The following is a 69,224-nucleotide window of genomic DNA, read 5'->3' on the forward strand; positions in this document are numbered from 1 at the left end:
TTAACTGCTCTTGCAGTCAGCTTGAATTGGTTGCTTATTCTCATCTAGCTAGCAATCTTGACTACTGTTACGTACGTATATCGATCGATCAATCTAGTTGGCCATCGAATATATGTCGATAATTATGATAATGGATGTGAGCTTAGATATATCTGGCCTTAATCATGCCCATCTCCTTTACATCGATCTTGACTAGCTATAGCTCTTTGCTTCGATACCCATCTCTCTCTCAGACACACACATACACGTTCCAATTCTGCACGTTTCCACATTATTCCCGTGAGAATCGTATCAGAATATATTAATTCACACTGAACTTTTGATTAGGATTAATCCAAGTTAGCTAGCTCTAGAATAGGTGCAGAGAGATAAAGAGCTTTTTCACAGCACATAATCTTAACTAGGACCAAATTAAGAGAGAATTAGCTAGCTTCGTACAAGTATGTACATATATTGTGTGCATATGCTGGAAACTAAGAGATGATGCATCTGCCTAGTGCTAGCTAGCCAGCTATTATAATTAGGAGATTCATATTCCTTTCACATAATATACCACTCTAGCTAGGTAATAGCTATGCCTTAGGTCGACCTTTCATCCGAACAATTTTTAATCAACGTGTTTAGTTATATATAGTTATTAGTGGTGTTAATCTAGCAAGGCTAGCAACTTGTTGCGTACGTAAATCACCAAGGAAAACAACTAATCTTTTGCATTAATTTACCAATCGATGCGTCGACGGGTTAAACATATATACTAAATTATTGCACACTTACGACAACCTCCCATGAGAGGGAAAACAAGTGGTTTCTTGATGGATCAATCATGATTTATATAAAGTATAGAATACTAATATATCATCAATCGCATACACTAGCAACAGAATGAATTCGATCATCAGTTGCTAATTAATAGCTCCGCCTATCTCGCCGTGTTCTTGAGGTATTCCAGAATCTGGTAGTGTGTGAAACAGGAAAGCAATCTAGCGAGCACACATGATGCTTAGACGATTCTAATTAATTAATTAATAGTTAATTAATTAAGGCAGACGTGTTACGTCTGATTTTAACGGAATGCACGCACATTAATCAGTTGTTTAATTTGACACCCCACAACATACAGAGGCTTGGGCGCACCTGGCCGGTTTTGATGATTAATTCTCTTCCAATTAACCTCCAATCCATGCCAGAGACTTGACAAATTATTAATCTAATTTGTTTGTACGTGTGAGCTGGATGGTATTGTGTAAATAGGTTAATTAATTGCTAGTTGGGACTGAAACCAGCCAGGTTCATGCATGAGTACATATTGTTCATGCAAGTTACGAGTTTTGTAGGGAGGGAGGAGACATCAAACTGTACAATTCGACTACCTGTTGCAACGAAGAAAGATTAACTAATGCTCCTACGGATATATAGTTTGGTGAGTAGACTAAGCCATATGTTTTAAGTATAATGCCATATTGCCATCCATTCCATGGCATTGGGTCATCATGTGTGTGCACATGAAGCTGACGGCACCAACCGTCTACTAGTTGCTAAGCTAGCTACTAGTAGGAATTAATAGGAGATAGAGCAACATCATGTGTCTAAGTTGCTGTAAAACAATTGTAATTAATATTGAGTTCCTGCGGTAAGCTAATGCAAACTTCTTGTTTATGTTAATTATTAACTACCAGTACACCTAGAGTTTTTCTACGATTCTTCCTACCATAATTCATTGTACATTCCAAGTTATTGTAGTTTAACAGTACTTCTGGCACAATGTTGACACCTCCTTCATTTTTTTTTACCTTTTTGACTTTCATGAATGGTATATTGGTATGAGAGATAGACTTTGACCATTATTTTTATATCTTTAATTAATATTTAATTAAAATATTACAATATTGCAGAAACGTTTCCAATGGCAAATTTAATGATATATTTTTCGTATAATAAATTTGGACAGTTTTAAACATATAAGTCTAAAAAAATAGAGTTATGTTAGTCGTATGGATTTTGAGGTATCAAAAGAGAAAAAGGAAACCACCACATATAACGAAGCCAAACATGATATCACACCATATGAGATTAAAACTTAATGATAACAGGGAGCCACAATATTGATTGACGAGATTAGATCTGCTAAACCTTTACCTTTACGAGATATTTTTTACGTACACTCTCCCCTAAACTAGTATAATTACAATGTATCAAGATATTAATGTCCCCCAGCCGACCTACCTAGAGCGATTATTCTATTCTACAATTGTCATATACTAGTTATAAGAGATGGTGTCTCTCTCTTTTAAGAGAGACATATAGAGTCCTACTCTATTTTTAACAACTCCAAATCTTATTTTACAGCTACATTTGTACATATATTCGTATTCATCACACACTTTAATGTTTTTCTACATAGTCTTCCAAAGAGTGCAGAAAATTGGCCGCTGCTCTCAACGTGCCACTGCACTTGAAGTTTGTTTCGCCGCTGTACGTACATGGCTACAACAGAGCTCAATGAGAGAGTTTAATCAAGCATAAATATCTAGCGAGCTTAATAAAAAATGATTACCATATTTTAATTCACCGTCCTGCTTGTCGTTTAACGCAGATATCTACTTGTGTAAACATTCGAGTCCAAGGTTTCAATTTTTCTGCCAACAATTATTTTAGAGCAAAGTCCGAAGTTTCGGATGCTTTGCCGGCCTGCACAGATAACCAGCAGGGCTGCAATGAAAAGGCCTTTTAACCACGTATTGAGATGTTTGGGCCGTATACTCTACGTCGTGAATCTAATGGGCTTAGCTCACATGAACTTTGGGCCGTAGGCGATATGTTTCTGCTCATCTTCTTTTTTCCCGATAATATAGAACTATGGAAGATGCGCATGTACACTCACATATTTTGGAATAAGTCCCATTTCACACATGCTCAAGAATATATTTCGATTTATCATGACACGGAAATAGTAAAATTGATCTCTCGAGATTTTGGCACACAGCAAAACAGAGAAAATAAAAATCTTCCTTCGAGAGAGAACTGTCTGATGTATGCAGTTCGTCTTCCTTTAACTGAATATTCTGTTCAGAGTGGCAGCTAATCTGACGCCGCCTTGCGCTAGCCTGAGATTCACAACCGGCAATCTGCTCCCGAAATATGCATCTGCATCAGCAGCAATCAAGAGCAATAAAGCCGTGGTCAGGACATTTTCTGAAGTGTTTAACTCTGCATCAAACGTAAATGGCACTGCTAATGGTAGTATTACCTTCCAGGACTGAATCTTCTGTCACGTCCTTGTACGCCCAGTCGCATGCTGCAGCGATGCTCTCAGATGCATACCTTGCATATATAGTTGTAATCAGTTACAGCCAGAAATCAATCAAGTTAAGTGGAAATTCAGAAATGAACTTTTGGATGTGAAAGCATACGTGTCTGGGCATGTGGTCTGGTTCTTGCTGCATTCTTCCCATCCTGGCACTCGTTGTGACCATTCTCCCTGAAACATCAAGCAGTAAGTAGATCGAGCTGCTAGTTGCCTCAAGCACACCAGAAAACCATTTTTCATACCGTTATATTCTGCATCAGTGCATCGACAAATTCAGCCACGCCTTCCCCATAGTAGTCGTTTTCTGCCGTTTCGATGATGTTGTCATCCCAAACCTGAACGACAATACCAAAGACAAAGGATTCCTAATTGATTTTGTCGCAGTCATATCCATGCTTTATCTGATTTTTTTTTCTCTTGGGAAGTGGGATGCTAGTCTGAATGCTTTTTGCAGTGGGATGCTTAGTCTGAACATTGGACTTACATGGTGGAGAACAGTCTTCCTTGTAGACCAGCGCACATCAATGGTGTTTCCTCCTTTATCGGAGGTAAACCCCACATGAAGCGGCTGTCATCTCCAAATGATTAAACACTAATTACTACACTAGTCTACTATACAAGTACTTACAGAGCGTACTAATCACATTTTTTTGGGTGTACCTGGTGGATGTCCCCCACAAAGTGTGCAAGGAACAGAAGTGCTTGTGTCAGGTTATCTGAAGAACTCAAGATCAGAAACTTATCATCAGCCTGAGACTAACAAGGCAAAAAAAATTGCAGAACTGAATTAAATGGAGCAGTATTACATTGAGTAGAAGGGGATGTTGCATCATAGGTGAGGAGCTGGGAGGTGTAGTTGTTGATGGCGCCGGCGACGCACCTACCCCTGAAGCTATCCTCGTCCTTGCAGTCTCCTGACAATGCAACACAAGAAACCAACATGATGCATGCTGCTACAATGTGACAGCATGTCCATGCAAATTTCAGTCGAATTTGAGGACAAAATCAACAAACTGTCGTAGGTGTAGCTGCAGAGGTGGTCCGGGGTGTCGATGTAGTGGAGCGGCGCCGACCAGGGGTACCTGAGCTTGACGCCGTCGGCCCAGGAGCAGAGGCTGCTCAGGTTGCCCCCGGCGTACGACGGCAGCAGGCCCCTCACCGCCGCGGCGGCCGCGTCGCTCAGCCGGCCCTGCACGAGACGAGACGATCAGATGAAAGAAGGCGAGGAGCAGATCGAGGAAGAAGACGGAAGAATGTGCGTGCCTGCGCGATCTGGCAGACGATGAGATGGCCATGGACTCCCCAGGCGTGCGAGGGAGCAGGGAAGAGCGAGGAGAAGAGAAGCAGCAGCAGAAGGGGCAGCGTCGACATGATCGACTGCTGCATCCTGAATTCCTGATCGGATGCGAGGTAGAAGAAGCTAGCTAGACGATCGATCAGTATCAGTGCCTCGGTGATGGGGTTTTTAAGCGGGAATAGTGGGGTAGTTCCTACCTATCTGGTAGCGATCGGGTCGCCCCCCCCCCCCCCCCCCCTCTCCCTCCCTCTCTCCACCTGGTTTTCTTTTTTTGGCACCTCATTACTTTTCTATTTTAATAAATTTATGCATCTAAAGTTTATACACCTAAAGTTTACACATCTAAAGTTTAGAGACCAAAAGTTTATAAGTCAAAAGTTTATATATCCGATTCAAATTTGAATTTGAATTCAAATATTTTCTATATATAGTATTTCTATACATCTAAAGTTTATACTCCTAAAGTGTATAGATCCAAAGTTTATAAGTCAAAAGTTTACATGCCCAATTCAAATTTGAATTTGAATTCAAATTTTTTATATATAGTATTTCTATACATAAATTTTTCTAACTTTTGTTTTTTAAAAAGTTTTGTGTGGTGTACTGTAGTATAAAGAGAAGAAGGGGAGGAGGAAGGGGGGAGAGGAGGGAGGAGTATATAGTATAGGAGAGAGGCAGGGGAGTGATCGCTGGGTGGATGGAGGAGCGATCACCCGTCCAATAGGAATTCCGAAATAGTGTATCATTTCGCGCCATTATTTTAAGAAAGGGAAAGAGGATGAGGAATCTGTCGGAACTACGGAGCATGCACGGCCGGCAATCTCGTTCACACGCTGCTGAAAATTGAGGCCATGTTCATACCCATGCACACGCCTGACTACTGCTGGACCCTCCTGGTGCCATGTCCGTGCATTCACAGCAGTGTTTGTTATTCAGTGTGTGTGTGTTTTTCTCCTGCAGGATGAATGCAACAGTTAGCTGCATAGCTGTATTGCCCCTTTTTTTCTATTAAGATACATATTTTACTTCGTGGTTTCCATTAGTATACTTTTCAAAATGCTAAACAATACATTTTTTGCAAAAAAAAAAGAAATATATATACAAATTACTATAAAATATCAGATAAATCTATTTTTTAAGTTCAAAATAATTTAAACTTAATCAAGCTAATGATTTTCTCATTTTACATGTTTTACACTTAATCTTCATGTACAATGAACTCAAACAAAGCCAGTGTTGTCGTTGTATGAAAATCAGCCTCACCAATTGATTTCATGAGAAAAAAAATGGAGCAACAAATTTGGCAGGAGTAGCAATGTATCATGTCGTAGTCTGGAAATTTTCTCCGATAAAAACGCCAGAGACTGTTGTCGGCATGATAAAAATCTGTATAAAATTTATGGGCCGAAATTGCCCTCAGCATCACAAGCATCCGGCCCATCCTGATAATCTTGGCCCACTAGCCCAGCCCATGCCACCGCTACGTTACCTTCTCCTCTCGTGCTCTTTCTCCGCCCAATAAATAGCCCACGACCCAACCACTCCGGCGAGGCTGAGCTGACCACCACCGGAGATGGCACTCGCAGCGCCTCTGCTCCGCCTCCGGCTGCTGCCTCTCGCCGCCTTCGTCGCCGTCGTCTCCATCACCGCGGCGCCTCGGCGTGCGGAGGCGTGGGGCAAGCAGGGCCACATCATCGTCTGCAAGATCGCCGAGGTCTCCGCACACCATGGCTTTGCTAATCCCCTTCCTCCTCTCCTCGCACAGCACCTGAAGAGGCTGCAGCTAGAGAGTAACACGGAGTGTTGTACTTGCAGAAGTACCTGTCGGAGAAGGCGGCGGCGGCGGTGGAGGAGCTGCTGCCGGAGTCGGCCGGCGGGGAGCTGTCGACGGTGTGCCCGTGGGCCGACGAGGTGCGATTCCACTACTACTGGTCTCGTCCTCTCCACTACGCCAACACCCCCCAAGTCTGCAACTTCAAGTACTCACGTACGTCTTCACTCACCTCCACAATCTTAGCTTCAAATTTTCTTCTTTTAAGATAACGACTTAATTATAGCTGCAAATGAACGCTGCATTTACAGAATACAAATTGATCGTTCAAAGCGAGCTTAATTGCGCGCCATTTGTTGCAAACTAGGCTGAGCGAGAGAACGCTTTGCGTTATTCTTTTTTTCTCTGTTCATTTCGATCAGTAACAAACAATTAATTAGCACTTCCTCCGTTTCATAATGTAAGACTTTATAGCATTGCTTATATTTATATAAATGTTAATGAATATAGATATATATATATATATATATGTATGTATAGATTCATTAACATCTATATAAATGTTAGCAATACTAAAAAATTTTACAATATGAAACGGATGGAGTAGTAGCAGTAACGTTTTTGGGTTTTTCTTGAGTGTAGAGTGGCTCTGCCCTTCCCAATGTTAGGAGTTATGTTTAGCCGCCGTAGTAGTTTAATTAGCCTTCCTTGCTTCAATTTTTGTTTTGCTTTTTCTCCCTTCCCTTGGCATAAGCCGGTCTGGTGATTACGTTGGGTAACAAAAACTTTTTTTCTTCTTATATATTAACGTGCAATCCTTTTGCGCTAGAAAAAAAAATCAGTAACAGTATGAGCAGCAAGTACGTCAGCGTAGATGCCATTAGCCCATTCTGAATTATTCCCTATCGGATATCCAAATTATACCGGCACGTACTGTTGCTTGTTGGGGAAGACAAACAATCAGAGAAAGAGGTTGAGTAAAGATACACAACTCAAACTCTCATCACAGACAGATTCAGAGTCTCACGGCATCACCAATGATTCGATCCACTAATCTCCTTGTTCCAAACCACAACGAATTCATGTTACATTCAATCAGTAGCTTTCACCATAAAAACCAGACATCTGTCGTAAATCGTAATTGTGCATGTCAAATGAATGTTTAGACTCCAAGGAAGAAAAAAAAGGACATACTAACAACAGGAATCTGACGACTTGATTATAATAATTGCGTGTTCTCTGCTTCTTCTCGTTCTTAATATCTCGAGAAATATCTTCCAAACTTTGTTAGCACGTTCTTATGGGACCAGGAATGTGCCGCTGACAGTCTGACTGAGACAGTCACACATGTGCCCACACAGACCTGTTGTTAATTATTACTAGTATAGTTCAGAGATAATCCTAACCACTGGATATGTTGTTTGTGGTCTTCAATGGAATGATAAAGTTTGCTAATTGGAACAGCTGACCTTAACTGAGGTATACATTAATAATTCAGCATTCCATGGTGAAATCTGCCACTCTGATTAGATGATAGCAGAGATGAGTAGAGCTAAGGCACAAACATTTCTCTGATTTCTGAAACATGAGCTTTACTTTCATCATGGAGTAATCTGCTTGTGGCTCTCAATTATCCAGGGGACTGCCATAATTCTCGTCACCAGCAAGGGATGTGCGTCGTCGGGGCTATCAACAACTACACCGATCAGCTCTACAGCTATGGCGATTCAAAGAGTTCATGTAAGCTTATCTGCAAAACACAGTGCCAAATAGTGCTCTGATTCAGCAGGCAGGACACTGATCCGATGATCTCTGAACATCCATACACATGCACTGATTGATAAACCAGACAACCTGACGGAGAGCCTGATGTTCCTGGCCCACTTCGTCGGCGACGTGCACCAGCCGCTGCACGTCGGCTTCGAGGAAGACGAAGGGGGCAACACCATCAAAGTGCACTGGTACCGGAGGAAGGAAAACCTTCACCATGTCTGTACTGCTTCTCTCATGTCATGTCAACTGAATTATTCAGATCAGCACAAACTGCCATTTTTCACTCACAAGATTTCTGTGTTCATGTGCTGCTTTTACAGGTGTGGGACAACAGCATCATAGAGACGGCCATGAAGGACTTCTATAACAGAAGCTTGGATACCATGGTGGAGGCTCTCAAGATGAACCTCACAGTGAGAGCACAGACATGTAAAATGATTTATCAGTTCAGAAATGCTTTTCCAGTTTCTGATGTTTGTGTAAATTGTAGGATGGATGGTCTGAAGATATCAGTCACTGGGAAAATTGTGGCAACAAAAAGGAAACCTGTGCAAATGAGTAATGATATATCCTGCTCAAACACTTCCACCTGTCTAGTACATTTTTAAAGAGAAATTGACATGCATTGTTTAACTCAATGTCATGCAGCTATGCAATTGAGAGCATACATCTGTCCTGCAATTATGCCTACAAAGATGTTGAGCAAGACATTACTCTAGGAGGTGAGTATACTTCTTTATATCACAGTGGTTGTGACTAAAACTAGTACAAGAAGTCATTTTGGGCTTAGGGCAATAATAATTGGCAAATTCTGCATCCTGGAATACAGATGACTATTTCTACTCTCGGTACCCAATCGTGGAGAAGAGGCTAGCACAGGCCGGCATCAGATTGGCGTTGATACTGAACTGGATATTTGGTGAGGATAAACCAGATGGTAATGTCATACCATTACAAGTTCAGTAAGGGTTATGATCACCAGAAATATTCAGGAGAAATGTTATTTGTTGCTGCCACTCTAATTAGTGGTTGTGCACATATTTTATAAAAAGCACACATACCTATAGTATAGAATTCAAAAATGTAATTGTTGTAATTGCTTATTGGAAAGCACATTTATTTGTAAGAAGCACATAGGCCTAGTACAGCATTCAAAACTGTAAATGCTGTCATTCATGTACAATTGAAAGTAGTCTGTGACAAGAAACACATAAGCCTAGTATAGCATTCATAAATGTAATTGTTGTAATTCCTCTATGTTTGAACAGTGTACCACTTGAATAAGTGTGTTTCAAATCGATTCATTTCCCTCTAATCATCTCATTTCTTTATTTGCAAACATTTAAGAGTTGTCGCTTATCTCTGATCATATTGTCAATTGCACTTTTCTTCATTAGCTACTGAGAAAGTAGAGTACACTAAACCGGTATAGGGATGTTCAGCTGCCAAATCGATTCAATACGTGGGGAAAAACAAGAATCACATTGAACTCGATGTAACACATAGTTAATTGAATAAATTTTATTCATATATGAATCACATAAAAATACACCATCTAAGCAATATGAACCTACATACAATCGATCAATGTGAGCGACCAATTGAACCCGCCAGTACCTTAGTCAGAACGTGAGTCGCGATCCCAATTGGGCAGAAGAGCAGGCACAGAGAAACCGAATGCCTGGTCTCTATGTTGTTCTTGATGCCGTCATGGTACACCTGCCTGCATTGTGATCCCAAAACTCAAGCCATTTTAACAACCTCCTCACACTTGCAACACATACAACCATCATCCATAGGTACACTACTACACACATGAATCAAGAATTTGCTCACCTTGCGGCGAAGAGGTCGACGGCTAGGAGGTGGATCCAGGCGGAGGCGACGGTCATCTCGCTGGCGAACATCCTGACGATCCCCGTCAACTGCGCAGGAGAAGAGAAAGGTTGAGAGAATGCTAGTGATCATGGAGTGCAGAGTGGTGTCACTGATTGATTGACTGACCTCGGGGAGCCAGTACTTGCTGGCGAACATGGCGCGTAGGGTGTCGGGAGTCCAGGATAGGTAGAGCAGGTAGGCGTAGAGGATGCCGAGGGCGACGTACGGCGCGCTGCTATCCACGGCACGCTTGGTCTGCGCCAGCACAGAGAAAGATTAGAGGAGCTAGTGAGAGCAATTCGATTGTGTGTGTGTGGGTTGGAGGATTGAGGAATTCTTACGACGTCGGCGTTGGGGGCGACGACCATGAGAGTGTAGAAAGGGAGGACGGCGATGGTGCCCCAGGTGAAGGCGGAGCTGGCAATCTGAGACGACGCCATCCCTGCTCCTCACAACCAATCCATGGCGAAATTCGTCAGTCAGTCCTACACCAATCAGTTGTGGTAGAGCTAGAATTGAATGGGGCCGCAGAGGCGTTACATGCGCGAGGCCGGAACAGAGGCGCCCTGCCGCGGGCGGGGACGGCGGGGCGGGAGACCGCGGCGAGCTCCGGCCGGAGAGGGCGCGCCGCCCACGCCGACGCTGCGCCGGCGCCGCTTCCCGTGCGGAGCTGGCCACCGGGCAGCACCACCGGGCGCTGCTGCCTCAGCGCCAGTGGCGCAGCCACGCCAACCTGCAGCAGCAAATCAAGAACTGAAGCTACCGCAACTCCGCAAGTGCCAAGATTGACTGAGTCATGTGTTACCGGCTACGTACCCGAGCGGCGGAGGAGAGGAGGAGGAGAGCCGCCATTGCAGGGGAGGAAGCGAGCAGGAGCAGCGGGGAGGCGGAGGAGGGGAAAAGGCCATTACCAGTGGCTGGCTCACCCTTTGTACTAGTAGGTCCTAGCTGTTGCTGTGGCGCCGCTCCGGCCACCACTCTCACTGGTGTAGGTGTAGTAGCTGTTGTTGCCTTCCCATGGTCGGCCCGGGTGGTGGGCGGCGGCCGGGGCCCGCCACGGTCGAGGTTGGCCGTCGACGCGTGGTCGCCACCAACGACCAGTGTCCACGTTATTGATCACCAACAAAGCAAGAAGAGAGATCGTGCTGCTGCTGCTGCTGCTGCTTCGGTCGCGCCCGAGTCAACTGGCCTTGGTACGAAGGAATGAGAGCGTACAGAGACAGGCTGGCCCGCGGCCATGTGCCATGTGCCATGTGCCGCCGCCCTCACTTTGCCGGCGATCTCCTCCTCCTGCCCTCGATCCGTCTCCGTCACCGGCCGCCGCTGTGTCGACACGTCACTCACACGGCTTCCTCACTTTCACCACTTGCAACCACAGAGTAAAACACTTCACACTCCTATAGGAATGATTGGTACAACCATCCAACATCATAACCAACAAGTATAGGATGATTGGTACACCACAACATAGCAGGATATGATATCATCAACACCAACAAGTACAGATGATTCAGCAATAATATCACACATGGCATGTTGGTAAAAGCAAACAAGATTCAGAAGAAAAAGGAAAAACAAAAGAAGCAAAAATGTTTCTCATCATCTGAGATGCTGCAGATGCAGAAAAACGAGATAGAGCAAAGGTGGTGTTAGTCCTCAGGCCGAACCATTTGGCCCAACCTTTCCTTCTTCTTCTGACCGATCAGTCTAACCCGATTAAAACTTTTTAACTCTCTATCTCTGCAAAGTTGCTTGCATCTCCCCCCAACTACGGGCTTGGGAAAAGATGCGAAAAAGGTAACTGTATTCTTTTCTAGGATCTATCCCTTCTTATTAGCCTTCTTCATTCACTCCTAGAATCTTCACTTCATCTCCTTTGGATTCTCTGTATAAGCTTTTATCAACTGCTGGACAAATATACTTCTAGAACGACAGGTGAGACGCCACCATGGCCTGGAGCTTGTCCCAGTCGGATGGGATCTCCAGGTTAGGAGATAGCACAAAGCCTGCGGCAACAGCAAGCGTGATAACCAGCAGGCTGCCCTTCAGGCAGGCTCCGCCGCGGCTCAACCTTCCAAGGATCTCCTTGGAATACTTGTCCGCGGCCTTGATAGATGCCTGCTTTCCAGAGTCCGTTGCTGCTTCTAGGGCCGCCTCATTCTGCAATTGCAACCAATTGCACATATTACTACGGAGTACAAATACCTAGGGGTATGTGAACAGCTAAAGGTGGTGGTGTCAAACAAGTTTACTTGCTTTTGCATGTCCTTAAGAGTTGTGGCACCTTGATTTCCATTTTATCAAAAAAAAAAAAAGGAGGTAACGCCATTTATCCCAAACTAATTGTGCTATCAAGAAGCTCTCTTTTTGTCATGAATCAGAATTCACTAGTCATACAGAATTTTACTACTATGCAAAGGATAGCATCACATTGCATATACATAAGAATGAAACAAACATCATAAACAGTCAAACAAAACAAGTAATGCAACAGGGACATATCATACCTTAGTCCTTAAGTTCTTCAGAGTCACCTTAAGAGATTCAGCACTGAGCTTATGAGACAGCTCGCTCCATTTTGTAACTATAGTGCTAAGGACTACAACACTGGCTTCAACATTTTCAGGATGAAGTCTTTCCTGCAAATCAGAATTAAGAAAACTTCAGTTGCAACATTCTCACTTGGTGTTATAAAGGCAGACAGACAAAGATTACTCACCCACAGCTTGTAGGACTCTGCATTTTGAGTCAGGCACCAAATGAATACACCAGCAGACTCCCCGGTGAGGTCAGCGTTATCTGAACATAATGTGCAATAATGCATCAACTCAGAGTTGCAAAACAAAGGTAACAAGCTCTATATAGAAAGAGAGGTTAGGGTGAAAAAGGATGACAGCTCACTTTCTTGCATTGCTTTCACACACAATGGCAAAAGCTGCTGTGCTGCTTGTTTCACGGTTTTTGAGCCAGGAGGACCAGCAAGGGCCAACTCCTTGATTGTTGGGTAGGCTGCTTCAAACCTCTCTGTAGCCTAAAGAGTTCCATATGATGACCAGAAGTCAGAACATCATCGCATATCAAAATTTCAGCAAACAGGAGGGAAGAATTAAGAACAAACCTTTACACGAGCGCTGGAAACAGGAAATGCAGCTCTCATGAACAGATCAAATGTAACAGGGGGAATCAGGCGTTCCCCCTTTCTAACAGCACCATTCAGTAAGATGCCTCGAGCTTTGGGGGCAGACAAAATTCTGCACGTGAAATATCAAAAAAGATTATGCATATAAATACTTATGATATATATCAGAAAACAGAAAAACAGCTCTAGATTCTTAATCAGGTTTAAGTTGAGCCATACCTTTCGAGCAACTGCAGAACTAAATCTCTCGTCTGGGGATTCCCACTTGGCTTAGCACACAGTGTGGGAAACAGGAAATGAGCCCAACAAAACATTCCAGTCACTAGGTCACCTTGAGATGCCTATGATACATCACGCAAGAGATATTTTTTATGAAAATATAAAATGATAGTATGGAGCACTGAAAATAATTAGCACCATTCAGAACAAGTAAGAGCACAGCAGGGAAAATATACCTGAGCAATAACCCAAACAATGATTGGAAGCTTTTCCTGCCCAAGATACTTATTGTTTCCCATTATTTTTGGCAGGACGTTTGTTAGTACCTCTGGTTTCCTTCTTACAGTCAAGGCAAGCACAACAAATATTGCAACCTGAACAGAGCAATAGTCATTTAAAAACTATAAACCAACTTGAAAACAAGATAGAACCATCCATAATTACAATCACAGGTCCGATAAGCAAGTGTGAATTATGGCAGTCAGATTATTAGATTATTAGATTTTAGGTTTTATCATATCTACCACCATGCAATCTTCAGGGCCCTAAAACAGAAAAAAAAAAGTTTAATCTCCTTCATGAACACCTTACATAAAGTAGGACTTGAATATTCTGTCATCAAAATGCAGTTCTTCTTAGAATTTATATAAACTTTTTAGCAATTGTGGTGATCCATAGATCGGAGTAATAAACTAATACAAATGATCGAATCGAATCGAATCTGCTTATTATCTTACTTCTTGTGAGGAAGTGTTAAAAGCAATGAGAAAAGGCTAAACTAATTGAATTACACAATCAGAAACATTCACATCTATCTAAAGTAAATGGTATTGACAAGCACAAGCTTCCAGCAATGCAGGATGTGAGCAAATTGTTCATATAATATTTCAATTGCAAAGCCTACATTTTTTTTTCTCATTGCAAGGTTGTTGCTTCATTAGATGACAGCATTAGCGCTAGGCTCAGTTGATGTGAATACAATATAGGACATATCTCAAATATAAAACGCATGCTATTTCCATCTTGTAGAGCATTTTTATGCTGCTTTACATCACAAGTCCATGATACCATGCAGAGGCTTGTATAGTGAGAGTTAAGTCGTGATGGAACAAGGACTACCTGGGCCCTTGGAGTTTGCTGTGCGGCCTTCTTTGAACCCTTAGCGCCTACTGCTTGACCTGACAGTTCAGACATGATGCTGTCTATGCACCACATGACAAAGTCTCCCAGGGCATCAGGAGATCTCTGATTGATCCAGTCACTCGCAGTGTTGCGAACTGGTTCAGGAATATGGCACAAGGGAATCTGCACAATATATTAACTAGTTAGATGCAAATCTAAAAATAGAGAGACACAGAAATAAAGGGACATTTTCATGCTTATAAAATCAAAACAGAAGTACTAGAATCCATTAATACACTGAATTATTAATTGCACGAGTATGTGTCGTTTCTTTTCTGGAATGAAACATATTGCATATTTATCAAGCAATCGCTTCCGATTTATTAGAGGCTAAGAAATTCCATGCTAATCCAATTAATGTGTACCCTGATACACCCATTTACTCCTCATACTACAATCCGCACCAACCCCCCACCTTCCAAATTAACTTGCCTCCACGCCTCCCCCTTTCAGAGCAGAAAATGGAAGGAACTGAACACAATACCATGTCACAAATACAGAAAGATTTTTGGACAATGCGGATTTCAGGTAAACCGTTAAATGTAAACTCAAGTTGTTGCAGTAATTGCATTGAACTTATCCAGCTGTATCCTGTTATACATGAATAATCGTGTTCGGAAATAATTTGTTTTAATTGATAATGCATCCACAGGGTGAGCAGAAATAGCATAACCATCCTTAAAACTAGCATACTTGACAAGCACGTTTACAGCGACGTCAAGTCTGCAAATAATTCGAATAATATTACTGGCAGTAACCAAAAGCAGCATTAGCATTTCACAACTCAATGATGACGATGCATGAATCAGTATCAATGTTCATGCACAACCATTAATTTTCGTAAAATTTGTAAGTAGATACAAGAAAAAGATCATAAGAACTTAACAATCCGATAAACCGCAGTAACATTTCATATGTGATGCAAGTGAATCACCCTATAAACTGCAATTGCCTTTTTATATCTGGTCCAAATGCAATATCTCTATGCGTAAAAGAGTTAGGACAACTCTAGTAACTCACATCAACCATCTTGGACACTAGTGATTCCTTGAACATCTTCGCCCAGGGGAACTGGGCGGCGCTCACGCTTGCAAATGACCTGCCAAAGTAGTCGGCGAACCGCATGAGCTGAATATCCTGCTGGTTCTCGTAAGATTCCTGCACACAGAACAGAGGGTTAGAATCTGCGGAACAAAACAGAAAAGAGCTATGACACGTTAAAAGATCTAATAGTTGCACCAAAACCCCCATGCTTTCCAAGATCCCAAGATCCCGTGTTTTTACATCAAGGAGATCCCAACTTTCTGGTACGACCAGAATTTTCCTCCATCTTAATCGAAAACTAGTAGACACCCAACATTTTGTCGGAATTTTGAAAAAACCCGAACGATCCGGCACTAAACCCTCATCAGATCCGATCCTTAACAAAAAGACAAAAATATGATCCAGTCCAAACAAGTCGAGATCTGACAATTTCCGAAGAGGAATTCCGCGAAACAGGACGGGTATTACCGAGATCTGCACGAGATGCGCCGCGAGGTTCTCGGCGTCGATCAGAGCGGCCGCCTCGGCGACCGTCACCTTGGGCTTCTTCGGCTTCTTCACCTTGGGCTTCTTCACCTCCCCCTCGGGGCGAGTCGCCTGCGCCTCGTCGGAGTCGTCGTCGTCGTCAGAGTACGCGGAGGCCGTGGCGGCGGCGATCCGCGCGGCGTCGGGGTCGGCCGCGTCCCTGGCGGCCAGGAGCGCGCGGTGGCGCTTCTCGGCGTTCCTGTCGACGGCCTCGAACACGTTGACCTTGCCGCCGCCGTTGGGCAGGAACCCCAGATCGGGAGCAGCCGCGGAGGGCAGCGCCGCCGCCCCCTGCTTGCGGTGGCGCTTGGGGTAGGTGACCTTCTGCCACCCGTGCGAGGGGTCGGCGACCACGGCGTCCATCGCGGAGGAGGAGGAGGATGAGCCGGCGAGGTCGTCCATGGCCATGGCGAGTCGAGGTGGGCTTCGTGGAGGCGAGTCGAGGCGAGAGCGATGAGATGAGCGAGTTGCGCGAGGAGAAGAGGAGACGCGGGGGATTTTATTCCCGTCGACCCGAACGCGAGGGCGAGGCGTGTGTAAAATCTCGCTGGTTTTCTGTGTGCTGCCTGCGCCACCTCTGTGTCTACTACCCACTTTGGTGTCACGTTTGTTTCGGGCTCTTCTCTCTCTTTTTTTTTTCTCCTTTTCCGATGTAATGTAATCTTCTTCCCCGAGTTCTTGTTGGATTATTTTTTTCTCACTTTTTTTTTTGCTGCTGCTCCTTTTTTATTCAGGTGAGATACCTCTGGATGGATTCTGTTAGACCATGATGATGTGGATGTGAGTATACTTGTAAATGGATGGGATAATATTGTTGTATATATATGGCACTATGAGCGCATTTTTGTCTGTCGGACATATTGTTAGGTTTCACCGGTTTACCTTCTCACATGTTAATAAAAAAGCTAGAGATTTATTTTTTGGCTAACGAATAGCGTAAATATAAATGTGGATATAAGTTATGGTATCTCAGTATTGGATAATACGATGCGTGGCATTACTAGTTTTCTCCTCGTTCTTACCCCTTATAAAATACTAAGCAGTTTTAATTATGGGCGGGTGAAATGTATGATTCTGACGTGAATTGCATGACATGCAAAAAAAAAAAATTATCGTACGTTAATATTGCGATAAACGGTATATGGATTTTTTTTAACTAGTGGTAAATACATGAAGCGATATGTGAACATATGGTTGAATGTCAAATTACCTATCATTAATATATAGGTGGAAGTTGTTGGAAGTCTATTAGTACTACTAGAGATGAGAGATATGATGTTGACCTACTGTGATGTGTCATAATAGTTGGCATGCCTCACTTTCCTATAGCAATATTGATTTGTCCAATTTTACAATACATCGTGTGTGTTTATTGATTATTTATTATTAAGAAATGGTAATGTTGAAAAGAGTTATTCCTTCATGTATAGCTAACAGAGTTCTCTACGCAATGCTATGATATAAGTACAATTGTACTTGATATACATTTTTACTTATAAATAGCACATCGTGCCACCTTTATCTCATAACGAGGGTTCTCCACTGTTTTTTTTTTCCTTTTTTCAATGTTGTAGTTGTCCCTGACTTCTTATTAAATTCTGATATTGTTATGTGGAGTAGCTCTATTTCAATCCTGTTGTACTTCGAAGATATAGATAGACATAATGAGAATGATCATATCAACGATAAAAATCATAAATGACACAATAGATGCATACATTTTTGCATATTCGTCTTTGATAAGTTCCACGAGTTTACCTTTTTAATCTTGGCGCAAATACACAACGCAACATAAAATTTCCATGTGGTCAATAGCACTTTGATCTTATCCCACCTTATCATAGTGTATTGATTTATACTATATATGTAGTACTGGTATACTTATGATCTACCTAAATTGTCCACATGATATTATCAAGGGACAGATATTTCCATATCACACATAATTAATTTATTAGAATAAAGTTGATTTGTCAGATTTTCTTTTTTAGCTTTGCGGATGGATATGACGCATCATGGTCAGATAAGATCAGAAAGGGCAGCTGCAAATGCAATGACATCATCCCCGGACCGCACCTACTACTCTGCCTCTCTCTGCAGAGACCGCCAGTCCACGTGTGCAAATGTGTTGGGCCATCTCTGAATTGGATCAAGGCCCATAACTCTCGACTGGTCAGATAGGCCCATTTCAACGTAACGACTTTGTTGGGCCGAATGAGAGTTGGGCCGAGGAGGACATTGCGAATTTATTAGGCAACCAACTAACCAACCAACCAGTAACAGTATTCTGATTCTCCATGAACCATCTCCATCACTGACAGAAGAAGTGTCAAGGACGCTATGGAAGTCTGTCCGTCCATGTGCTGCTCCAGCAAGCACAGGACGCCTTTTTTTGTTTCGACGAAAAAATCTGAAAGAAAAGGCCAACGTCAACATTGACATGCTCGTTTTTCTTTCTTTTTTTTTTTCTGGAAGAGGATAACAAAGTCTTATCAGCAGTTTTGTTTCTGTTCCGCAGCAACGAAACTTCGATGCTCCATCTGTACAGAGAAAGGACCATTTGGGTACCTGGATTGGACAAAAACAGATTTGGTTTCGGCTTTAAAAAATACTCCTATCATGTGGGCTTAAAACTAACATGGCACTTTTCTGCGGATTACTTGCTAAGAATACCTTAAAAAAAAGAATTTACTTCTATTTTTTAGATGCCTTCTTCAAAGCTCTTTGTCAAGCTTATTTACCAATATATATATTTTTTATATTTATAATCACTTAGATAATCCACTATAAACATACGGATCTGTTCAAAAACTTAACCAAGTGGATCATCCTCAACTCATGATGATTTTCAGCTGCTTAACACAAGTTCTGTCCTTAGGCTATTTTGTTTTCGCAGCAATAATAGGATGTGTTTATGGGGGTTTTCTTTTTTGTTGGTGGCATACTTCTGCACATATTTTGGGGTTGTTTGAAAGTGTTGGATATAGCTGTTGTAGCAGCCAGCCAACACGGTTACAGGCTTGCAGCCAGCGAGTTGTTATGAAACGTGCATCAAAGCTCATTAAAAGAATGCCGTAGCGGCTATACGATGTACATTCAAATGTTGCGTCGAGAGTCCGTGCTGTGTAGTTGTAGTTCAAAACGTTGTAGCAAGCACTTTTAAATAGCCCCAAGGTAATAAATTTTTATCACTCAATAATAAATTAGTATGTTATCAAATTGTTGGCATGTTGTATAATTTGTCTCGCGTATCACTTACCATATATACACTTTATGACACTTGCTGCACTTTAATTCCACCCATACATCAATTAGACTACCGCTAACAAAACACCACATGCACCAAAACCTTAATCGCCATGAGTATAGCGAATGCTCTAAATCAAGAATCAAGACGATGTGTTGTGTCTCTTTTGGCACCGAAAACTCTGATGGTGAAAGGTAGGGAGAGGGAACAACTGTGATATGATGACACAAGCATCAAATTCAGGTGCGGTGAATTATGATAATTGAGAATTTGCTTTGGGTAAAAGGTGATTGCCTGACAGTAAGTTAGGAATTTGTTTACTTTCTTAAATGTAATTATTTCGACAGTCCATAGCTCTAAGTTTGCAAAAGAGATTTTGCTAAGCTAAAACTTCCTAGTTTCGACAGCCAATTCTTTTCACCTTAGGTTTAAAAAAATAAAAAACTTCCTAGTTTTTCTTTGTTCGAACCATGCTGTACATGCTTTTCTACCATGTGCGTCTCACAATATGAATTCCAGACGGTAAACCTGTTTACCGTTTACACCATGGGGAAGAAAAACCCAGAGAGATGGTCAAAATTTCGTTAAAGAATTATCAGGAAAAAGAACACAAAAATAGTACTCTCTTCATCCTAAAATATAAGAGATTTTGAACGGATGGAACGCTTCATAGGATTATGAATATGGACAATCCCAAAATATAAGTATTTTAAACTAAAATGTGACACTTAGGACCTGTTTAGTTCGCGAAAAGAAAATTTTTGGGTGTCACGTCGAACGTTTGACCCTCGGAAGAGGTTTTCGGACACGAATGAAAAAACTAATTTCATAGTTTGCCTGAAAACCACGAGACGAATCTTTTGAGCCTAAGCCTAATTAATCCGCCATTAGCACATATGGGTTATTGTAGCACTTATGACTAATTATGGACTAATTAGGCTCAAAAGATTCGTCTCGTGATTTCCCCCCAACTGTGCAATTAGTTTTTTTAATTTATCTATATTTAATACTCTATGCATTGTCTAAAGATTCGATGTGATATTTTTGAAACTATACAGGGTCTTAGTTTGGTTAGATTCTACAGAGTTTTTTTTTTAAACCTAAGGCGGAACTTTGTTCCACTTTTATATTTAGAAGAAGAGAATTGACCCAGTTTATAAGGAAAACCGGACCTGAAAACCACACAATTACACGGTTAATTATAGTAAAACCGGCTGAAACCCACCGCTACACAACTAACAACGACGGCGGAGCCCAAAAGCAGGATGTCACCGCCAAGCTAAACACAAAAGCGACATAACAGCTCCCACATCGCAGAAGAGGTGCTATCGTTGCCGAGCTAGCCGCCCAAGCAACCCAGCAGCGCCAACTTCACAACTGCAGCGACACTGAAGACACGAAAGTCGCCAAAGCGAAAAGCAACTCCGACATATAACAATGGACATCAGCCAAGCCATCGAGGAGCCACTTCCTTCACGCGGCCAGCACCAGAACTCCTTGGAAGAGACTGTAGCACATCATCGTCGCCAAGCGTCGCCGCACCCCATTAGCGAGCAGCTCCGACTTCATCAACAGAAACAATCGAAGAGGTTGACCCCCACCACAAGGAACGAAGTGGACCCAAGAAGGCGAAGGCCTCGCCGAGCACAAGGTATGAAAGCTTTTGAACTGAAAAAGACCATCAACGGTCGTCGATGCATTGGAACTTCTCCGAAGTGACGCCCCCAAGGAGGAAACGACGTGTAACGCCGCCGTCGCTCGTCCGAAAGCCGGAACAAGGTTTTCACCTAGAGATTGTGGGGGATATGAAAGAATGCCATGACAACGCCTCCAAGAAGGGAAACGACGCCCACGGGCGCCGCCACCGTCGAACCAGCCAAAGGCACGGCAAGGCTTTCGCCAGCATCTTCACATCACCCACACAAGCACCCCCACATTGATGGCCACAGAATAGTCCATGACGTCTCACAAGCACCCATACCTCAACCGTAACCAACGGCAAAGACGGACCTTTGGCCACCATCAAAACGCTATCAATCCGCTGCAAACTCCTACAGCAAGCTGAAGCCTCCGCCCTCCCCCTAGCGTTCCCCACGACCAGAACAAGGTCCGGCCAAAGAAGGGGGGGGGGAACCGAAAGGAGGGAGAAGACTCGGCCGGCAACGAGGAAGTCGCCACCGCGGACGTCAAGCCCAATTCCTGCTTCGCGCCAGCATAAGCCATCGTCCCGCCAACTCCACATCCGCACATCGCCGCCCATCCGGTGCGGAGGGGACGGATCCAGCCGCAGACGGCCAGATCCAGCTAGGACGGCGCAAGCCGGCTCGACGTAAGCACCGCCGCAGCATCGTTGTCGTTGCGACCACTATGCCGCCACAGCCTCTGCCTACGCAGCACCAGCGCCGTGGCCCCGCGCGGATGACGCCGAGGCCAACGCCACGACAGGCACGAGCGAGCCGTCGCTGCCCGCCCACCGCGACGCCGCCCCTGCCTGTCGCCATCTCCGCGCCGTCTCCAGCCCCGACGCCGACCTTCCGTCGACGCCGCGACCTCGGCACGAGCCGCCGGTCTCCGCGCCATCTCGAGCCCCGTCACCGACTTCTCCCCCGCCGCCAGCAGCCGCCTCCCAGCGCCCCGCCGGATCTGGCCGAAGCCAGCCGGATCTGGACGGGAAGGCTGTCGTCGCCGCCACCTCCGGGGACTCCCCCAGCCGCCGCAGGAGCGTGCTGCACGAAGCCTCGCTGCCGCCGTCCTTGCGGCCGCGCGGCTTTGCCGGCGGCCGCTCGGGCGGCGGCAAGGTGGAGGAGGAGGTGGGGGAGAGCTTGCGGCGTGCGCTTGTCGCCCCCGAGCCGCCCTGGGGTGGGCGACGCGAGAGCTTTTCGCAGATGAATTATGAATATCTACAGAGTGTTATATCCGTCTAAAATCAAAATTTCAGAACGGTGGGAGTAATACAATACTCCTACTACTCCTACCGAACCGAACAAGGGGAGCAAAGAAACAAGGGTTAATTGGAACCATGCCATTGCAACTTTAGCTATTTGGAAATATGCCATTACAATTAGCGAAATCGGCTGGGTGCCATCGCAATTTCTTCCAAATTGGAACCATGCCATTATGTACGTCTGAATCGCCATCCATGCCGTTTGTCGTCGTACGTATTTCCGTATGGACGCTTGTGCCCCTGGCTGAGACGATACAAGCCAGCTATCCTGGTCCGGCTCAACCATCTCTGTTCCCCATTCCCCATTGTCTGCAAAACCCTAGCTCGCCGACGGCGATCTCGACGGCGATCGGTGCAGCGCCGGCGACGACAACGGGGGCTAGGGATACGGCGCCGGCGACGACGACCCACGATGTAGAAGTTCCCCTGAAGATCGCAAGTTCACCTGCGACATCATCATGCGCAGCGAAATTGCCGATGGAGGGGATGGATCTGGGAGGCTCGATTCCTCCTATTTCCTCGATACCGTGAGTAACTTGAACTCGAATATACTCCTTGGATAGCTGAAGTAGAAGTGCATTGGGTATTTCATCGTATTTACATGTAGATTTTCAGTTGATGTTCTCTCCTTTCATGGTAGGCACTGGTTTTCAGTAGAGGTTAGGGTTGGCGCTTATGTCACGATAGAAACAGATGGTAGGAAATCTTACACGAAAGGAGCTACTCGGCATTGGGTTGTGGATTCAGATAGCTTTTCCATGGAATTTCTGATGAATACTTTAAGTGTTGAGTTCACCTGGGGAACAAATCAATCTCCTTCAATCTGGTTTTTTCACAAGGTGATTGGTGAGGATGTTAGACTTGTGGACGACAGTCAGCTACCTGACCTATTCGAAATGTACAAAACAGAGAGCCAATTCAATCGTATTGTTTCAGTGCTTGACAATAAGATGGATGGTACATCTGAGCCTTTATCCACCCTTGTCGAGAATGAAGTAGAACCCATCTGTGTTGTGCCTCCTGACAACTCTGCTCCCATCATTGGTTCTGAACAGCCCGCTCCCAATGTTGAAGGTGTTGAAAAGCCTGCAACAGAGGAAGAACCTATTAGAGAACCAGACATATTTGACAATGAGGAAGAATATGTGGGTGTCGATGATGAGCATTTGTATGTTCCCTCACAACCTAAAAAGCCTCCACAGTTTGCTGAACCCGATGGAAACACTGGCACTGGTCAGTCTTCTCAGCCTCCTGTTGCAGGGGTGAGAGCTCCTGAGGAGTAGGTTACTGATGAAGATCCACAGGTCTTTAATGTCACCCTGAGAATCCAAAAATAGAGAAAGATGCATTATTTCCTGATATAATTGCTTTCAGAAAAGCAATAAGGCACTATGCAGTTAAAAAAGGTTTTGTGTTTGCTGGTTTGAAGACAGATCCAACACGTTTTCTAGCCCATTGTGTTGCTGAAGGGTGTCCTTGGCGTGTTCATGCATCAAAGCTACCTGGGACCAAAGTCATACAGATGCTATGGTTTGCTTCATTTATGTATTTTGATTAGGCTTTTGATTATGTTTGTGTAATGCAATTTTGTTAATTATACATGTTTAATGCAGATCAAAGTTCTTCCCTTTGAGCACACATGTGCATCTACCAAATTGCAAGAAAACAAGATGGCAACTCAAGGTTGGGTTGCAGACAGGATTGAGGATTGGGTCAAGAAAAACCCAAAAAAGGGAGCTAGTGATGCAAGGCCACAAGCTTGAAGAAGATTTTCAAATAAAGTTGAAGTATTCGAAGGCATGGTCTGGGTTCAAGTGTGCATTGCAACATATACATGGTAAATATGAAGAGAGCTTCCAATTTCTTTTTAATTGGAAAGCTGAGATGGAGAGGAAGTCCCTAGGGTCTATTGTAGAGATTGATGTACAGAAGATAGGGAAGAAAATGTGCTTCAAGAGGATGTTTGTTGCTCTGAAGCCTTGCATAGATGGCTTCCTCAATGGCTGCAGGCCCTATGTTGGTGTTGATTCAACAAGATTGACAGGTAAATATACTGGTCAACTAGCTGCTGCCACTAGTGTAGATGGACATAATTGGTTGTTCTATGTATCCTATGCAATTTTTGACTCTGAAACCGATGAAAATTGGTTATGGTTCATGAGACACCTCAATAAGGCCATAGGTAATCCAGAGGGCCTAGTTATATCAACAGATGCTTGTAAGGGTTTGGAAAAAGCTGTTGATGCTGCATTTGAAAAAGTTGAGCACAGAGAATGCATGAGGCATCTCTATGCTAACTTCATGAAGAAGTTTCAAGGTCCTGCCTTCACTGATCACCTGTATCCAGCTGCAAGAAGTTATACTGAGGATGGATTTAGGTGGTACATGCAACAAATATACCAAGTGAGGTCTGATGCAATAGAGTATCTTGAGAAGCATCACTCAAGGATTTGGTACAGATGTGGCTTTTCTGAGTCTAGCAAGTGTGACTACCTCACAAACAATGTTTCTGAAAGTTTCAATAACCAGATCAAGAAGCTTAAAGGTCTGTTGTTGCATGAACTTGTGGATGGGATCAGGGAGATGATCATGGAGAAGATGGCCCTCAGGAGAGAAGTTGGTAAAAAGCTTGTGGATGGCATCCTGCCAAATGTAATGAAAGAATTGAATGATGCAACTGTCTGTCTCAGGGTGGTAAAGGTTGTTAGAAGCGATGAAGGTTTCGCAGAAGTGACACTTGTTGAGTCTGACAACAACACTAGAAGGCACACAGTTGATTTACAGAACCAAAACTGCTCATGTAGGGTATGGCAAGTTACAGGAAAGCCATGCAAACATGCATTGGCCTGGATTTGCACTAACAGAGGCTGAATCCAAGATTTTGTCAGTCCCTACTATAGTGTTCAGACCTTTAGAGCAGCTTATGCAGCCAGAGTGGCAACAATGACTGATAGGTCTTAGTGGCCACATGTAGATCTTGGCTTCAAGGTATACCCACCTAGGCAGAAGAGAGGTGCTGGAAGACCTAGAGTGCAAAGAATAAGAGGTTGTTTAGAACAACCTGGCAGGAAGAGAGTTACATGCAAGAGATGTCAGGGTTTTGGTCACTTTGAAAAGACATGCAAACTTGCTGAGCCAGTTCATCAAGATGAGCAAACAATCCAGCCAACAACCAAAAAAAGGTAATTTGGACTTCTTTCTATTTAGTCCACAAATTGACTACCTCAAAACTTCCCTAATGGTACTATCTGTGTGCAGGAAGAGACAAGTGGCTGAAGCTACAGGTCAGGCCGAAGCTGCACCAGTCAAGAAGAAAAACCCTCCTAAGAAGAAAGGAGTGCCTGGAGTTGCAGCTGAAGCAAGCTCATCTGCACCTGTCAAGAAGAAAAATACTCCTAAGAAGAAGAAAACTCCCCAGAAGAGGAAGAATCTTGTTGCTTCTACTGCTCCACCCGCTAGAGTAGTTAGAAAATTATCAGACTGGGTTGGTCTGTGATGTAAAAACCCAAACTTGTTTATTTTGCTGCTTGTAGATGGCCATTTGGACTTGTTAGATATTGGCCATGGTAATGGGCTCCAAACCTGAAATGTTCTGTCTTTTGTGTGCTGCATGTTGGTCTATGCTACACTCCTGAACAAGTTATGTCAGTTGCTACACTTCTGAACAAGTTTATGTCAGTTATGTGAGCAAGTTATGTCATTTATGTCAGTAAGTTTATGTCATTTATGTCAGCAAATTTATGTCAGTCACCATTGCACATAAACAGCTTCTATGTTAGGCAGCAGATTATTTGCACCAGATTCCAAAATATAGCCCTTGCATTGCATTCCCCAACTTGCACAAACATAAATACACACACCAGATTTCACACACCTAAGGTACATCACAATATTTCACACACCAGACATCACACAGAACATCTCCTAAACCTGCCTTATCATTACAGCAACTAACAACACATAGAAGAAGATCATCATGGATACAATTGTGCGAGTCCAAGCCTTCTCGCACTCCAATTTCTTCTTTAAGTCTGCACACCCCAACTTGGACTGATTCAAAGCTTCGTAATTGGCTTGCAACTGCAACTCTTTTGCCTCAGCCTGGGCTGACAACTGAGAGATATGATGTCTTTGATCTGCTATAAACTGGCGCAAACTGTCGCATGTCTCTCTAAGATAGTCGTACTCGTCGGCATGACAGTAAGCGACCATCTCCTCAACGTATTCATTGAGATCTTCCCAAATCCACAAGGCACATATACAATTCTACAAGAAGGAAACCAGATTGGATTTAGAAAGAAAATCACACACAAATATGCACAAGTAGGACTAGATTCTCACCTCCCCAGGACACTGCAGCCACCGCCGCCTTGGATTCCTTGGTGTGTTCGATGTCTGCACCGCAGCGGCATGCCCACAAGCACATTTCAGCTCTGGGATTGAAGGAGCCACCGATGGAACTCTGCACCTTCTCGAAGTTGCAGAGCGACCACCGCCACTGGTATAGCTCGCCTCCATCGCAGCCTCTAAACTCGTTGCCGCGTTGATCCGTCTGTGCTGGGAGAAGCTATCGGTAAAGCCGACGCCATATCCCTAGCCCCCGTCGTCGTCGCCGGCGCCGTATCCCTAGCCCCCGTCGTCGTCGCCGGCGCTGCACCGATCGCCGTCGAGATCGCCGTCGGCGAGTTAGGGTTTGCAGACAATGGGGAATAGGGAATGGGGAACAGAGATGGTTGAGCCGGACCGGGATGACTGGCTTGTATCGTCTCAGCCAGGGGCACAAGCGTCCATACGGAAATACGTACGAGGACAAACGGCATGGATGGCGATTCAGACGTACATAATGGCATGGTTTCAATTTGGAAGAAATTGCAATGGCACCCAGCCGGTTTCGCTAATTGTAATGGCATATTTCCAAATAGCTGAAGTTGTAATGGTATGGTTCTAATTAACCCAAAGAAACAAACAAGAGATCGATCAAAAAAATCAGTCGCATTCCAAGGTACTACGGAGTAGGAGTACAAACCAATGAGAGCCAGCGTGGCACAGAAGAGCGCTGCGCCGCTGACGATTGACGAACACGCACGAGGCCGATTTTGACGCGTTCGTTCCCTCCTGTCCCAGCACACTGAAATCCACTACTACTTGATTCTGCCGCCCAATCGCTTCCAGTTCCAACAAATCAGAGCCCCCCTCAACTCACAAAAAATAAAATTTCCCCCCTTTGTCCCACCCTGGTTCTTGGTTCTTGGAGTTTATAGAATCATTCCAAACTTGCAAAGTTTGACCTCTGCCAACTTCCCCTCTTGGAGGAGGCGGGGAAGAACAGTCGCCGGCGGGGAAGGCTGGTGATTTCGCCGGATGCGGTTGCGGCGGATTGGATCGGAAAGGAGGCATCTTGGAAGCAGTTCGTGGAATTCGTAGCAACTCTGAAGGGGGAAAGCTGCAGTTTTTTCAACTCCTCCCTAGTGCGTGCGTGGAGTGGAGCCACCTCGCCTTCTCCGCCTCCGGTTAGCCTTCACGACTCTCCTTCTCTGCTCCTCTCGATCTCCTGCCTGCTTGGCCTCACTGTGTCTCTGCGCGAATCAATCTCCATGGGTGCAGGGACCTGGCCATAACGTTGGCGACTCGACGGGTGAGGAGTTCTTCTTGACTGGGTTGGATTGGAGCATGCAGTTTATTCTACTCGCTGGGTACACGTCAGTCAGTGTTAAATTGCAGATTTTTTAGCGGATTTTTTTTTTACAGTTTACAGGGGATCTATTTGGGTTTCATGGAGGTTAGCATTTGGGTTGTCAAGAACATGGATGTGTTTTTTTCCTGTTCGAATGTGACGTTTCAGGCTTTGGTGGTTCCTATGCTGCTTGGTTGTTTTCACAAGAATTTCTTGGCCAGATGTGTACGCACACTGTAATGGTTCTGCGGCTTGGACTTCTCTCTCTCTCTCGTTTATGTGGTCCAGAACTAGAACGAATCTTAGTGGTATAATCCAGCTGTTGACTTTGTTAGGGCCATCAATTGGGTCAATTTCTTGTTTATTCGTGCTAATAGAACACGCTGCCTGAAAGAATGAAAAATTTGGAGGTTTTCTCTTCATTGTTCCATTCTAGAAGTGGTGAAATATCTCGCAAGTCTGGGAGCAATAGGTCGCAATCATACATGCTTTATCTTAGGTGTCTATCTTGCTGTGGCCATTAATTGGAACCAAAATTGTAGGTGGACAGGTATCCAATACCCACAGTGCAAAAGGGGCCAGTGACAGGAACTCGGGAAGCAGTGGAAACAAAGGCCAAAAAAAACAACAAAAGGTATCTGCATCAAGCTCTGTGTGGCATCAGAGAAGAGAGCTTTGCTGAATTCACAGAGCAGCAGGGAGGAGAGATGGCGAAGAAGAAGCTGAAGAAATTGCATGCCAAGGATGCACTAGAATTTTTCAACCAGGTCATGGTGGAGCAGCCCTTGCTCCCCTTCCTGGTCCCTCTTGTCTTGTTTGCATGGTTTGTTGAACGATGGGTTGTGCCATTCTCAAACTGGGTTCCCCTGTTGGCTGCTGTATGGGCAACAATTCAGGTAGTTTTTCCTTCCCATGGTATTCATATGGATAAAGTTGTTCTTTGATGAATTTGGCTTGGCTTCTTTGATGTCCTGCTGAATTGTCAGACAAATAGTCCTTTTCTAGGTGTTGAGATAGTACTAATTTACTGCAAGTATTGCTTGTTGCTTGGTTTGGAAGTGCTGATCTATTCTTTTGAGTTGCAGAGTGTTCATAATTCTGAAAAGAGTAACACAGAGAAACACCTCGCTCCACTTTCTAGAGTTTATTTTGTCTTCTTACTATTTTTATTTTAATGATGAATGCAGTATGGGAGGTTTAAAAGGAGGTCAGCCATAGAAGATTTGAACAAACGATGGAAGCATCTTATACTGAATACAACAGTATATACCTTCACTTATTTTTTTTTGTTTTGCTCTTTATACATGAACTTTTAGCAATACCCCTTTTGTATCTCTTGTAGCCTACGACGCCAATAGAGCCTTGCGAGTGGTTGAACAAACTTTTGGTAGAAGTTTGGCCCAATTATATGGAACCAAAACTGTCAAAGAAGTTTCAATCTACTGTTGAGGTCAGCTTCTGCACATTTGCTAGATAATTTTATGAATCTTTTGAGCACTAGGATGCTAGAAAATGAAGGTGCTATCATTTGTGAAAGTTTCTATTACGTCTAATAGTTTTTGCTTGGATGTAATAATTATTGGTTTTAAAAGCTTTTGGAAATATACCTTTTGAGTTTCTTTGGTGATGATTATCTCAAAATAAAATTCATTAGAAAATTTCTCAGCTTGTTGTAAAACAACAACCATGTTTGTTGCCCAATTGTTTTAACCTTCTCCAATCTTAATAAAATTGGCTGGGGCACTTCTTCGCTGCCGGCCTGGCCATTTTTTTTCTCAGCTCCATTGCTCCTATTTATTTGTTGTAGTCAAATAGTCAATATGCATTGCAAGATATGGTGCACACTGGCTTCTATTCTGCTTTTTTTATAACCAGCTGACCAGTGAGTGTTCTCTGAATTTGCAGAAACGTTTAAAGCATCGAAAACCAAAACTAATAGTAAGTTCTCTTAAAGTTGTTTATCCTCTCCTGCTGCTATTCTGACTGTAGTACTAATGATTTGCTTTTATATCTCTCCAGGATAAAATAGAGTTACAGGAGTTCTCACTTGGTTGTTGTCCACCTACCTTGGGGGAACATGGGATGCGCTGGATGACTTCAGGTGACCAGGTCAGATATTAATATTCTGTACTGTGTATGGGATACTCACCTGTGGTAAACTTAGAGAGGGAGGAAATCATTGCCTCAGGCACTGATCATTATTGAAAGAACTGCTTATGCTGTTTTTAGTTCTACAGAATTATAACAGCGGTGATTTAGCTTATTTGCTCTGCTTCATAAATTCCGAGTTGTGCTGTTTTGGGTACTAGTTTGGTTAACTTATCCTTACATCATTGAAAACACTAACGAATGCAGTGTCATCAATGGTTTATTCACCTTTTCTGATTATAACTATGCATCTGTATAACTAACCCATGTGTTCTTCCATTATCTGTAACTAACCCATGTGTTCTTCCATTATCTGTTAGGAATATATAACATGTTCTGCAGCTCTTCCTGATCCTGCATAGCCTTAGTCATTAGTTGTTCCATCTTGAACAATATTATGTTGTAAGTAGGAGAGGCAGATGAAATACTTCTGTTGGTTGTACAGTTGCACACTTCAACTCTCGTTTTTTGAACATGCAGAAAGTCATGCGCTTGGGTTTTGATTGGGACAGCAATGAGATGAGTGTAATGTTTTTGGCAAAATTAGCAAAACCACTGATTGGCGCTGCTCGAATTGTTATAAACAGCATTCACATCAAGGGAGATGTATGTCCTTTGCTCTTTCAATTGATTCTGTTACATTGTTATTGTTATTGTTATTGTTATTTCTCATTCATCTTGATTTGAGAGAGGCTTCTTTTGAATTGGTAAGCAAGAATTGTCGCCAGCTTTGCTCACTGAGATCGCAAAGCTGATAATGAACAATCATGATGAACAAAAATGGTTTTGGCTTTTCGGAGTCATTCCTGTCCTTAATGGTTGACATAGGATATTATGATGTAGTTAACCTGCCTCTCACATAGGATAAAGTGGCAACCTTACTTTGAGCTATTTCACTTTAGCGTTTTGTTGAAACACAATAAATTTTGTGTGGATAAGAACTTGGATCACCGCTTACGTTAAAATCTTTTATTTGCTTTCTTGTCCTGAGTATTATATCTGTATTTGACGATTATTTTCTTGTCTAAGCGCATTTTCTAGTTGGCTCATCAGGTTAAGCTCTTATTTTCTTCGATTTAAACTATATCTTTGCAGCTTCTACTGTTACCCATCCTTGATGGTGAAGCTATTCTTTATTCTTTTGAATCCACTCCAGAAGTCAGGATAGGAGTGGCATTTGGAAGTGGTGGAAGCCAAGCAGTTCCTGGTATGGAGCTACCCGGTGTCTCAACATGGCTGGTGGGTTTGTGTGTTCCATTTAGTTAGTCCTTGGTATCTTTGCAATTCTTTTAGTGCAATTACGGCCATTGCGTATTGAAATTTGAATGCTAAATGTGATGCTTCATGAGCCATGCAGGTTAAGCTTTTGACCGAAACCATAGTGAAGACAATGGTTGAGCCTCGCAGATTGTGTTTTTCTTTGCCACCAGTAGATTTAAGGAAACGAGCAGTTGGAGGTGTTCTTTCAGTCACAGTTGTTTCAGCTAGTAACGTTGGGAGAAACACAACTAATGAAATAGGGATCCGCCAAAGCTCAAGTGGAGGTTCTACATCTGGAATTGCTGATAACAAGGTATCACAGACATTTATTGAGGTAGAAGTTGGTAGTTTAGTGAGAAAAACAAGTACAAGCAAGGGTCCAAACCCTGCATGGAATAGCACATTTAACCTGGTATTGCATGGAGAGACAGGTGTTGTCAAGTTCAATCTGTATGAATTGGACTCTGGTGGTGTTAAGGTCACCTACTTGACAAGCTGCGAGATAAAGGTATGACAGTTAAACTTATTATTTTAGTCAGTTTCCATTGCACATGATGCAGTTGTGGTTCTTCCAACACATCTAAAGGATGCTGATGAAAGTAATGTAAACAGGTCAAGTATGTTCTAGATGATTCAACAATATTTTGGGCTATAGGACATAATTCTGGTGCTGTTGCAAAACGTACCGAGCTTTGTGGACAAGAAGTTGGAATGGTTGTTCCATTTGAGGACATCAGGGGCGAGGTACATCTCTATAGTAACTACTGATGTGTTGTCACTGTTTCTCTTGCATCCAAAACCTGTTTTGGATATGCTGTAACATTTAGAAAAATGGATTCCCAATTGATTGAAGTGCTAATTAGTTTTATCAAGCCACCGAAGCAAATTTTCACTAGCCTATCAGGTTTGAAATTATGCCATATTTGATATACTCGATACAAACTGTGAAGTAACAGATTTTAGGAGTTTAGGACCTCAGGTCCTCAGCTACTTGTATAGCCTAAAGTTCTAATGACCCATAGTCCTACATTTGATTTTCTGTTGAACTTTATTTACAGTTGGGTTGTTTTATAAATTACAAAAGAGTAAGTTCGACCTGTTGAATTGGTAGCGTTTTTGGAATCAAGATCGGAAGAGAGAGGATCAGGAAAATGTTCAGCCCTTTTTTTTTAGAAACAACCTGTGGAAGTAACAATGGTTTCATTCAGTTGGGCTTGAGAGCTCTGGAGATATAATACATAAAGGATAGACTACTGATAGAGTGACCAGAAATGTGGGGTTTTGATGATGAATTATGATGTTTCTGTTCCCAAGTTAACAATTTTAGTGGAGAACTTCCTTTTATCATTTCTACCGTGACATTCATGAAGGTTCCAACAATAATATGCCCATTTTTCACCTACCTATTCAACTGCGAACTGGTTAACTGTGCCATTTCTCCTTTTCTAGTTTATTTGGTCTGGATAGTTGTGTAATACTGTTCCAAACTCTTTCCCTTGCAGTTAACTGTCACTCTTGTGCTAAAAGAATGGCAATTCTCTGATGGCTCAGTTACGTTGAGCAATTCTCTGAGCAACGGATCCCACTCTTCATTTGATGTATCGCCCAAGCTTCAGTCCAGAACAGGACGGAAACTCAGAGTTGCAGTAGTTGAGGGTAAAGCCCTTGCAGTTAACGGTAAATCTGGAAAGTGTGATCCATATGTGAAGGTGCAGTATGGAAAGGTTTGTTGTTACCTTGCCCAAAATTTAGCTTCACTTACTATTATACAAGTTGGTATTCTAATCCCATATTCTTTTTATAGGCTCTATACAAAACAAAAACACTATCTCATACAACTCGACCGGTTTGGAATGATAAATTCGAGTTTGATGAGATCACTGGTGGTGAATATCTCAAGATCAAATGCTATAGTGCAGATACATTTGGAGACGAAAGCATTGGCAGCGCAAGAGTTAATCTAGAAGGACTTTTAGATGGTGATAGCCGTGAAGTATGGGTTCCACTTGAAAAGGTGGATTCAGGAGAGATCAGGCTTCAAATAGAGCCAATAAAGAGTGATTTCAACGGTATCCTGAAGGTATTTGCCTTCCTTAAGCATTGAATTTTAATATTGCGAGGATTCTTAATTCAGAAAAATATATACATTTGCGAAATCAGCGTCAGAAACATTTTTTCTTAAGAGGATGCGCAGTAGAAATTTTAAATTTGGGATGTTGAGTACAACTATTTTTCTACACATGAAACCTCCAGCAACCTGTTCTATATCCTTGATTCTGTACCAAACATTAGTTTTATACCGTTTGCTCTGTTGTACCATTTTGTCTACTGATGTTTCTCTGGATTCTGTATTGTTCTTCTTAAGCAGACTTCAAGTGGTAGAGTTGAAGCTACCTGGATTGAGCTAGTGATAATTGAAGCTAGGGATCTTATTGCTGCTGATCTCAGAGGCACTAGTGATCCTTATGTCAGGGTGCATTATGGGAGCAAGAAGAAGCGAACTAAGGTTTGGTGGTGAACCTTTCTGTATTTAGTTATTTACTATGCCTTTATTAGGAAATGCAGCATGCATTGCTTTTCTGACATGCGAAATGTGAATTTGTTGGCGTTTTGAAGTAATAGAAATGAACAAATATGCTGACACAGTACAGCACTTGGCATCTTCAGATGGTGTGCATATGATCAATTCAGATTAGTCCAAATCTTTCAGCCTGTAGCAGTCCGTGCTTGGTTTAGAATAACATAAGAACTTCAATAGGAAAATGGGCTTTTCAAAGGTCCTCTACGAGGTGCTACGAATTAACTCTTGAAAATGTGGTACCTCCTCACATACTAGAGGAAACCTATAGAGCAATAGCTCGTTAGTTTTAGTATGTTATTATAAAAGGAAAAAACAAAACCTTTTTTGGTGCTAATTGGAGACTGGAGAATTATATATGGTCATTCTGTTCTACAGATACTATGAATCACCCTATAAAAAACAATCCATTTGATCAGAAATTCTGAGTAACTCATTCCATGCAGGTTGTTTACAAAACACTCTCTCCAGATTGGAACCAGACATTTGAGTTTCCAGAAACAGGAGAACCCCTGATTTTACATGTCAAGGACCATAATGCAGTCCTTCCAACTGCTAGTATAGGCCAATGCACTGTCGAATACAGCATGCTTCCTCCAAATCAGCCCGCCGTAAAATGGATACCACTCCAAGGAGTAAAAAGCGGAGAAGTCCATGTAAAGATCACGCGAAAAGTACCACACTTGGAGAAGAAAACAAGCTTTCAGACTGATGCATCTTCCCTTGGCAAAGGGCACAAGATATCATCGCAGGTGAGAGGCTTCGTTGGTTTGTTTGAACGATGTCTCTGCATAACAATATTGCCACATTCCTCTCAGTATCCTCTTTGGTATGCATGACAATTTTGTGATGAACATCATGTGTTTTTTTTCAACAGATGAGAGATAGCCTGAAGAAATTCACAGGTTTAGTTGATGAGGGTGGCGACACAGAGGCCATGTCACTGGCCTTGACAGAGATTGAAAGCATCCAGGATGAGCAAGACATGTACATACAGCAGCTTGAGCGGGAGAAAGCGGCTTTGTTGCGTAAAATACAAGAGCTTGGTTCTGAAATCGTCAGAACATCCTCTGGTCCGGCAAGGATGCCCTACTAGTTAACAACCAATACACAGGAACAAAGAATAGCCTTCACAGTTGTATTCATTGGCAAAGACCTGAATTATTTACATAGAACTATACTCTAGTGCAGATATGTTTTTGAACGAACCGGCACAGAGTGTGCCAATTTCATTGAATATAGCATAGTGCAGATATGTTACCATGTAAGTAGATACACAGCAAGCAAACCACAAACTCAAGACTCAGTGCAGTATATTTTGTAGTGCTGAAAGACCAATCAGTCCATGTAACTTACTCTATAATCTATATATATGTACACATCAATACATACAGACAATTTAGGTGAATCCTGAAATCCTTGTGTTCTTGCATCCAACCTGCAGTGTATTCTGAAGAACTGGACAGGAGAGAACAGAAGAGATATACTCCAATCACAAATTCCTAATCAAATGAATGTACTACATGTTTCTTGTGGTTGGTTCATGCCTGATGGTTAATGTCCTGCAATAGTATACTCACTCCGTCCCATAATATAAGGGATTTTGAGTTTTTGCTTGCAACGTTTGACCACTCGTCTTATTCAAATTTTTTTAAATTATTATTTATTTTATTTGTGACTTACTTTATTATCTACAGTACTTTAAGCACAACTTTTCATTTTTTGTATTTGCAAAAAAAATTGAATAAAACGAATGGTCAAACATTACAAACAAAAACTCAAAATTCTGAGACGGAGGGAGTAGTACATTGCAGTCCTATCTTTTCCTACATTATTACTGCAATCCACATTTTCAGGCGTTGGTGTCCCTGGACAAGAAAGGCACGGACCATGCTGAGCCTAGGACGGCGAAAGGCTACCAGTTTATGTGGCGCCTAAATTGGAAAGCATTTTTGCAGTGGACATGCACACCGATCAAAGCATTTTTTGCAGTGACTTTGCTTTGCTGCCGCCTCCTATCTTAGCTACTGCCATGGCTTACCGGCCGGCTACCCGTTGCAAAGTCAACTGATGGAGTAGCAGCCAGGCATCAGAGACCTTGGTTTGACATTTGGTCGATCAAGGCCGTGTTTAGTTACAAAATTTTTCTTCCAACTTTCAACTTTTCCATCACATCAAAACTTTTCTACACATATAAATTTCTAACTTTTCCATCACATTGTTTCAATTTCAATCAAACTTCCAATTTTGGTGTGAATTCGATCGATTCCATCTTCGTCTTCTTCCTTTTCTTCTTCAGGAGACAGGAGATGAGAGCCTTTTTTCATGGTGGATAACTGTTTTTTGCATTTACTAGCTATAGCTACGGGTGTTTGATTAGCATCATTTAATTGCACCATCCATCCACTAGAGGTGAAGTGAAGTTCTTCTCAAAGAAAATAAAGAAGACAGTAGTGGTAGGTACTGGGGCATTGATCCACCGTAGATATAGGAGGACGACAGCGCAATGCTGCTGCTGTTGGTCGAGATGATTGGTACTAGTTCAGCCATATATATATGGAGGGTTATAGAGTTTATTTTCCTTGCAAGAAGGAAAAAAGTACATCAACCTTTGGCACCAGATCATTTTGTGATTATTCTCAGCCGGTGTGTAAGTGTGGTGTAACTTTGGTGAACTCTAACCCAAAACTAGCTTAGAATAATCACTAAATGACATATATGTATAGGGAATACTTATTTTATTTGTTGAAGTATATATGGTTATAGGCTGATCTGGGATTCGCTTGGCTACTTTCTATTTTATCGTGAGGACTTTCTAAATTGTTAAATGTTTTTTTTTAAAAAATCACTATATAAAAGTTTCTTTAAAAATAAAACAAATCTAGATTTTATGTTTATGATAGGTAGTCCCTCCGTCACAAAATATAAAGGATCTTAGATGGATGGGACGACACATCCTAGAACTACGGAATTCTTAATTAAACACGCATTAGTGACCTATCTCGATACGGGTGCTGCTAATAAGCTAAGGCAACAACTTTTTCTTGCGAGCCCCAAAGTTATTATGATAGGATAGGAAGATTAGTTTTCATCTTATATCTCTAAAATTGCTTAAGATCAATCAATCCACATTGCATATATATATATTAACCTTGTAAACAAAGTACACATAGTAATAATTAAATAGCAAATAGTGGGCTGACATTGGACTACTCCCTCCGTTCCATAATATAAGGAGTAGATTTTGAAGGGATGTGATGCATCCTAGTACTAAGAATCTAGACATGAGCCTGCCTAGATTCGTAGTACTAGGATACACTATCTGTCTAGATTCGTAGTACTAGATGCGCTACATCCCTCCTAAATCCCTTATATTATGGGATGGAGGGAGTAGTGTATAGGTAACGAATTGTGGATAGCGAGTGCAATTACAGATGCTAAGTTATAAAAAAAATATAAATATAGGTTATTTATCAATAGTAACATCAAGTTTTACATAAAGTTTAGATACATTTCATAGCGTAAGAATTATAAAATAACATCAATAAGATATAAGGGGTAAGTCCTACATGCCCCTTCAAGTGTCGCAAAAGTTTGATTTACCCCCTCAACACCAATACCAGACATTTTACACCCTTCAACTTATCAAAACTGGATAAAGTTCCCCTTAGCCCAATCTAAAGTGGTTTTAATCCTACATATGGCGATAGTTTTGCTATGCGGCTGTCCAGCCAATGAAAAGGCCATCGATATATTTAAAAAAGTATATAAGACCCCACATGTCAGTCTTATCACTATCTTCTTCTTCCTCCCCCCTCCGTCTAACCAAATCTTGATCCAAGCAAGAGGACACGACCACTACCTCAACACCAACAAGGAGAACCGTTGTTGCCCCAGTTCTCTTGACCGCGCATCGAGGAACCATCGCCACCATCGTTAGGAATGAGGGAAGCAGGGACCAGGGCCCACAAGACCGAGCAAGGAGGGGAGTGGGTTTTGGTGGCAACAAGGAGGGTGGGAGAGCAGAGGGAGATAGGAGGTGAGGCAAGACAATGTTCGAGCTCATCATTGTCCTCGAGGGGAATGTGGTGCTTGGCTCAGTGACGATGGAGGGAGGTTAGCTGCACACCCAATGAGGACCGTCATCGGTCAGATCTAGAAGGAGACCACGTACTTCAACGTCCCCTCTTAGCGTCGACTATGTTGCCACCTGCACTCCTCTCCGTTGGCACCATGGAGAAGATATAGGGACCTCCTTCGCTCTTCTTGACAGCTACCATGTCATGCCGTTGTCACAAAGTGTGCTCCGAGGCAGACAATGTATATGCCACATAGAACTAAAACCACTTTGGATTGGGTTATTGGGGTGACTTGTTTGGTTTGAAAAGTTGAAGAGTCATGAACTTCCGGTATTTAAGTATCTAGAGGGAGGTAAATCGAGCTTTTGCGATAGTTCAGACTCAACACGACCTTAGTTTCTCCTATCCATATGTGAAGAACATTGTTTAAGTGTAATAATAGCCCAACAAAGCCAATAATGGTCGTTAAGAGCAATAACGGCCATTAAGTTCTAAAATGCTATATTTGTTGTGCTACTTGTAGTGGTTGCAATAGAGGTTGCTATATACTCCAGTGTAAAGATCCACTATCGTTATAATGACCGCTACAAAAGCTATTTATTACCTCGTTTGTAAACTACACATATATATACATATACATCATTTTACTATGATAGTACTATGTATGAAGATTGATGTCAATGAATGGGAGAGGCCTGTGGGTTGACATTTTGAGAATGAACGCCGGCCTTTTTGACAAGCTTGAGTCAGTGAAGCCCTCTCATCTCATCCCTAGCTTGGGTTGGGTTTGGGTATAGCAAGAATGACTTTGCTTGCTAGCTAGTGCTGCATGAGGACAAGGGACACCTCTTACAAAGCTAGCAGTGCTAGTACTAGTGTATGTGCTTGACACTTAAGATGATCAGATGTGTAAGAAGTAGGTGTTCAGCTAGCCTATGATTGAGGACCACTGATTGGCAGGGGTACGTTAATTTGCTTTTTGAGGTAGTGTTGTTTTTTTGCACAAAGATATTGCAAGCCCCATGTATATATAGTTTGGACAGATCACAGAGATATACAGTGTCTCTAAGGGACGCCGGTACTCCCTACTTACGTCCTCCGGTACCCTCGCACTTAAATCTAATTATAAATATTGGTTGCCAGATCAAAAGGCACAAACTAATGTGAAATTAATTAGTCCAAATATGAGCACCTCCATTTCTGAGTTGAATGTAATTCTTTTTTTAAGTGGAAGCGGCAAGAGTATTGCCGAATATATTAGAATGATAGAGTTGACCCTGTTTATAAGGACCGGGCCCAAAAACCATACAACTGCACGGTTTGCTAAAGTGAAACCGGCAAAAACCTTACACAGAAGACACAGAAAGCCTGAGGCAAAAAAGATTACGAACCGCCGAAGGCCGCGAGAAGAGCAAAACCCTAAGGCGAAGCCTCCGAGGAGGTGAACAACAACAATGTAATTCTAAAACTAGCTTGTATGCAATTATAGTTCCAATTGGTTAAAAGTTACATTGAAACTACATAATATCAGCAGAGCTTTCACTAAAAGAGCTTACACAAGCCACACTATACATACCCTTAATGAATTATCATGTTATCTCATCTATTCATATAAGGTCAGAGTACCAACAAACACATTATCATCTCATGACAACGATGAGGGAGAAGGGAACCTATCTTTCGTTTTACTCATGTAGGTCTTCCATCCCTAAGATCTTTTAGTGTTTCTTTTTTTAGTTCTTTGCCGCCGACGACTACATTTATGAGGTATACTTGCATAATAAAACTTGTTTATTGATGTGTCGATTAACCAATATTGACACGATCGAGTTCGGATTTTGATGATCCAACTATAGCTACTTTAACTAGTTTTGTTTTTTTTCGGATTTAGGCAGCTAGCCGGATAATCTCTACTAAGAAACTAGAAGTGTTTCCGTTGTCCGTTCATGAAAAAAGAGCGAAAAAAATCGAATCCGATTATATGTGACATGGTAAAAAAAATGTGACACGGTAAAAAAAATCAAATCCGATTCCGTCGACGCGGTAAAAAAAAGGGTGAAAAAAAGGAATCTGTCCGATTTTAAAAAAAGGAAACAAACTCCCGTCTGTTTCCAAGGAAAATAATAGAACCGCTGGCCATATCCTTTTGGGCCGAATAGGACTTGGTTTGAATTATACCAAGTCCTATTCGGTTAGCATCACCAGGAGAACAAGTGCATATATACACACACACGTAGTATAAAGAATCACAACACATAACAAAGAATCACAGACAACCTTATAGCACTTAGCACTGAGGAATATTAGTTTATAAGGTTGCTGATGAAGATTTTGCCCTAAGTGAGGAAAATTGGTCTCATTGTATTAACCCATTAACCAAGGTAATAAATAGCAAATAGCAAGCTGGTAGAATCATAGATAGCAGGTATATTATCATGGGCACAAATTTCAACAGAAGAACGAAAAAAATATAACCATAAGTTTAGATTATATATCAATACTAACATCGGGTTTCACATAATAGCATAAGAATTACAAATTAACATAAATGAATGCAATATAAAGAAGACACACGATGTTAAGTTCTTGTATATATCCATGCACGAATCAAGAACATCGTTTATATATGTATCATTCGACTATAACGTCTATACGCGTTCGTTACATGTGAGAGACACACGTTTTTCAAGTTTTTGAATGCAGTTGATATGATCAACTTAACGGTGAGCATTGACTTGTTTTTTTCACTCGGTTATGCATGCATTCATACACACCATAATTGCATATGCATGCGTACTGATTGACCATATGATCGAGATGCACATGAGCTTTTTGCATCGTTGCCCTGCTGCAGATGACTGCAGCTATCAGCTGCTATGCATGCTATAGTTTAGCTTGTGGTCCGATCAAGATCGATCATACATACATATACACACACGATGCATAAAGCGATCGATCGAGAGGGTTGGATACTTGGATCATGGTGAGGGAGACGCGCGTATACGGGGCCCAGGAGATCGATCTATCAGTTCTCTGAATATATATATATAAACTTTGGCAATGCAGATGCAGATGCCAGTGACAACCCCACACATCATCAGATCGATGCATTATGCACGGCATTCATACAGGTGATCGATGGATCGATGAGAAAGAGAGAAAGAAAGAAATTAAAAGGGCATGGCAATGGCATGCAGCTAGCTGCAGCAAGAGGCAGCCAGCGAGAGAGGTGCATGCAGTGGCAGTAGCAGTGTATATATCTGTGTAGCTAATGCTGCATGAAATGGCAGGAGTATGCAGGGCCAGGGGGGCGCCAATGCAATGCAACACTAGAGGTATCTCTATCGATCAGGAGGCTCCTGCTTGTTGTCTTCTACCTCTGGCCTCCCTCACATGAGATGAGAGAGACGACGACGACCCCTGAGAGCTGCAAACCTGGCCTGCCTGCCTGCCCTGCTGCCCACTGTGCAAATCTTTCACTACTCCTCTCCCTGTCCTTTCTTTCTGTCCTCTTGCCCTGCCATCCATGCCTGCTCCTCTATATGCATCCATCTCTTGGCTCTAACTTGAGTTACATCCCCTTAATTAATTTGGTCAAATGTTAGTTAGTTGTGCACAATTACAACAAGTCGATTTATGTATCGTTTGAATGATATATATGGGGTGAATAGCCAAAGTGGTCCTCCAAGTTTCATCTGAGGCTTAGTTTAGTCCTTAATGTGTTAATTTGTCCATATTAGTCCTTCAAGTTTTAATTTTAGTTCCAACTTATCCTTGAACCCACTTAAAAGCCACATGGCTAAACATAACCAACAACTCTCTCGATAAATGACACTTATACCCCATCATACACTTATATAAGAGAAAAAATTGTATGCAATGAATTTTTTTATAGATAATGCATAACAAGTTATGTACAAAAAAAATAAATTATGTACTTGCAAGTGTATACGATAGCCATTAGGTTAAGTTTCATGTGCACATGTTGAAAGAATGGGAATTACATATGCAACATTGTTTATTCATCTTGGTTTTCTCTTTTCTATTATATAGTTGTATACAAATTAAGGGCAAAAGGGACATTTTCTAATAGAAATGTTAACTAGAAATAGCCATATAACATATTAAGTGGGTAAAAGGATGAGTTTAAGCCAAAACAAATATTTAGAGGACCTATTTGGACAAAACGAAACCTGAAGGATCAAATTGAGCCTTTGATGAAACTTGAGGGACTAAATTAGCTATTCACCCATATATATGTGTATTGTTAACCAAGATTCGATGGGTGGCTTTTAGCAAGCATAACATGAATATGTGACCCATGCATGCATATCGTCTAGCTAGGGACACACACTTCAACCTGAGTCCTGATATATGCATGCTTTTAGGACCCAACATCCTTGAATATATACTGCCTCTGTTAGTTATCTTAGTACAGTGTCACACATATTTTAGAAAACATATACACATGTTTTTAAAAGGAGAAATTTTACGTTTCTTGAGAAAATATCTCGAGGTAAATTTTGCACTAAAAATTTTGGTACCTCGAGATACATATATAGTATTTGGAGGTACTATTTTTTTTTAAAAAAAATGATACCTTCTAGTACCTTCTTAAGAATGTCAAAATTACCCTTTTAAAAGACATATAGTAATTGTGTACTCTTTATCTTGGGTTGGCAGTCTTTAGGTTGTTTCTTCTTGATGGTTGGTTTCATCTTTTAAGTTTCTTTGAACTTCATTTATTTTAAGTGTGAGATTGTAATAATTGGCTGTAGCTTTTTGAGCAAAAGCCAGGATGCTCTATTCCATTATCTAAAAAAAAGACATATAGTAGGCCAGGTACATCAGCTAGCATCCAACTGATGGAAGATCCAAATGGAAAATGATCAGTTGTCCATACACATATATACCATTTCACATTAAACATGAAATAATCTTTGACAAATTTAAGCATATGCCTGAAAAGGTTTTTCATCTTTAATTTGCTCCCTCGAGTAAGTATAGGGCCTCCATTCTCTTCAACTCAACACAAATTGGAATATGTTGTGGATGTGAGATTTTGCCCGATTATATATTCATGCTGAAATTTAACTACTCCTAATTACTCTGAAAGTTCTACAAATTAAAGATCATGTGAACTTTTGCTAGGGGCCTTAATTTAGTGAGGAACCATTTTTGTTCTTTTACTTGAAAGGAAGCGAAGACAACATGGGATCGAGAAAAAAAATCTATAGTTAGCTATAGCACGAGCTCTAACAAATTTTGTAAGAGAATGAGCGGAGGTGGGTTAGATATTAATGATATTTTCCCTCCATCCTAAAATATAAGCATTGCTGGCTATGTATCAAACCAGTGTTCACATACATAGCCAGAAATGCTTATATATATTTTTTATTTTCTTATTGTCCTTACTCTTAGGGTATTATATGTCTCCCAAGCATGGAAGGAACATATCGAAGATTGGCTAGGAGTAAATCAACCGGTGTTTATATGAATGTTAAAGCAGGTTTCACAAAACCGACTAGTTCTTTCTTATTTTCGTACGACATTTACAGAAATTAAGTTGTCGGTTTTCACCAGTTTTTTGGTAAACTAGTGAGGAGAGGTTTATATTTTCAAAAGGAAAAGGTAAACCCTAGTCTTGTCTTTGTCCATGTTTTCTTGTTTGATCATATCTCATCCCCTACCAATGCCTACATTAATTTGTCTGGGCTTACATGGCCAGGCCAAGCCAGTGCTACAAACCTGCTTGAATGTTGCAACCCATTGTAGTGTGTGTGACTGTGTATGTGAGAGAGAAAGAGTGGGAGAGAGAGAGAGAGGGAGAGGGAGAGAGATCTCACATGAAAACCATGTATGTCAATGTCATTAGCACTATCCAACACAGGTCCTATCACTTGTACTGGTGAAGGTCTCGGTGTCTCACATTTTCCATACACACATCCCTCCAAAGGCACTTTTTACTGCCCATGTATCCTCCCTGGCCTCCTCTACCCTAAACTCCCAGTACTTGACAACAGCTCTTCCTAGCATGCATGCATCCTACTAGACCTCAAAGGCTAAGCCATATGCATGCGCCTATAGGGGCCCCTAGCTTGTGCATACTCTTTCTCAACTAAATTCAGAACCAGGGCTTTGTAAGAGGTGCCCTTGTCTTTATTACCTTACCCTCTAGTATCTCTCTCTCTCTCTCTCTTCTTCTCAAGAGCTCTCTGCAATGCATGCATGCATATGGCCTACACAATGCAACCACAGGTTGAAGGAGAAAGATGCAAACAAAGGACACACATAGGCCTATAACCTACACTAGATGATGGATATGGGTACAGATGTGTGTGCGCATGCATGTGTGATGTTTGTGTGCTTGATCCCTTTGCACAAGATCTAAAGAAAAAGAGGCGTAGCTTACTCTATTTAATGATTCAATATATGCAGGAGAGAAGAGAGGTCTCACTCTCAGCAGCATGCATATCTGCTGCTGCATTGCTGCTTACAGAGAGATACTACAGTGCAGTGTTAAGAGAGTAGTGGTGCTGTGGCTGTGGGGCTTTCTTTCAGCTCAGCTCAGCTGCCCTATAGCTAATAGTGTGGACACTCACCTACACATATTGACATACAGTCATCGCCATACCATACGTCCTCTTCTCTGATCCTCCTCGATCTCGATCGATCGATCTCTCTTTGGATAGATAATAATAACAACGCAACAAATACTGCATTCCTCGCACTTGGATTACAGCCATCACATACTCCAAGAATCATATATGCACAGGCAGCATCTTACTCTCTCACTCTTAATCAGATGGAGAGAGAGAGAGGGGTAGTAGTGGTAGTAGTGTACGTAGGTGTACCAGTGTATGTGAATGTGTGACAGGAGAGAGAAAGGGACGGCTGTGCAGAGGTGAACTGATAGAGAACTTTCAGGCTTCTCTCTCCCCCAGCTACCAAGCTCTACTACTGCTTCTCTCACTCTATCTACACCCCAAACCAACACTTTTAAGACAGCCGTTCCCCAATGCATTTGCTGTTCCCAAACTGCAGTGTCTTTTTGCTTTTGTGTCATGTACTAAATCAATAATACTTGTACTCTTTTCTCTCTACACAGTCAGGCACATCACTGAGCTGATGAGAGCTCTACTCAACGCGTCTCAAGTCGATCTCAAACCCCACACACACAGCATCCGATATATATCTCGATCCCCTCTTTTCTTTTTCTTCCGGCCTCTCCTTCCAAAAGCCTCATTTGCATCATAGTGTTCAGCTGTTTCTCTCCCTGCTGCTCTCTGCTCCACCATGTAAGAAGGAGCCTACAAGCACAACTACCCCTCATGACTTTTTTGTGTCTTCTTCTATTGTTCATCTCCATGTTATGTACATCTTCCCTCTGAAACACTGCTGTCTTTGTGTGTCTTGTTTATATGTGCACATATCTTGTCTTGTTTTTTCAGCAATTTTTTTTCCAAACAGTCACTCTTGGATGTGTCTGTTTGTGTGTGTAAATCCGATATTACCTGTAATCTTTTCTATGCATACATCATATATACCTGCATTTTTACTACTAGCTCCTGTTACTTATCACAACTATCTAGCCTACTATGGATCTCCATGAACAGCTTGTTTTCTACTATGTCATTCTAGTACTATATAAAACTACTATGCATAGATTCATTCTTGTTGTCGGCACAGTGCACTACTACTTGTGTTCTATCGGCATCTTGTTGGGCTACCTCGCTCTTGAGTTCCTGTGTGCTCATCATTGTGCAAACAGGAACTTGTTGATCCATCTGTGAATCTGTATCTTCAACAAGTTGTATATATACGTACTAAACGGTTTCCTCTTCTTCTTCTTCTTCGCTATGAACTCATCAAGGAGACAAGAAGGGAGCCCCCTGGACCTGAACAACCTGCCGGATGAGTTCGGCAAGCAAACGGTGGAGAGCTCAACGACCACCGCCGCATCCAGCGCCGAAGCATCCAGTAAGGATATCACTGCAACATTCATAACCAGCAAATGCTAGTACATATATAGCTTTAATGTAGAGTAAAAAAGATAGATTTTTGTTTTGTGTGTGTGTCTGAATGTGGTCATCTACTTAAAATTTTCTCCTGAACCGTCTCGATCATTACATGGAAAAAAAACCCTTAATTGTTGCATTTTAGATAAGGAAGTACAGTTACATAGCTTCAGAATGGGATAACTGAATGATTAGCTAATTGTTTACAGGGGTTACTAAGAAGAAGAGTAATGGAGGGAAGGATGAAGCTGGCAAGGTGTACGAGTGTAGGTTCTGCTCCCTCAAGTTCTGCAAATCTCAAGCGCTGGGTGGCCACATGAATCGCCACCGCCAAGGCAAGATCACACAACAACCTACCTAGCTATATAATCGATATTTTTTTTTATCAAAGAACCAATTTGATCGATCACAAATATATGAAGAAGTTCGTTTTTTTTATCTTCCACGCATCTAATATATTCTAATCCAACAGTAACCATTTATATCCTTAAGAAAAAGATTCAATTTTTTGATCTTCCATGCATCTAATCTCGCATTCCCTTTGCCTCTAACTTGTGGGATATTGGGATTTGATCTTTCAGAGAGGGAGACCGAAACCCTCAACCGCGCCAGGCAGCTCGTCTTCGGCAACGACAGCCTCGCCGCCGTCGGCGCACAGCTCAAGTATGCATATCACATCGATCGATCTAAGCGTGAATTAAATCTCCATTAATTTGCAAGTTGTGTCGTCTCGCCCGATCCTTCCTTTCTCATCATCGACTAGGGTTTCTTATGAAAGCTTTCTTGCTACAGTTTCAGGGATGTGAACATGGGAGGAGGCGGCGCCGCTGCTCCTCCACCGACGATGCAGATGGGAGGAGGAGGCTTCCGGGGAGGCGGTGTCGGCGGCGACCCGTGCATCCCGCTCCGGCCGGTGCAGCCACGGCTGTCGCCGCCGCAGCCGCCGCCGTACCACCACTACCTCTACACGACGACGGCGCCGCCGTCCGCCTTGCACCCGATGAGCTACCCGGCGACGTACCCGGCCCCGCCGCGCCACCAGCAGCCGGCGGCGGTCGGCGACTACGTCATCGGCCACGCCGTCTCCGCCGGCGACGCGCTGGTGGCCCCGCCGCCGCCGCCGCACCGCGCCAGCTTCTCCTGCTTCGGGGCGCCGCTCGCCGCGCCGCCAGCGAACGTGCAGCCCGACAACGGCAACTGCAACTGCAGCTTCGGGTGCGGCCACAGCAACAGGAACGTGAACGCCGCCTCCTGAGCTGACGCGTAGTATTTACTGCGTTTGATGCGATTGCAGTTAAGTTATTGTTCATGTAAATTACTAAGAGCCAAGAAATTAGAAGTGTTCGTGATCGATAGGCGATGTGTTAATTTGGGGGGCAAGAGAGATCGAGATCGATGGGTAGTTGTTCATGATGTTCAGTTTTACCTTTAAAATCTACTGCTAAGTGAGGTACATGTCTGCACTTATTGGATGCGTGTATGGTAATGTTGATTTTTTGGTGTGTGAGTTTTTGGGGGTGTTTTTAGTTCAGATATGGAATTAATTTAATCAACTGTGTAGTAGTGGAGAGATGCATTGATGTTTTTGAACGCATATGATTCTTTAAAATGTATAAGGCTGATGACCAGGTGTTTTTCTTATGATTTTATGAACATATATATTACTAGTAGTACAAACTGGAGTACTTACAAAAGTTAAATGGGTTAAATATGTACTGGTAGAGTATATTTTGAACCAATGTGAAAGTCTCATTAAAACTACTCTACGGTTATGTTTGGATCCAAAGTTTGCAAAATTCCATTACATCAACATGTCATACACACACAACTTTTCAGTCACATCATCTTCAATTTCAACCAAAATCTAAACTTTGGATGGAACTAAACGCAGCCGTTTAATTTGAGCTACATCTATCTACATGGTACTGTGGGTACTGAATTATTCTGCAGTTTTGTGCTCTCTTCACTCTTTGGCCTTCCCTATAGGTGCCGTACTAGTACAAATAAAATACGAGCAGTCAATACACGAACTCATCAGAACACACATCACATCACATTGAACTTGATTTGACATAGGCGCCGCAAGTCAACCCAGGCTAACGATGGCATAATTATAGCTCATTCAAGTGTTTAAAAGGTGATCGATATGAACAAGTGCCTGCAGGTGAGTGCTGACTCTCGGGGAAGCTACTCCTAGCTATAGATCCTGATCAGGATTTTAAATGCAGTGCCACTACCTTTGACCAATGTTCTTGATGGAACAGCAAACTTTTTTCTTGGTTGCTGCTGCGCTTAGGGCCTGTTTAGTTCGCGAAAAAAAAACTTTTAGGGTGTCACATCAGATGTTTGACCGGATGTCGGAAGTGATTTTCGGACACGAATAAAAAAAACTAATTTCATAACTCGTATGGAAACCGCGAGACGAATCTTTTGAGCCTAATTAATCCGTTATTAGTACATGTGGGGTTACTGTAGCACTTATGGATAATCATGGACTAATTAGGCTCAAATGATTCGTCTCTCGATTTCCTCCCTAACTGCGCAATTAGTTTTTTAATCTATATTTAATGCTCCATACATGTGTCTAAAGATTCGATGTGATGTTTTTGAGAAAAAATTTTGGGAAACTAAACCAGGCCTTATTTCTGATTTGGCCCGCGCTATCATTTCTAAAATGATCAGTATAATAAAAAGCCCAACAGCGAAATCCATCGGATGTATAAGCCCCGGTTTGTCAATCAATTTCCCTTTACTACGTATACAATTTTCAAAAAAAAAACACTACATATACAGTTTAATCGTTTGGCCTATAGCTGAAAAAAAATAAACCTTTTATCTGTGCATTCTTAGTGATATAAAAGCTAATGTTGAAAATAAAATACAATAAAAACCCATCAAAATCAACTCTAAAATTTAGTTTCAAAATTTAATTATTAGTTGCAGGTGATAATTAAGTCAAAAGGCAAACAATGATGCTGATGATTATGGCTTCTTTGGATGGGAGGAAATTTATAGGATTTTTTCCTATATTATACTAGTAACACCCTTCAGAACAATATGATTGTAGTAAAAATTTGTATGGATTAATTGCTTTTCTATACCCACTATTGCATAGGAATTTTAACTCGAGCTTACACTTTTTTTCCCCATTGCTAATTAAGTCCAATCCACAATCTCTTCTCCTCTCTCTCTCTCTCTCTCTCGCTCTCTCTCGTGTACGTGATTTTCTCCAAAAATGCCATCCAAAGACGTGTTCTCGAAAAAAAAACCATCCGAAGACATTACCTTTAGTGTTTCTATGTTTTGAAATCTTGTATACATTGCTTAACATTGACAATCTCTGTTCCTATGTTTTTTTTTCTTTTTCCGCATTTTGAAAATCCTATGTTCCAAAAGAACCCCAAATGCATGCTTAATAAAAATCATATGCCCATTAATATAAGTAACAAGTATACTTATCGACCTGATCACCTGTATACATTTCAATGAAAAATGCTACTATAATTAAGAGTTTAAGACGTACAATATCCCCCACACACCACAATACACACACTACTGTTACAGGTAGTCAGGAAAGTCTTCACATAGCTGTCGTATGTGTACCAGTGTATTAATTCTAATTGTACTGTGCTACTCCTGGGGGGTTGGGTATAGTACCATGGTTGGCATCTGACAGCATAAGTTGTATTTAACTCAACCAGTGTATATAGTACTTCTCCATTATCATGGATTTGGACAGTAGATATAATGAATTTAATTAGTATCCATCTCTACAAATTAGAGTTCTAGCTGGTTGTTGATGAGGAACTAGCTCTCGTACCTAAAAAAAAAAAAAAGGAACTAGCTCTCAATCTTCTGATAGGTATTGATAACTCTCGATTCGACGGATACTTTGACACACACGATTTGTGTCTTCCAATCAACACGATTTGAACCTGGCAATCGCAACATCGCTTCTCCTCTGGTCATTAATTGTGCACTATCCGGTTATCAACAGATTGTTGTTTGCCTATCTCTTTGAAATCAAATCAAATTACATTCGGAAATTTCGAATGCAACTTGGATTTGGCCCCTCATATTTGTATGTTAGGCCAGACATTGTGGATAGACATGGCTTATCATGCAAGTGCGCATGCCATATATGTGTCGTCACTCTGCACCATGACAACTAGGCCTGCACCTTTTTTTTTTCCCTGATTACATGCATGGAGGACATACATAACACACATATCACGGTACACACGTATCCCACAAAATACAAAGATAGAGACCTATATGGTCTCTACGTTAATTAGAGGTTATCACGTTACAATAGTTAAGACAATACGGTCTCTAACCATTAATATACCAAAATACTTTTTTACTAGTCACCTTTCCTTTATCAGACTCAATGCAACAAAAAAATTTCTAATAAATGCTACGAGTCGACTCTATGCAATTGTCATGCGTAGCAATCATCTTTCTATTTCCTTCTTCCTCTCTCTTCCACATCACCAAATATGCTTGCATGACAATAAAGAGAGACCACTAATAAAGACCATTGTACATGCCCTAAATACAGTCCTTAATTAACAAATGTACAATAAACGGAGTTAGGAATAAATCAGTTAACATAACAAATATCCTACTGAAATTAAACACGTAAATGATATGAGCACCAAGATTTAAACAATTGTGGATAGATGTGATCAGTCATGCACCTACTATTGGTATCACACTGAATGTTTATTCATGTGCACCCCACGCATGTATATACTAATTGAACAATTAATCCAAAATAGAAACACATGAAAACTAAAGCAAGAAATTAAGAATTTTATGTATTGAATTAATCTTTAATGTATTTTAGCCAGATTAAATTTGTCGAACCAGGAATTTAGTTATCAGATAAAAGTTTTGAGATATGATCTTAGTACTCTCCCCGTCCCCAAATATAAGGGATTTTGGATGGATGTGGCACTTCATAGTACTACGAATCTAGACAGACCTGAAAGTCTAGATTCTTAGTACTACGAAGTGCCACATCCATTCAAAATCCCTTATATTTTGGGATGGAGGGAGTACATGCTTGTTCTAAAATTTAAGCAACCTTAAATATAGAGCCATATACGTATAAGCATTTGGATTTCAAATATATTAATTGAAGGAATGAATAACCTGAAAATTCTTTTTCGCATCAATCCATGCTAGATTTGTTCCATCATTCAAATTGATTCTTAAATTTCATCACATGTTCGACTTGTTACTCATCTGCCTGAGAAGTGTGAATTTCTGCTGTTGTGACCTTCACTCTATGTAGGGGGTGAAAACGGTATGGAAATGGACGGAAACCATCTTTATCGTTTTCGTTTTCATTTTTTTTTTCGGAATCGGAATCGGAATTGGAAACCTTGGTTACGAAAACGGAATCGAATATTATCGAAACCGAAAACGGAGCGAAAACGAACTGGCGCGAATACGGTAACGGAAATTTATCGGAATAAAAAACCCCTCAAACTGATAAATCCAATTGAATAAATTATCTATGTTTAAAAGAGTAATGTTGTTGATAAATCCTAATGTAGGGAAAAAAATATTCTTATGTAATTTTAGATTTGCATAACAAATATTTTTTAAAAAAATAATAGCCAAACACAATAGTATTCACTATTTAGTGCTTAAAAAAAGAATCCAGGGTATTTCAGTCACAAAATTTCTGGTAATTCTGAGAAAATTTTTGGAAATTCCGAGAAAATTTCTGGAAAGTTTCCGACCGATTCTGAGTTCCGACGGAAACTGCGCTTATCATTTCCGATTCCGTTTCCGAGAAAATATTTCCGAATTCGTTTTCGTTTCCGAAAAATTCCGATCGACAGATTCCGTTTTTGAAAATAGGTCCGGGATCCGGAAAGTTTCCGTACCGTTTTCACCCCTAACTCTATGTGCTATATATAGCCTGCTATATATTGTAGTTGGCAATTTTATTGAACTTGCTCTCATTTGTACTAATTCATATAGGATGCCACATGTACATATACATGCTCCCTCCATCCCAAAATACAATACGTATACTCCGGTTTTTTCTTTTTTGCACGAATCTAAACATAGATTTATTTCTAGATTCGTATATAAAAGTTGATCGATTCTTTTTTTGAGATGGAGGGTTATAGATTTATACAGACATATAGTACTTATGGAGTAGGAGTAGAATCCAAAGTTAAACTAATTAATCTAAAGGGCGCCGGCCGGCAGGCCGGTGGCTGTGTTGCAGGGCAGTTTGCAGCTGCCTATCGCCCACAAACCAGCCATTGCATGCATGTACTCGCAGGCCAACCAAACGAGACTGGCCCCGTGAGCTTCTCGAGATACAAACACACAAACACACGCATGTTTGCATGTACAAATATCATGTCGAATCGGCGAAATCGACTTGTCAGAAAAGCTACGGGCGCGGCTGCTGCCTCCTAATATAATAAAGCTACACTCTTCGCTTCCGATCTCTAGCTAGCTCTCAGTCCTACTACACACTCAACTTTAATCAGCGATGTTTGCATGCATGATCACAAGATTGATGAACACATATCGATCAGTCTATACATCTACTTGCATTTCTTCAGGAGAATTATTATAACAGAGACGAGAAACTAGGCGGTTTGCAATGTGTTTATGGCGAAGCAGCACAGCACAGCACATATGATGCATGCATGCACAACCGCAGCTACAATTTGTACTGCAACACAAGAGAGAATCAGAGAAGAGAGTGGATGGGTGCTATAGCTGCAGCTTGAAGCTAATAGGTAGCCCTGCTGCACAAGCACAACCCTAAGCTCTGCTCATATGCATAGCTTCTCCTCTCTCTGCTGTCTTCTATACGTACACGCACCGCTTTCTTCTTTATGATCTTTAGCTGCTGTATGCCTGTATCTGCGCCCCCCATTTGGCACACAAATTAACAAGAGGAACAATCCAAGGGCATGGAAACAAATCTTCAGGATCGCACTTGCAGGACATGGCCATATGCCTGGCCGATCGAGAGAAAAGGGAAAGAGAAGAAATCAAGGATTAAGTGCGAGGCAGCAAACAATGTACGTAGATACTTGAACGTAATGCTAGGTGCTAGACTTATGTGCTAAACTCTGAAATAACATTTTGATTCCTCCTAATAATAGAAGTTATTAGGAAATATGCTATTTCGAAGAAAAAAAGATTCAGGAAAACATAAACAATATCAATGACAAGTTCATACTCTCTCCATTTCCAAGTGTAAGTGTTTCTATAATTCAAATTTTATACAAAATATAAGCATTTCTGGCACATTTCAAATGCACAGGAAGGCAAGCATTTTCAACCAATCAGTTGCTTAGGAGAGAATGCAAGCAATTTAAAGTTTGACCAATGAAATTACGGAAAAAAACTAACCCTCTTGAAAAGCTTATTTTGAGAATAAACCCTGCTAAAAACTTGTTTCAAAATTGAATTGTGACACTAAAGTCCAACATCTCAGCAACCTAATTGTCTCTATGACACTGGGTCCGAGATGGCAGACCGAGTAGGCAAGTGGTCAACGCCAAGTGCTCTGGTGCTAACCATGGAACCTCAGCGCCAATGGACATAGCACCGTGGTAGGGGAATGTGGCCAGGAGCTCAATGGCGGTGGTGACCTCTAGATCGATCATGTAGTGGTGTCATTGCTTCGATTGAGTTCCAACACCAATTGACTCCGGTGCTGCTACCGATTTCTTGCTCTTCCACATCGCCGTTGTCCTTGTCGACTCTCGTCGACTCTAGCACCACTGCGAGCTCGTTGAGATCCAGAGCACAAGCTTAAGCCTCCTACCTCAGCGTCATGCTTATTGGCGTTGAGGTTGGAAGTTCAATGCCAGAGCACTTAGCGTTGACCACTTGCCACGTTGATCATCCAGCTTGAACTCGGTGCCATGATAGCAGGGGGTTAGCACTAGCGTGACTGGCGCTGAGACGTTGGATCATAGTGTCATCGGGCTTGACGTTGAGTTCGTGGTTCATTTTAAAATAAGTACTGGCACAGTTCATGTTTGAAATATTTCTTTTATAAGGATCATATTGTCAAAAACATACGCAAACTTTCAACTTTTCCATCACATCAAAACTTTTCTACACACACAAACTTTCAACTTTTCCATCACATCGTTCTAATTTCAACCAAACTTCCAATTTTGGCGTAAACTAAGGGGGTGTTTAGGAGAGAGGGGCTAAACAATAAGTCTCTAGGGGAGGGACTTATATTTTTGAGAGAGGGGCTTTCCCAAACACCCCCTAAACACACCCTGAAAGAGAATATTTTCTCTTATCCTTAATCTTTATACTAAATAACCTACAAATGCTTACATTTAGTAACAGAGGGAGTAAGAGTAGGTACGTGTGAATGAAAGAAAATATTGTACATTACAGCAAATGATAGATTCTACTCTAAGCTATAATCTCATGACAAGTCGAACCTAGCTTTTCTGTGTCGCTATAGCTCTCCGAAGCTGCGCTAGTGGCCTTGTCGCGCAATTGATAAACAACAAAACTAGCTGAGATTTATTTACTTTGGTAAGCCAGTGGGACCCTTTGGCATGGCTTCTCTTGAGAGAGAGACATGCAGCTAGCTGAGAGTATGTACTGGGTCCCATCGATCCCCATTTGATTCTGATGAGCTTCTGATAGATACCTCTGGGCACATCTCATGTAGGATCGGAGTAGATGAATGGTCCAGCTTGAGCTCGGTCTTGAAAGAAAAATACTATACCATGCTGCAGTTGCTGTCCATCTCCATGCAATGCAATGCAGTACAGCAGCAGAAAACGATCAGACCGTAGCACTTGTGGAGTGCTGTACTGAGTCAGGTATAGTAGCCGACTATGCACGGTGAAAACCTACAACTATACACACGTACGTAGTATGCGTATGAGTAGTGTAGACTAGTACGATCGACTAGTAGTATACAACCAAGAGCTAGCTAGCGCTTTAGCCAGCACAGCTAGCCAGTGTCGTTGTTCATTAGTACCAGTACACTATCCTCCATAATTTACTCGACTATAGCATAGCTAGTACTCCTATGCTACAGTTCTCAAATATGGACACTTGATCGACCACGGACTCACGGAGAGAATGGTCATGCTATGGATGGTTGGAACCTAGGAATTTCTCAGGATAATTTCCTATTAAGCAACGTCCGTTCGTTTGTTTTCTTGCTGGTCGATCGACTTCGGTTTTCAAGTACTCTCTCCTTTTCCTGAATACTTGTCGATTTTAACTATGCGTATAGGTTAACTTGGACCATTGTTGGAGAAGGTTATATTTTTGGGATCCTCCCTCCCTGTTAGATCCATAAGGCACAATTACTGATCAGGACATGAGTTCTAAACTACGGTAGCTTGCCGCTATGAGAGCCTCAATTATTGGGCCAAGCTTCATGTCCCATCTATAGATGGCCATCTGGGCCACCCGGCACGGCACGGCCCAAGCCCGGCCGGCCGTGCTTGGGCCGAGGCTTGTCGGGCCGGTACGGCCTGACCGACGCACCGGGCCGGCCCGAAGGCACGATGGCCCATCATACTTGCTCACAAAAAGTCTATTTTTGGTCCCTCAACTCTGCGGGTTGTGTTTAAATGGCTGGAAAATAAGTCTATTTTGTATACCTCTTGTCTTGGGCCTTGCCTTATACGATTATATAGTCTATTTTTCATCCCTATATTTTTTTATTTGATCGGGTCGTGCCGGGCCGGCCCACCGTGACGAGGGTGCAACCCAGGCACGGCCCGGTTGTCGGGCCAGCATGGGCACGACCCCAGTTGGGCCGTACCGTGCTTGGGCCAGGCCAAAATTGCGGGCTTCAGGCCGGGCCATGGGCCTCAGGCCATATGGCCATCTATAGTCCCATCTACATGTTAATTGATGTCAGTCCAAAGCCCAAATAACCGCCCCGCTCAAGGCATGCATAAGAGTACAAGAGCACCCCAATGCGAGCCCACTTAGTATGTGTGTAGATACATGGTAAATCTCCTTATCCCCATATAGTAGTACTGTAATTTCTAGCTATGAATCTAAACATATATACTAGATCTAGTTTCATATATAGCCAGAATTAGTTTAGAGTGAGTTGTACTTTGGGCCATGTTTTATTGCCAAAGCTTCACTTTGGACAGCCCTATTGCTCCACCGCCACCTAAATGTCCACTGATGTCATTGTTTGCCCTTGCCGCCGCCTCCGGCTCCTCTCCCATCGATCGAAGTGGGGCGGAGTGGTAGGCAAGGAGGATGCCGCCCCTGCTCCCCGCTCTCCTTTCCTGCGGCCTCTTTTCCTGTCACACCCCAATCTGGCACCGCCGTACAACGGCACCTGACAGGAGCGTGTCGTAGGAAAACGGCGTGAACCGCGTCCTACGAAACCGCGATCTCAGTACCAGTCCCAGGACATAGCGCTGGTACCCACGGTGACAAACATGAATCATTGCAAATCCTTATAATTAATAGAGGACTTATTTACCTTAATTTAGGTTGCAGCTCAGACATCCCGAGAATGCAACCGGCGACACGGACGAGGCAAACACCAACAACAGCAGTAGCAGCGGAACCAACCAACGGACTAACACCCAACGCCACAGGCAACGGCAGGGAACTAGGACGAAACCCTAATCTTCACTTCACTTCAACTTCATCTTCGGAGCTGGCAGAACTATATTTATATAGAGAGCAAGGGTGAGTACTTACGTACTCAGCAAGCCAGGGGAACTTAGGTGGTTAATGCAAGCTTCAAGGGAAGGCTGTTTATTTAGCAATCAGTTTTGTTTTCAAGGTTTTCAACAATCTAAGTGTGTGCTTTCCACAACCAGAGCGAGACAAAGTCTCAGCTCGGTCGGGGTGAGAAGTAACAAATTTATTTATCAAAATTTGCACAACTCCAAGAGTTGGCTTCAAATCTAGTTTTCCCAAACCAAACCAATTTTCCAAACTTCCCGATAATAGTGGTCCCCAAACGACCAATCACTTCCAGGGACTCCCGGTCCCACTGTCCCCCGGACAGCTAAATGCTTCCCAAGCATTAGGTTTCCCAAACCTTAACACCTTTTCATAAAACAGGGTAAAACAAAAACTACGCTAAGGAATCACCTCACATCCGCCCATGACCGTGGGCACGGCTGTTCGAACAGTTTAATAACCTCTGCAGAGGGGGTACACTTTACCCACACGACGTTACTAACCTAGGTCACCCAGCCCGTGCAGAACAGCCACGTCTGGCGACTTTAAGGCTTTCACAACAAGGTGTTTCCAAAGCCGACACAGGGTTGCCATATGCCAACGAGAGGGGTCCCAGACCAACAACAGGTTAGGTCCCAGACCATACTGTGCTAGGAAGCTCAAGGGTTCTCCCCGACACCACCCCGTTGAATCCACATGTCTCTTGGCATCATGGTTCCCCTGATTAGCTAATTACTCAGCCAGGGGCGTCCCATTACACTCATGTGGTCGCACTGTTGTATGCTCGGATGTAATTCCGAAGGAATCGGTCCTTAAATGCGACCGCACAAATATTCCACCCAGGAATGGCCTTGTGTCGCGAGTTTCATTTTTAAAACTCATTTTCTTTCACAAGGCACAGACCCAGGCGTCGGGTTTTCCAAAGATTTTGTAAACCAAGTGTTACCCAAGAAGTTACTCAAATTTTAAGTTTGAAGGCGACCGTCGATACTCGCACAGAGTGCACGAATTATCGAGGCGCAACTAGATGGTTACAAGGGAACATGATATAACAATTAACAATAGAAGGATCAGATGCAACAAGTTAGGTAGGCCCACCGGTCTGCCTTGCAGACGGGGCAAACAGATTAAGTGCAATCCTATCAATGCATAATATTTTGCAAGCAATATAATTAAGTTCAAATATAGGCTCAATATGTTCAAAGGTGGCTTGCCTTGCTCAGGGTCTTCACGAAGCTTCACAAATCTTCGAGAAATCCGCTTGAAGAAAAATATCCAATAACCGCAACTAGGCGCAAACAATCAAAAACCTAAGCAAAGACCAAATAAAATGTCCTATTTAGGCTAATTAATAGTGCCATTAGATAGATCACAATTCAATGGAATTACTGGAATTGGAACGGAGGCAATCAGACGAACGGATCGAGGGATATGAATTTTGGAAGTTTAAATGAATTTTTCTGGACAAGGAGATGATTTGTCGGAATTTTCTGGAATACGAGAAATGGTTTATGGAATTTATAGAAATAATATTCTCAAGAATATTATTGACATCCACTGACATACGGGCTCGAGGGGACGAATTATTGGAATCTCCGGATTAAGAGGATGGGTTTATGGAATTTGGAATATAGGAAATGATTTATTGAATTTCTAGAAAAGAGAAATATGTGTGGAGTATTGAAAAAGATATTCCCAAGAATATCTTTGACTCATTGACACGTGGGGCCAACAAGAAGGTGAGAGAGAGAGGAGCAATTGGAGGGAGTAATTGTGGACTTTTAGCTCTTGGGTGATGGATACTGGGCTTGGACGAAGGGAGTGTATGTGGACTTTGTTTGTCTTACTTATCAGGCCGAGGAGGAGGGTGGCTACTGGGCCAAGCCCAAGAGCAAGAGAGAGGAGGCGGCTGCTGACTGGGTGTCGGCTGACTTGGTCAAGCGGGGCCGACGGCTGAGGTGGCGCCAACGTGGACGTCACGTCAGATGGGCAAGGGAGAGGAGGCCGGGCGGCTCATCGGACGGCTCACGGCGCGCGGCGGGATCCGGCGAACGGCGGCAAGCCGGAGGGGCGGCTAGCACTGGCGGCAGGAGGAGGAGAAGAGGAACTCATTCCACGGCTCGGATCGGGAAGACGACGCACGACGACGGCCGGCGGCGGCGGCCAATCTCGCCGGCACGCCGACGTGGCCGCACGCGAGAAGAGCGAAGGGTGCGCGGGCTCGGGCTTAGCCGAACCGGTATGGGGTTGCGACGCGCACGCGGTGACGCGGGACCCGATGGTCACCGGCAACGCACGCGCGGTGGCGTTATGCGGCGGCGGAAGGGGCGACATGGCGCGGAGGCAAAGGAGAAGGCCGGCGGCCTAGGGACAGTCAGGGGAGCTCAAGGGGATCCCCGGGAGCGTGGCGGCGAGAGGAATCGGCGCGAGAGGTGCCAACGGCGGTGGATTGCGGCGGCGGCAATCACCGGCGAGCAAAAAGGGGAAAACACAACGAGACGACGAGGATTCGATTCAAAGGGGTGGGAGCATCTCCGGGGTTCAAGGAATCCGTTTCCGGTGTCGGATGGGGCGGAGAAGCACTAAGGAGGGCCGGCGACGAGCAGCGGCCTCCGGGAGCGGACGGTAATGGCGGTGAGGCCATGCCGGGCGACGGCGGTGCTAGGGAATGGTTTGGGGGGGGGTCCTAGGGAGCTCAAGGACGGTGTTGGCGAGGGTGGTCGACAAGCTGGGGCCCGACGACGGCGCGCGACTGCGCGCGGCGGCGGAAACAGAGCAACGGCGAGGCGCGCGGCGCATCGTGCGGCAGGCTATGGCGTGCGGCGGCGGGCACGGCATAGCGAGCGGTAGGAGGAAAGGGTTCGGCGGGAAGCTCACCGACGAGAGGAAACGGCATCGGCGGATCGGAGGGAGTCGTGGCGAGGTGGTCGCGACGGTGGGACGGCGCGGCACCGAGTGGGCGCGGCCACGCACGCACTGGTTCCTCCGGTGCTCGGCGGCGGACGGCGACGACGAGATTGGGTCGAGCGGCAACAGGGAGGCGACGGTTGTTCGGCTGCAATGGCGCAGTGGGGGGCGAAAACAAGAGAGATGGAGGGGAGGGGCTCAACTGTGGTTTTATAGGCGCGGGATGTGGAGCTTCGAGGGGAAGGAACCGAGCACGGCGATCAAGGAGAGGCGGTGGCGGACTCGCGGTCAAGCTGTGACAGAGGCGGTCACGGGTGGCAAAGGAGGTGACGGTGGCGCCGGTCGGGGAAAAAGCAAAAAGGGGGAGGGAGAAAGGAGCTCGGCTCCTTGCCGATTGTCACGCCCCGGACTAGCCCCGAGCGGAACTAGCCCGTGACGCTCCAAATTAACCTGTTAATCGATACCAGTCCAGGAAACAGTGCTGGTACCACAGGAAGACTGAATATCACAGCAACAGAGGTCTCTTTATTATAGAGTAGGAATACAGTCATGTTGGGCTGCGGACAGATCCCGAGCTCACAACTGCATTACAAAAGGGAAAGCGGAAGCCAAGACTCGGACCAAACATCACAGGCGCGACTTGGGAACTAGGCCCAAATCCTAAAACTCATCGTAGCCGACTTGCTCCTGGAAGAACTCCTCGTCAGCGGGGTCCGCTTCATCTTCTTCAGCAACTGGGGGGGATTATTTATATAGAGTAAGGGTGAGTACAGGAGTACTCAGCAAGCCATGGGAAATAAGTGTTTAATGCAGGCTTCAACGGGAAGGCTGTTATTTTTGCAATTGATTTTATTTAAACTCTTTTCTGAAACAACTAAGTGAGTGCTTCTCAAACGACACGGATGAGACAGTGCGTCTCGTCCGGTCGGAGTATGTGCAAGGTATCAGTCTTTAGAATTGATCAAGGTTGGCATCCGGCCAACAGCTTTCAAACGGCCACCCAGGCCTGGCTGATCCCATCAGCCGCAGATTTTCCAAACATCGAACCCAAACCACATCAGCAAATTTCACAAAGCAGTAGTCAAACAAAACTACGCTAGGAATCACCTCACATCCGCCCATGACCGTGGGCACGGCTGTTCGAACAGTTTAATAACCTCTGCAGAGGGGGTACACATTACCCACACGACATTACTAACCCGGATCATCCAACCCGTGCAGAACGGCCACGACTAGAGACCTTAAGGCTTTCAAGACAAGGCATTTCCAAAGCCGACACAGGTTCACCATATGCCAATGAGAGGGGTCCCAGACCAACACCAGATTAGGTCCCAGACCATACTGTGCCAGGAAACCCGGGGGTTCTCCCCGACACCACCCCGTTGAATCCACATGTCTCTTGGCATCATGGCTCCCCCGATTAGCTAGTTACTCAGCCAGGGGTGTCCCATTCCACCCATGTGGTCGCACTTGTCTTATGTTCGGATGAAATTCCAAGGAAACGGTCCTTAAGTGCAAGAGCGGGAGACCGTACACCCGGTACGATCCTCGGTCCGCGATTTTGGAAATTCATTTAGTTCGCAAGCACCGACCCAGGTGTCGGGTTTTCCAAGTCTTTTGTAAAACCCAAGTTTTACCCATGGTTGGATATTATATATTTTTAGGGGGGGTGTTCCTGATGCGCGTACCCGAAGGCCCGTGCATCGAAGCACAACAGCTAACAAGGAGGTTTAAGTGTTCAATAATTCAAGGAGGGTAATTGCAGCAATTAGGATTGGGGGCCGGCAGGCCGTCTCGCAAGCCGCGGCCGAATTACTTGTGTAAATCCTATTCATGCAATATTTGCGGAAAAGAAATACTTAAATTTAAATTATAGGTGTAAGATGATCAAAGGTGACTTGCCTTGCTCGAGATCTTGAGCTTGATCCTCGAAATCCTCGCACTGCGGGTCTTCGGGCTCCGAAACTACACACGAAACGGGACAACTCAACAAACAGCGAAAATAAAGCTCTATTATTGACCTCTAGGCGTGCCATTAGATAGATCTCGAGATTTGAGGAGTTTTGGAAGTTGAACGGAGTCAAACGGACTTACGGTTGGGAAGATATTGAATTTCTAAGATTATTGGATTTTTGGTCTAAAGGAAAAGGATTTATTTAAATCCTTTTTGAAATAGAAAAGAAAAGAAAAGAAGGAGGGAGGGAAATTAGACTTTCCTCGGGCGGCTAGGCCGTGGCCCGAGAGAAAGGGGCGGCTTGGCCGAACTTAACGGGCCGGCCGGCCCGAGAAGGCGGCCCAAAACATGCGCGCGGGCGGGGAGGAGAGAGAGAGCCGGTGGGCCGGGTCCATCCCGCATGGTCCCGGGTGGGACCCGCTTGTCGGCGGCTCGGCTCACCGTGAGCGAGGTGCACGCGGGGCGTGCTAGGGTTTGGGGAGGGGAGGCGCGGCGCATGCGCGCCGTTCGCGGAGGACGCGGTGCGGCGGGCCCACGCGCAGCCTTACGGCTCGCGGTGGACCGCGCGCGCGGGCAGGGCCGGAGGGAGCGGCGGACCGAGGTCAGCTTGACCCGGTCGCGGCCGAGGTGGCGCCGACGTGGCGCCTACGTGGCTACCACGCGGGCCGGCGGGAGGTAGACGACGACGTCGGCCGGAACGGACGGCGACGGCGGCGACGAGCGGCGGAGCGAACCACGGCGATACAGGCGAAAGCGAGCACACCGGGAGGTGGCACGGGACGAGGGGAGACGAGCCAACGGCTCGGATTCGCCGGGGGATGCTCGACGGCGGCGGATTGCGGCGGCGGCAACCGGCGGCGAGAGAAGGGGAAAACGGTGACGGTGCGACGGGAGACCGATTCGGGCGAGCTAGAGCATCTACGCGACTCCGGGAATCCGTTGCTATCGTCGGATTGGGCGGAGCTACGCCGAGCGAGGCCGGCGACGAGCGGGCGCTTCGGAGCACGGGCGGCGATGGCGGCGAGCACACAGCGAGCGGCAGCAACGGTCGGGGCGGCGCCAGCTAGCTACGGGGAGGCTACTCGTGCTACTACCCGAGTCTAAGGGGAGGATATGGAACGAGAAGGGAGAACGGAGGGAGGCACTACCGTGCGGGGTGATGGGGCGCAGTGACGAGAGGCAGACGGCACGGGAGTGATCTCTCCGGCCTCGGGCCGGGGAAGAGGAAGAAGACGAGCGCCCGGAGTCCCCTTCCGCGTCCTAGCGCGCACCGGCTCCTCCGGCACACGCGATGGCGGCGGTCGGCGAGAGGGACGGTAATGGCGCGGACGAAAAACGGGGAAGATTGGGAGGGGAAAAAGGAAGGGAGGGCGCCTGGGTTTATAGGGCGGCAATGTCGGTTTGGAAACCGACCTTGGGCGGTCAAGGCGCGAGCTGGCGCTCGGCGCTCGCGGCCAAAACGGCGACAGAGGCGGATGACGCCGGCGGGGAAGAGAAAAGGGAAAAAGGAGGAGGGAAAGAGGGCTTGCCCCTTTGCCACTTTGGGGAAAAGGAGGAGGGAGAGAGGGCGACGCGGTAGAGGGGGGAGCTCTGCCTCCGTCCCTTTGAGGCTAGCGCGCGGAGAGAGGCGGGGCCGAGTCGATGACGACGGCGATGATGGCGGGGCGGTTTGGAACGGAGCGGCGACACGGACGGCAGGCGCGGACAGGCGCGGCAGAGGCTGACGGCGGCGGCGACCAGGCGGTCGGCCACCACGGCGTGCGCGCGCGGGAAGCAACGGGCGGCGCGGCGATTTGGGCGGCGTCGGCGGGAACGGCAGCGAGAGTGGAGAGGGAGGGCTCGGCGCGGCTCACAGGCAGAGCGGGGAGAGAGAGAGAGAGAGAGATAGGGAGGGAGGGAGAGATGGGCCGAGAGAAATTCGGCCCATCGAGCCTGAGGGAGGCAAAATAGACTTTTGCGGAGGGATTTGATTTGGGACGGATCGAGATTCGGGATTTGAACTCCACGATAGATCGGGGATTTGAGATCTGAGATGGTACGGACACTAGACAACAAGCAAAGAAACAGATTTCGCAATTAGGGTTTTTAAGAGATAGTTTTCCCGCTAGGCGCCACGACGGAACGGGCGCTACACAGATTTTGGGCGAGCTGAGGGAGGAGAAAGCGCGTGGGAGAGAGAGGCGCTGCCTCCGCGTCTTGGACACACGCGCGCTGCGGCGCAGAGGTGGGGCAGCGGCAGAGTGGGCGCGGGGGCTGCGCGGTGCAGGCGGGCCAGGGCGGACGGCGACCGAGGACGGTCGGCCACCACGGCGGGAGCGCGCGCGGGAACGAGCGAAGGCGGTGGAGGTTTGAGCGATGCCGGCGGGAAATTGACGTCGGCGCGTGAGAGAGAGAAAGCATCGAGAGAGAGAAAGAACGAGAGAGCGAGAGAGCTCTCTCTCGGCTCGGCTCGGAGCGTGCAACGCACGTGCGAGGCTAAGGGAGGAGATGGGCCAAGGAAGGAAGAATCGGCCCAACGACCATGGGGGAGGCAAAATAGACTTTTGCAAAGAGATGATTTGGAAGGGATTTGGATTTGGAATTGAATTTCGAATTTGATTACTTGGACTCAGGGAAACAGGGAGGAGTCAAGGAATGGATTCAAGGTGGACTCAGATATTTGTGGAATCGGGACAAGTATTTGGCGAGGATTCAAAGGAGGCGATTGAATTTCAGGATTTGATTTCGGAAACTTGAATTGGGATTGGAAACTTGAGGTGGAGGATTTTGATGGTGATGAGAGGGAACAACGATGGAGATTGAATTGAGATCCATGGCACGACTTAGACTCTCACTCAAAGAACGAAATTTTTGCATATAGGATTTTGCCGAATTAGTTTTTAACGTCACGCGAAAAGCGGAGCGTTACATTTCCCTGCCGCTCGCCGCTGCGAGGGATGGGGAGAAGTCGCGCCAGCGCCACAGCACATCGTCGTGCGTGGAGTGTTCGGAGAAATAGAGGGGAGAAAGGGGTTGACAAGTGGTCCCCATGTTTTTAATTTTTTTCCTAGTCACTTACAGTTGGCCCTCACTTGTATTGTGTGACTAGGTTGCCACATCAGCACAAAGTTGACCAAGTCAAAGGGTTACACTAGTAAAACCGCCCTCCAAAATTGTTGAGGGAGTCAAATTGAATTTGTTTTAATTGTTGGAGATCAAGATATCTGGTATTGTGGTTCAGAGGTACGAATTAGATTTGGCCCACAGTTAAGGGAGTTGAAGTGAACTTATTTCGGCCTGCGGTACTGGCTTGTGAAATTTGTGGGCTTTGATTGCCAAAGGCCAACAACTTCTATATATATTATCTTACATTAGCCAAGAGGACCCGCCTATTTTGAAAAAACTCAGCCCAAACCAAAATAAAACTGCATCATCAACGTGTTCGTTTTGATTTTGTTGAGGTTGTTCACTTTGTTCTTGGTAACCAAATTTTGTCAGTGGGAAATCTTTTCCCCCACTCTTTTTGACCTGTTTACAGTGGCCAGCCACTTTCTGACTCTGCTAATCTTTTCTTTGCCAAAAGCAAGAGCACCATGGACCATCTCTGTACTCGACTCTGCACGTAGCAATCGACGTCAAGAGCTTATCCAATGTAAAAAAGGGATATAAATGATCACTTCGGCGTAATCTTTGGTTTGTTTATGCAGCACCAAACATATCTAAATGCATGTCAGCACAACACAAAGCTCATGGATGATTTTATTTAGTTGGATACAGAGAAGTCAGGAACTTGTAGAAGACCTCTTTAATCTTCTGTTTCCTTTTGTTATGCAGAGGAGAGGCTGCTTTCCCTGATGACATAACATAAGAGTGCCAACATCCACAAAGGAAAAAAAACAAAAGATAAAATAAAAAGGAAAAGGAGGATGATGTGGTTATCCTAAAATGTTGAGGCAAATCTAGTGTGACATTTGTTGCTATCATCATCTTGTGATCCAAGGAGGAGAGCCTATAAAGCAGAGAGAGAAGAACACATGAAAAAGATAAAGCATTGTCAAAGCTGTGCTTGTCTCCATCCTCACCACCTCACCTCTTTTGCTTTCCATTCCATGCACACACAGATTGTGTCACATACACTCACACGGATTTATATACATAATGACATGAAGCGTCTAGATTCCAAAATCCATCATGCATGCAACGATCAAATTTATAGTATCTCACCCCCACCACATCACATGCACCCAACTACAAGATTGATGTGGGTCTCTTATTTATCTACTATGTATAAATACATAAGTACACATATATTGCCTTTACACGATCTCTTCATCGATCTCTGACTCTCTTTTTACAGAACTAGATCAGGCTAGCTGCGTGCCATGCATATTCTCATGTCGTCTATGCAACTTTATCTTTTTCTCACTACATCAACAAAGGAAGATTTGAAGAGGAGATGGGCAAGAAAAAAGTAGTAGATTACAAGCAGGGACTAGCTAGTTACAGCTGCTGATGCTGCTGTCAATGTGCAGGGAAGAAAAGAGGAGACGGGTCCCTCTGCATCTTGCCCTGAGCCGGGTCGACTTTGACCCTGTTCATCTTCTCCTCGCACCAGTGCAGCTGCTGATCGGTGATCTCCGGCATTCGCAGCACTCTGGCCACGATCTTGAGGTCGATTAAGCCCAGCAGTATTGACATCTCCTCTTCTTCCCTCAGCTTCGTCCTCCTCAGACACCGTCTTGGCCTCGTCAGGTCCTTGAGCCGGCTCTTCTTCTGAAGATTTCATTTTCAGGCAATGAGAAGAAAGTGGAATTAATGATGATGATGAAAGAAAATCTGATCAGCATTGTGTGTGATGTTTATTTATGTGGCTCACTTTCTTGTTGGCCTTCTTGAGGGTGATGACCAGAGTCTGATCCATGGAGCTGGTCCTCCTCTTCACCATTTCTCTGAACATTTGGTAGTGGCTCCTCTTGTCTGCACGCAGGAACGCCATGAACGTTCTGATCGACTCCTCCAGTATGTACAAGAACTGCACCGCCGATATCAGATCGTCCTTCTCGTCCTCCTCATCTGCAATATTTTCAAAAATTAACAACGCACTACTCAATTCTCAGCTACTCTAAATCAGCTAACAAAACAATAAAGTTTGGTCAATTCCATCAGAGAAATTAGTTAGTTACCTCTGAACTCTGGGACGAGGAGAAGCTTGGGGGATGAGTTCTTCATCCGGGCGTACACCTCCGGGCGGAGTCCGTACTCGTAGGGCTCGTTCTCGATGAACCGGTGAAGAAGAACTTGGAATTGCTGGAACTCCTGCGCGACGCGCGCCGGGCAGCACCTCGCCGCGATGTCGCCGGCGTGGCGGCGGAAGCTGGCGTAGTTCCAGTTGAGCGCCTCCCAGGTGAGGCAGATCTGCGCCACGTACACCCGCTCCAGCTCCGGGTACGGGTCCCTCAGCCCGATCGCCGGCCGCGGCTTCGGCGTCAGCTTCTGCACGATCCGCTCCGACACCGATCGCGGCTGATACTTTATCGACCTGTACGACTCTGCAAATTAACCGTTCCAGCAAACGCAACTGATCAGTAAACTTTCTGTAAATATTTTTTGTTGTGTGAGCCCCATTGTGTGTAGAGAAAGAGTTGCAGGGAGCTGGAATTGCGTCGTTTGATTGAGGTTTATGTTTCTCGAGAAAGGTTTAATTAATCTAGCTTGGGTAATGAGTGGTAATGATGACTTGATTTTGGAAGAATAATTAGGATGTACCTGTCTCGGTGAGCTTCTGGGCGCCGACGCGGTGGAAGTAGACCATGTCCTCGTCGTACTTGCGGAAGAGAGCGTACGACTCCCACCGCGACGAGCTCCGGCGAGACGACGACGAGAAGGGGTACTCCGTCTCCGAGTCCTTGGTCACCGTCGAGCTCCGCCACTCCACCGAGCTCTTCGACGTCGACTCGCTCGTCAGCGTCGACGCGCCCAACCTGCTCTCCTCCTCGCGCTCGCGCTGCACTCCTCCTTTCCCGGCCATGGCGCCCTCCAGAAGCAGCTTCTTCGTGTCGGCGAGCGCCCGGCTGTTCACGAACAGCTTCACGTCATCTCCCCTAAACCTCTTCTCCTCCTCATCGTCTTCTTCTCCGTGTTCGCCATGGCCGTCCTCTTCCCCGGCTGCAACCACGTACGACGAGTGTCAGAACCAGGATGAAATGCATGGTTAACAAGAAGTAATAGAGGTTAGTGGAATTAATGGTTATACCTTCGACGGGAACGTTCTCCGGTGATGGCACGGCGGCCGGAATGATATCCTTCTGGCTCGACGCAGTGGCGGCGGCGGCGGCGGCCTTGGGCTCCTCATGGCTGAAGCTGCACTGGCGATGGTGCGGCGAGATTCGTCGGGTGGATTCCACCATGGGAAAGGTGCTCTCCACCTGCAAGCAACGTGCAGGTGTAGGTGGTGTGGTGGCAGCGTCGTACATGAGCTGATCCTTTCCTTCGCCGCCAAGCAGAGCAGTGTCCTCGAACACGGCCTCGTCGAACCAGAACAGCATCTCCGCTTGCTGCTGCTGCACTCCGGCGATGTCGTCGGCGCCGGCGAACTCCTCCCTCCCGGAGGTCTCCGTGACCTGGTGCTCGTCACAGCTACCATGGCCTCTACATACATACGCACAGTAAAAATGTGACACGTCCATGCAATTAATGGCACAAAGATCTCTCTGAACTGAAGCTAGCTGTGTCACTCACTCACCGGCGGTGAAGGCCGGCGGCGAGCTTGGCGAGGAGGAAGAGGAGGAGGTAGGCGACGAGGAGGAGGACGTTGAGGGAGGCCAGTGCATGGAGAAGAGACGGCGGCGCCGGCGTCGTCAGTGCCAGCATCTCCCCGCAGACGACTGCCGGGGGAGGCGCCTGCAGAAGACAGCCGTCTTCGGCGCCGCCGTAGCCATGAGAAGGAGACGGCGAGCCAAGCACTTGCGCATGCAACGGCGCCGCCACCCGAGAGCAGCAGCTGCTGCCGCTCGCATTACGCATCTACCACCTGCAGCTTCCCCTTAATTTGCCTCTTGCTCCTACTACTACTTCCACACTGTCAAGCTAGCTATCCTTGCACTTGCTTATTAGTATCACTTTGAAATGAAAAATGGGAGGAACCAAAGTGGTGATGTGGATCAAATCGGGCGAATGGTTTGGGACAACACAAAGTTTATATAGGCTTTGCATAAAGCATCTGGGAGAGATCGAGTGATTAGAGAAGCATGGGGCCCAACGTGATATAAAGATGGTCAGATGATTCTGTTGATGAGAGGAGAGTTAGCAGAAGAAGCATTAAACAGTGGTTAAATTAGTTGTTTGATTGTGAGGCAAAGGAGGCAGGCCCTGTCTCAAGTGACTTGCATTACGAGGTAAGCCTATATGCGTTTCATCACCTGGGGTTTTGGTATAATTCTCTTACTTCGATTTTCTCATCATCTCATCACCGCCGATAGCTAGCTTTAATTTGACAGTATATATGATCATCCAGCTAGTGGTAGTACGTAACATATCTAGCAGATCGAGAGCATCTTCTGACCATTATGATTTTGGTTACTTGCATAAGTAGGTCAAAGAA

General features: G+C 44.2%; 7 protein-coding genes across 9 annotated transcripts; 3 read left to right on the forward strand and 4 right to left on the reverse strand.

Annotated features, from left to right (window-relative positions):
• Nucleotides 1-2,853: 2,853 nt before the first annotated feature.
• Nucleotides 2,854-4,817, reverse strand: LOC127755351 (endonuclease 2). 2 transcript variants are annotated; one of them, XM_052281010.1, is made up of 9 exons: nt 4,571-4,817; nt 4,322-4,496; nt 4,114-4,221; nt 3,968-4,023; nt 3,792-3,875; nt 3,550-3,642; nt 3,411-3,478; nt 3,248-3,321; nt 2,854-3,144 (listed from the first exon to the last, which is right to left on the reverse strand). In XM_052281010.1, exons 1-9 carry the CDS (start codon nt 4,691-4,693, stop codon nt 3,050-3,052), a joined length of 876 nt encoding a protein of 291 aa, XP_052136970.1. In that variant the 5' UTR covers nt 4,694-4,817; the 3' UTR covers nt 2,854-3,049. The 2 variants fall into 2 exon arrangements, with proteins under 2 accessions (XP_052136970.1, XP_052136977.1); XM_052281017.1 differs by lacking the exon at nt 3,792-3,875 and having other exon boundaries at nt 2,855-3,144; nt 4,571-4,815.
• Nucleotides 4,818-6,166: 1,349 nt separating this feature from the next.
• LOC127772701 (endonuclease 2-like) lies at nt 6,167-9,477 on the forward strand. Its single transcript, XM_052298657.1, has 8 exons — nt 6,167-6,318; nt 6,420-6,591; nt 8,014-8,115; nt 8,225-8,364; nt 8,469-8,561; nt 8,639-8,706; nt 8,797-8,870; nt 8,978-9,477. The coding sequence occupies exons 1-8, from the start codon at nt 6,178-6,180 to the stop codon at nt 9,112-9,114; spliced, it is 927 nt and encodes a 308-aa protein (XP_052154617.1). The 5' UTR covers nt 6,167-6,177; the 3' UTR covers nt 9,115-9,477.
• A 167-nt stretch (nt 9,478-9,644) lies between these two features.
• Nucleotides 9,645-11,334, reverse strand: LOC127772713 (protein MAO HUZI 4, chloroplastic). The gene is made up of 6 exons (XM_052298669.1): nt 10,843-11,334; nt 10,567-10,759; nt 10,368-10,468; nt 10,153-10,281; nt 9,985-10,073; nt 9,645-9,871 (listed from the first exon to the last, which is right to left on the reverse strand). The coding sequence occupies exons 1-6, from the start codon at nt 10,876-10,878 to the stop codon at nt 9,733-9,735; spliced, it is 687 nt and encodes a 228-aa protein (XP_052154629.1). The 5' UTR covers nt 10,879-11,334; the 3' UTR covers nt 9,645-9,732.
• Nucleotides 11,335-11,594: 260 nt separating this feature from the next.
• On the reverse strand, nt 11,595-16,675 carry LOC127772691 (uncharacterized). The gene is made up of 10 exons (XM_052298647.1): nt 16,079-16,675; nt 15,587-15,724; nt 14,504-14,689; nt 13,621-13,758; nt 13,385-13,506; nt 13,145-13,277; nt 12,928-13,057; nt 12,746-12,825; nt 12,534-12,665; nt 11,595-12,186 (listed from the first exon to the last, which is right to left on the reverse strand). The coding sequence occupies exons 1-10, from the start codon at nt 16,541-16,543 to the stop codon at nt 11,950-11,952; spliced, it is 1,761 nt and encodes a 586-aa protein (XP_052154607.1). The 5' UTR covers nt 16,544-16,675; the 3' UTR covers nt 11,595-11,949.
• Nucleotides 16,676-27,366: 10,691 nt separating this feature from the next.
• LOC127781155 (synaptotagmin-5) lies at nt 27,367-35,371 on the forward strand. The gene is made up of 16 exons (XM_052308071.1): nt 27,367-27,836; nt 27,931-27,961; nt 28,543-28,896; nt 29,188-29,262; nt 29,343-29,450; nt 29,906-29,938; nt 30,020-30,109; nt 30,629-30,754; nt 31,244-31,387; nt 31,506-31,916; nt 32,021-32,152; nt 32,911-33,132; nt 33,213-33,488; nt 33,777-33,914; nt 34,433-34,738; nt 34,864-35,371. Exons 3-16 carry the CDS (start codon nt 28,708-28,710, stop codon nt 35,080-35,082), a joined length of 2,469 nt encoding a protein of 822 aa, XP_052164031.1. The 5' UTR covers nt 27,367-27,836; nt 27,931-27,961; nt 28,543-28,707; the 3' UTR covers nt 35,083-35,371.
• Nucleotides 35,372-45,206: 9,835 nt separating this feature from the next.
• LOC127759867 (zinc finger protein STAMENLESS 1) lies at nt 45,207-47,701 on the forward strand. Of its 2 annotated transcripts, XM_052284084.1 has the most exons (5): nt 45,207-45,363; nt 45,939-46,045; nt 46,293-46,418; nt 46,665-46,746; nt 46,876-47,701. In XM_052284084.1, coding segments are annotated over exons 1-5 (780 nt in total). In that variant the 5' UTR covers nt 45,207-45,361; the 3' UTR covers nt 47,339-47,701. The 2 variants fall into 2 exon arrangements, with proteins under 2 accessions (XP_052140044.1, XP_052140043.1); XM_052284083.1 differs by lacking the exon at nt 45,207-45,363 and having other exon boundaries at nt 45,380-46,045.
• An 18,085-nt stretch (nt 47,702-65,786) lies between these two features.
• On the reverse strand, nt 65,787-68,780 carry LOC127760754 (uncharacterized). Its single transcript, XM_052285052.1, has 6 exons — nt 68,367-68,780; nt 67,878-68,272; nt 67,391-67,789; nt 66,808-67,173; nt 66,501-66,697; nt 65,787-66,397 (listed from the first exon to the last, which is right to left on the reverse strand). The coding sequence occupies exons 1-6, from the start codon at nt 68,645-68,647 to the stop codon at nt 66,146-66,148; spliced, it is 1,890 nt and encodes a 629-aa protein (XP_052141012.1). The 5' UTR covers nt 68,648-68,780; the 3' UTR covers nt 65,787-66,145.
• Between the last annotated feature and the right edge of the window lie 444 nt (nt 68,781-69,224).

The sequence above is a fragment of the Oryza glaberrima genome, chromosome 1 (genome assembly GCF_000147395.1).
Source record: "Oryza glaberrima chromosome 1, OglaRS2, whole genome shotgun sequence".
Classification (NCBI taxonomy): Eukaryota; Viridiplantae; Streptophyta; class Magnoliopsida; order Poales; family Poaceae; genus Oryza; species Oryza glaberrima.

Coding starts and splice junctions, on each gene's coding strand:
- LOC127759867 (XM_052284083.1), top strand. CDS start 45,925: ATGAACTCATCAAGGAGACAAGAAGGGAGCCCCCTGGACCTGAACAAC. Junction 46,419..46,664: donor CATGAATCGCCACCGCCAAG/GCAAGATCACAC, acceptor TTGATCTTTCAG/AGAGGGAGACCGAAACCCTC. Junction 46,747..46,875: donor GCCGTCGGCGCACAGCTCAA/GTATGCATATCA, acceptor TTCTTGCTACAG/TTTCAGGGATGTGAACATGG.
- LOC127755351 (XM_052281010.1), bottom strand. CDS start 4,693: ATGCAGCAGTCGATCATGTCGACGCTGCCCCTTCTGCTGCTGCTTCTC. Junction 4,497..4,570: donor TCGTCTGCCAGATCGCGCAG/GCACGCACATTC, acceptor CGTCTCGTGCAG/GGCCGGCTGAGCGACGCGGC. Junction 3,643..3,791: donor GGAAGACTGTTCTCCACCAT/GTAAGTCCAATG, acceptor ATTGTCGTTCAG/GTTTGGGATGACAACATCAT.
- LOC127781155 (XM_052308071.1), top strand. CDS start 28,708: ATGGCGAAGAAGAAGCTGAAGAAATTGCATGCCAAGGATGCACTAGAA. Junction 30,755..31,243: donor GCATTCACATCAAGGGAGAT/GTATGTCCTTTG, acceptor ATATCTTTGCAG/CTTCTACTGTTACCCATCCT. Junction 31,388..31,505: donor CCGGTGTCTCAACATGGCTG/GTGGGTTTGTGT, acceptor TGAGCCATGCAG/GTTAAGCTTTTGACCGAAAC.
- LOC127772713 (XM_052298669.1), bottom strand. CDS start 10,878: ATGGCGGCTCTCCTCCTCCTCTCCTCCGCCGCTCGG. Junction 10,282..10,367: donor TCGCCCCCAACGCCGACGTC/GTAAGAATTCCT, acceptor GTGCTGGCGCAG/ACCAAGCGTGCCGTGGATAG. Junction 10,074..10,152: donor GCAAGTACTGGCTCCCCGAG/GTCAGTCAATCA, acceptor TCTCCTGCGCAG/TTGACGGGGATCGTCAGGAT.
- LOC127772691 (XM_052298647.1), bottom strand. CDS start 16,543: ATGGCCATGGACGACCTCGCCGGCTCATCCTCCTCCTCCTCCGCGATG. Junction 15,725..16,078: donor CGCATCTCGTGCAGATCTCG/GTAATACCCGTC, acceptor TTCTGTGTGCAG/GAATCTTACGAGAACCAGCA. Junction 13,278..13,384: donor GTTCTGCAGTTGCTCGAAAG/GTATGGCTCAAC, acceptor TTTCACGTGCAG/AATTTTGTCTGCCCCCAAAG.
- LOC127772701 (XM_052298657.1), top strand. CDS start 6,178: ATGGCACTCGCAGCGCCTCTGCTCCGCCTCCGGCTGCTGCCTCTCGCC. Junction 6,319..6,419: donor TCGTCTGCAAGATCGCCGAG/GTCTCCGCACAC, acceptor TTGTACTTGCAG/AAGTACCTGTCGGAGAAGGC. Junction 8,707..8,796: donor AAGGAAACCTGTGCAAATGA/GTAATGATATAT, acceptor AATGTCATGCAG/CTATGCAATTGAGAGCATAC.
- LOC127760754 (XM_052285052.1), bottom strand. CDS start 68,647: ATGCGTAATGCGAGCGGCAGCAGCTGCTGCTCTCGGGTGGCGGCGCCG. Junction 67,790..67,877: donor GGAGAACGTTCCCGTCGAAG/GTATAACCATTA, acceptor ACGTGGTTGCAG/CCGGGGAAGAGGACGGCCAT. Junction 66,698..66,807: donor CCTCGTCCCAGAGTTCAGAG/GTAACTAACTAA, acceptor AAAATATTGCAG/ATGAGGAGGACGAGAAGGAC.